This window comes from Lithobates pipiens, unplaced genomic scaffold, assembly GCF_037356315.1.
Source record: "Lithobates pipiens isolate NorthernLeopardFrog02 unplaced genomic scaffold, aLitPip1_a1.2 Scaffold_23, whole genome shotgun sequence".
NCBI classification, from domain to species: domain Eukaryota; kingdom Metazoa; phylum Chordata; class Amphibia; order Anura; family Ranidae; genus Lithobates; species Lithobates pipiens.
Genome location: NW_027507785.1, coordinates 25120361 through 25192449, shown reverse-complemented (window position 1 = coordinate 25192449; position 72089 = coordinate 25120361). Strand labels below are relative to the sequence as shown.

The window sequence follows — 72089 nt, the reverse complement described above, 5'->3', positions numbered from 1 at the left end:
TCTCCCATATACTCTATTTTTATTGCAGGAATTAGCCCTGCTGCAAAGCATTGCATCAAAAATTGTAATTAAACGCCCCTGTTAAACAGGGGCAGAAAAATTGGGCTGATGGCATCACCCAGAACCAGAAATGTTCTTCCAACATATCAGCGGAGGAGGAAGAGGATAGACAATCAACATAACAGGACAGTCACTCAGCATCAGCATAGGCAGTCTTGAAGGGATGTGGTATTTCAAAAAAAATTATTCGGTTACATCAGCTTCAGGTGCTTGGTAGCTGTGGGTGATCCAAGACTGATTCATCTTGATGAAGGTCAGTCGATCAACTGATTCGGTGGACGGGCGCACCCTGTGATCGGTACAAAAGCCACCAGGTGCTTTGGGGTGGGGGGGCCGCGCGGGTGGGGGGCCTGGTACGGCTCAGGAGGGGGGGCGCTCGCTCGCCCCCCTTTCCTGGCCGGCCGGGTAGCGTGCTCGGACAAGGGTCTGATGTGGACTTGGGGGGGACCCCCACGCCGATTTTTTTCGGCGTTGGGGTTCCCCTTTAAGTCCATACCAGGCGGCGGGGCCAGCGACGTCTCCTTCGCGGGCCCCGCCTACCTGGAGACGCGCTCGAAATGAGCGGACTTCCCTCCGCGTGTGTGGACGAGTCCGTTCATTTCAAAAGTAGGGCGGATAGTACGGCGGACTTAGTACGCCATATTAGTCCGCTCAAAAAGTGCCGTGTGTGGGCAAGTAGCCCGTTTGGAAAGTCGGACGGACAGTCTGGCGGAAAGTACGCCAGACTAAGTACGTCATACAGTTTGACCGTGTGTACGCGGCATTAAAAACAGAAAATTGTACCATACTTACCGTAATTTTCTTTTCCTGGTGCCTATCCATGGCAGCATACCTGTGACAAGCTCCGCCTTGGCTCCTCCCTCAGGACTAGTGAATATTATAAAAGAAAAGGTTAGTACAGCCCCCGCATTCTCCGTAATATAGAATACCGAGGGTGGGATTGTATGCTGCCATGGATAGGCACCAGGAAAAGAAAATTACGGTAAGTATGGTACAATTTTCTGTTTTCCTGGTGCCTCCATGGCAGCATACCTGTGACAAATAATTAGCTGAGACGGGTGGGATGATGCTTAGAGGTTTATTTTAAAGAAATTATTATTTAGAAGAAGCGAAGGCCGAAGTGACTGCCTGTCTGCCAAACTCCACCGAAGAGAGAGCTCCTGGGTCCACCCTGTAATGTTTCAGAAATGTATGTTGGGACGACCAAGTCGCTGCCCGACAAATAGTTTCCATCGACACATTCGCTCTTGCCGCCCAAGAAGCAGAAACCGCTCTGGTGGAGTGCGCCCTGACTGCCGAAGGGGGCTCCAGTCCCTTCTTCCTGTACACCTTGTGGATGAGTTTAACGATCCATGAGGCAATCGTTCTAGCTGATGCCTCCTTTCCTTTGTTTTTACCCCAGGGAATTATGAACAGTCTGATGGAAGCCCGGAATGAAGCTGTGGCCTGCAGATAGCATTTCAAAGTGGAGGCGATGTCTAGCTCATGAAGAGAACCGGAGTCCTGTTCTGAAAATGTTGGGAGTGCCCAAGGTTCCGACATGTTCAAGGATGATGCGACCTTGGGAATAAACCCTCGTACTGTTCTGAGTTCCACTCTGTCTGGGTAAAATATAATGTGATCATGATCTGCTCCTAAAGCTTGGAGCTCCGAAACTCGTCTGCCAGAGGTTATAGCTATCAGGAAGGCTAACTTCAAGGTTAGATTCCAGAGCGATGCCGAGTCCGAAGGGGCAAAGGGTGGATTGGCCAAGGACTCCAGGATGACGGCAAGGTCCCAAGTAATGCCCCGTACACACGAGAGGGATTAAGTCTGACAGACCTCCAAAGGAGTTCCGCCGGAGTTCCGCCGGAGTTCCGACGGAGTTCTGGCGGACTTTTCGACCGAACGGACTTGACCACACACCATCACACCAAACTCCGACGGAGTCGAACGTGATGACGTACGACTGGATTCGACGTAGGAAGTTCCTAGACAGTAGCCAATAGCTGCCCTAGCGTCGGTTTTAGTCCGTCGGAGTAGCACACACACGAGCGGATTTTTCAAAGGGGACCGGGTCCGGCGGAGTTCCGTCGGGAAAATTTAAAGCATGCTTCATTTCTAAAGTCCGTCAGACTTTAGCTTCGCTAAAGTCCGTTGCAGCCCACACACGATCGGATAGTCCGCCGGACTCAGTCCGTCGGAGTTTGGATGTCGAAAAGTCCGCTCGTGTGTACGGGGCATAAGAAAAGATTGTTTGGTTGGTGGTCGGATCTTTCTGACAGCTTTGAAGAACTGGATTAACAATGGATCCTCTGCCCATCTTCTACTGGTTGCTGCTGAGATCGCTGATACCTGCACCTTTAATGTACCTAATGCAAGACCTAGGTCCAGGCCTGTCTGCAAGAACTCAAGAATTTGAGAGGATGATGGGGAACCTGGATCACAGCTTCTGTGAAGCATGAAGGCCCTGAACTTGTTCCACACTTTATCGTATATGTCGTTCGTGGATGGTTTTCTTGCTTTGAGCAGGGTTGCGATCACTTTGTCGGAGCACCCTAAGGATTGGAACCTCTTCCTTTCAGCTGCCAGATGTGAAGGTCCAGCCTGCGGGGATCTGGATGGGTGTGACATCCTTGCGACAGGAGGAGAGGTATTATTGGAACCTTGACTGGAGGTCGGGTGCTCAGATCCATTGCCATGGGGAACCAAGGCCTTCTTGGCCAATATGGTAGGACCGCTATCACCGTTGATGTTTCCCTCACAAGTCTTGACAGGAATCTCGGAATGAGGGGCCGCGGAGGGAAGGCATAGGCCCGATTTCATGCCCAAGGGGCTGAGAGGGCATCTGTTGCCTCCGCCTGGGGGTGCAGAAACCTCGAGATAAACCTTGGAAGTTTGGTGTTGAATGCTGTCGCAAAGAGGTCTAGCTCGAGGGGACCCCACTGGTTCACTATCCAGTTGAAGATTTCCGGGTGTAGGGACCACTCGTTGGTATCTGCGAACCTGCGGGAAAGGCTGTCTGCCCTCAAGTTGAGATGACCAGGCAGATAGACTGCCCTTAGGTCCTTCAAATTCCTTTCCGCCCAGAGGAATATGGGTTCCACCTCGTTCAGGAGGGACCTGCTGCGCGTCCCCCCTTGTCGGTGCACATAGGATACCGCGGCCCTGTTGTCCATCCTGAGGAGAACTGGTTTCCCCGAAATCTCGAACTCTAGGGCTAGTAGTGCAAGGTAGGCTGCTCTGAGCTCCAGGACATTCGACACCATGCCTGCTGCATGGAAGGACCATCTTCCTTGTACTGAGGTCTGGTTGGAATGTGCTCCCCAACCAGCTGCACTGGCATCGGTAGTAATTATGATCCAGTCGACATGCCCTAGCGGGCGAGATTTCAGAAGCGTCTGTTTCTTCATCCACCAATGTAGACTCCTGAGCATCAGGGTCGTCAGGTGTATGGGTTGGGATAGATATCTTCTGTTCCACAGTCTTAGGAACTCCAGCTGAAAATGTGTCAAATGCCAGTGGACCCAGGGGACCATAGGGATACATGACGACATCCGACCTATCAGGCTCAAGCAGTTTGAGGCTGTCAGGTAGGATCTCGCGCTCACTTTCTTCATTTGTTGAATAATGGAAGATGCCTTCTGCGGTGGGAGAGACACTGTTCCGTTCCTTGTGTTGAACAGAGCTCCCAAATAGACCATCCCCTGGGTTGGAGAAAGGTGACTTTTCTCCTGGTTTATCTTCCATCCGAATTCCGTTAGTGTTGTCAATAGGATGCTCCTGTGCTCCACTAACTGGGCTGGGTCCTTCGCCAGGAGTAGAAGGTCGTCCAGGTAGTGATATACCCGAAGCCCCAATTCTCTCAGAGGGGCTATGATGGCAATCAGGGTCTTTGTGAAGACTCTTGGTGACGTGCAGAGGCCAAATGGAAGGCTCTGAAATTGGAGATGTACCTGCCCCACCGCGAATCTCAGATACTTCTGGAATGGAGGGAGTATGGGTATATGCAGGTAAGCGTCCTGCAGGTCTATTGACAACATCCAGTCCCCTGGTTGGACTACACGAATAATCGTCTGTAGTGACTCCATCTTGAACTTTTCTAGAAAAATATAGCGATTTAGTCTTTTTAGGTCTATCACGGGTCTCAACCCTCCGTTTCTCTTGGGAACTAGAAACAGGGTGGAGTAAAAACCCGAAAATCTCTCGGATGGAGGCACTGGAACTACTGCTCGTTGCACCTGCAGGGAGAGAAGAAATTGCTTTAGCGCTTCCGCTTTTTGAGGGGACCTTGATACCCTTGTCGGGGAGAAAAAGTCCTTGGGAGGTTTGTCTAGAAAAGACCAGAAATGACCGTGTTTGACCGTGGCAACTACCCAAGGATCCCTGCACTTTTGTTCCCAGATCTTTGAGAACTGTTTTAACCTGGCCCCTACAGGGATCACTTGGGCCGGCCTGGCGTCAAAAAGATTTTGTAGAATCCTGTGGGGTAGGCACTGGCCTCTGTCTCCGGGTCTTGAGAAACGTAGACTGTGTACTTTTCCAATTGTGCCTGAAGCCTTTCCCTTGCCTGGACTGTCGGTAGTCCTTATTTTTGGAGTATTGGAACCTGGGTGCAAATGACCTGAAACGTCTGGATCGCCTGTCTTGGGGAAGTAGGCCTGATTTTCCGCCAGTGACCCGAGAGATGGCCTTGTCCAGCTTTTCCCCAAACAAGACTTTACCATCAAAAGGTATCTTGCACCAGTTCTGCTTCGAGGCAATGTCCGCTGCCCACGGTTTTAGCCACAGGGCCCGTTTGGCCATTACTGAATGAAGCATTGCCCTTGCGGAGCAACGAATTGAGTCAATGGCGGCCTCCCCAATGAAGTCTGCTGAGAGCTTCAGCTCATCTAAGGCCTTGATTATATCTTCCTTTGGGATGTCCTGTTGGATTGCCAACTCTATATTATCTGTCCAGACGCGTAATGCGTTAGACACTGATGTCAGGGCTATTGCAGGTTTACAGGCATTGCCTGCCATCTGATAAGCCTTCTTAAGGTCAAGGTCCATCCTTCTGTCCAGAGGGTCCTTGAAGGAAGTTGAATCTTCCAGGGGCAAAGTGACATTCTTTGCCAGCCTTACCACTGCGGCATCGACTACTGGAGAGCCCTCCAGCATTGCGGAATCCGCCTCAGAGAGAGGGTATAATTTTCCCAAGCGATTGGTGGAAAATCTCTTTTCTGTCCTCCCCCATTCTTCCTCGATCACTTCCTTGATTTCTTCCATAAGAGGGAAGAAGGAGATCTGGCGCTTGAGAAAGGGGAAGTATGATTTTGACTTCTTAACCTCCGTGTTGGACTCTTCCCAGCCGATCGCTTGTTTAACCGCTTGTACATAAGGCTTGTACATAAGGCTGGACCATGGCGAAGGCAAAGCCAGAGGCATCTAGGTCATCAGAAGATTCCTCTGAAATGGCCATCTCATCTTGATGCTTAGAGGAAGGGGCAGGCAATGGACGAAAAATTCCACTTGTGGATGGCCCGGGAATAGAGGCCTCAGCCATCGGCTCCTGAGGAGGGGATGCTGGTTGTTGCGTCGGCATTGTGGCAACCAGTTCCGCAAGGGAGTCCTTTACTGCCTTTTTAAGGAGATCCGCCACTTGCAGGCCCTCAGACTCTCTGTCCGCTGCATAGTCTCTAAGGCAATTTCGACAAATCAGTTTGTCCGAAAGTGGGGTGCCTCCGCAGGCCTGACATCTAGTGGGTCTAGGTCTCGGGGAGCGTGAATGACGGCGTTTCTTGGCCGAAGCTTTCCTGCGACCTGTCTCTGCTGTGACTAGAGTCGTCGTCATCTTCATATCGCCTTGAGGTCCTCTTAGACGTCTTCTGGCGTACAGGACTGAAATACAAAAACTTACCTGGACGTAGGTCCTTACCTTGGGAGTAGAGTAGGATCTTGAGCGGGCAGGGAAAGGCTCATGTTAGGCGGCTTAGCAGAGGTAACGGCTAGGAAAGAGTCAGAGGAGAAGCGTCAACTGGTCGTGCCCTAACTTATGAGGAAAAAAAGGGAGTTTACCTGCATAAATAACGACTTTCCCCCCTCTAACTACTGTTGTTTTTTTTTTTTGGGAACCGCAAATGATCAATTCAATTTATTATTTTACAGTTACTTAAATAATTTAACATATAAATTATCCATCTACATTATTTAGTACGATATATATATATATATATATATATATATATATATATATATATATCCATATACACACACATATACATACACATACATAGACACATGCACCTACAAGCATTAAGTCATGTGCCTACCTTTAGAAGAAATGGGTATAGCCTGGAACTCCAGATTGCAGTTCCCCTGACAGCCACAGGCATCCCACTGAGGCTACTAGGGAAATAAATAGGAGGAGGAGGAGAGGAGGCACGCCTGTGCTCCACCCCTGACGCTCTGGACACTTCGCCCTCAGTAAAAATGGCCGCCGGAGCCTCCGAAACCACCGCGCATGCGCCGATCGGTGGAACGAACCGACGAGGCATACGACCCGCCGGCGCATGCGCAGAAGACGGCGGGGAACGCCGGCAGAGGATAAGAAACCCGGCGCTCGCCGCGCGCAGCCCCTAGTAAGCCTAAGAGATGACAGAAGCGAGGGGGAAAGGGAGGGGGGTCTCTAAGAAGTATGGGAGCCAGGGGAACGCGACCAGAGGGCTGGGGAGGAGAAAAAGAGAGAGGGAAAAAGAAAGGAGAGGCAAGAGACGAATTACAAGCCTCAGATAAAGAGAAAAGGAAAGAAAAGGAGGACAGAAGGGAAGGAAAAGACAGAGAGGAGAAAAAAAGAGGGAAAAACAAAAAAAAAAAAGAAGCTGCTACCTCTGCTGCCGTGAGCTGAAGCCTGAACGCCCAAACTGCAGATAAAGCTCTTACTTAGGAGACAAACTGCTTGTCCCAAAAGATCCTACAGAAGGGACTTCCAACCTTATAAGCGCATTTAGCTGCCCAAGAGAAGGAACTGCGTCCGGGAGAGGCTTGAACCCGGACGGAAGCTGCCGAATGCAGAAGGTAAGGACGCCGACCAGGATTCACTGCCATGAGGTATGAGGAAAAAAAGGAGAAAGAGAATGCGGGGGCTGTACTAACCTTTTCTTTTATAATATTCACTAGTCCTGAGGGAGGAGCCAAGGCGGAGCTTGTCACAGGTATGCTGCCATGGAGGCACCAGGAAATAGTTTTTTTGACTGGAGCTACACTTTAAAAATGTACCAGTTGAAAATTACAAACAGATTCAACTTAACACAACAAACCTACACAGTCCCTGTCTTGTTTGCACCGCCTGTATACTGCTGTTCTGAGTATATAGGGCCTGGGGGCCACACGCATTTCCTTTTTTTAATATGGGTACTGGGTTCCCCTTAATATGCGTACAAGACCCAAAGGGGCTGGTAATGGGCAAGGAGGGCTACCCATGCCATTTTTCTCAATGATTTTCAACCATATTGCAGGAACCAGATATAACATTAAAACCGCAAGCAGTTTTAAATGGTGTTATTTCCGTTTAATGTCATTTTGTGCAGGGACTGTTCTAAACACGGGAAACACGTGGCACTTCACAGGCATACTACAGACACCCCCCAGGCACCATATTTAAAGGAATATTTCACTTTTTTTTCACTTTAATCGTCATTAAAAACAGTGCTCCCGCCAAAACGGCCATTTTTAAAAACATTTTAGGCATTGACCCATGTCCCCTGGGGCAGGAGCCAGGTCCCCAAACCCTTTTTAGGACAGTATCTTGCATATTAGCCGTTAAAATTAGCACTTTTAATTTTCGAACGTTCGAGTCCCATAGACTTCAATGGGGTTCTAAAGTTCGTACGAATTTGGGGTCCGTTCGAAAGTTCTGGTGCGAACCGAACCGGGGGGTGTTCGGCTCATCCCTAGTCCCTGGTAATAAGGCGGATGGTCCCTTATTGGTGACAGCTTCCCTTCTACCTCCGACCACAACAGGTTCTCCGGCCGGTGCAACCGTCACTTCTGGTTGGACTGCAAGCCGTAATCCCAACCCTGCGCTGCTTTCTTGCTTCTGGATAGGCCCTCAGACAGCCTAGCAGCCAGATGTGCTCAGGATAGGCCCAATCTCCAGCCTAACAGCCTGGGCAACATGACACACGTCCACCCAGACAGCCGTCCAGGTGGAACAGAACACTGATCACCTGACTTCACCCAAATATATAGGTGCTCCCAGCAGGCCAAGGGATTCAAGAAAACCCCTGTCCATTGGCTGAGATACCCCATATACTCTTAATCTACCTTGGGTTGCCCTTTTCATATCTAGTACTATCAAGTGCCCAGCCACCTATTGGTAGAAGAGAAATCAATAGATCTCTAACAGTCAACCAAAATAACTACTCCTGGCAAGTAAAATTGTGAAGAGCTCCCTGCCTAAACTCCAGGGTGCTACAGTAGAGACAGTGTAAAAATAAAACAATTCAAATAAAATAAATATAAATAATAAAATATAAAAAAAAAATTTAAAGCACCCCCGTCTCCCACCGTACTCACGTGCAAAGGTGAACGCACACGTCGGTGCCGCGCGTATGCATAAACGGCAATCACACCACACATGTGAGGTATCATGTCCACACCACCTGTGTAACGCTAAACTGGTTCCCTGTAAAGTTGTTTAAAGCGTCACTTGTAGAGATTTGTAGGTACTGTCGTTTGTTGCAAATCCACAGGCAAATGTAGTTTTAAAACATGACATGTTAGGTATCTATTTACTCAACATAACATCTTTTATATTTTGCCAAAAAATGGGCATTTTATTGTGCTTGTGTGCACTCAAATTCATTCAAGTGTACTTTTTCTAAAAAATTGGCATTACAAAAAAACGCTGTGCAAATACCATGTGACATGAAAAATGTCAACACCCACCATTTTATTCGCTAGGGGTTCTGAGTAATTTTCTAGCAAAAAAAAATATGATTTTACATGTAGGAGAGAAATGTCATAATTGGAAATTAGTTAAAGAATGTCCAGCTAAAAGAAAAAACTTTTAAGCAATTACATATTTAACATGTGTTTTTATTATTGTGGAGGGGGAGAATGAAGATAATGGGTCATTATGTCTCTGAAGGTTCTCATTTATCCAGACCATGGTATATCTAGTAGTACTCTGCCCTGGTGCCCACCTATACCTTGCCCTCCTGACCCCCAAGTACCCTGCCATGGTGCCCCCTATATCTTGCCTTCCTGACCTCCCATAACTGTGCCCCCCCAATACCTTGCCTTCCTGACCACCCAGTACTGTGCCCTGGTGCCTCCTTATAACTTGCCTTTCTGACCCCCCCCCAGTACTGTGCCTCGGTGCCCCCCTATACCTTAACTTACTGACTCCCCAGTACTGTGCCCTGTTACACCCCTATACATTTTAAAGAATAAAAACCTTGAAAATTAGATTTTTAAAGGCAATTAAACAGAATATATATATATATATATATATATATATATATATATATATATATATATATATATATATATATATATATATATATATATATAAAACTAAAAAATATAGTTTTATTAATACACAAATTGTATAAAATTCTTATGGAAGGTACCACAAGAAAAAAAAATATGTACATATATTACAATAATATTATACAAAAATAGACAGAAGTGGGAAAATCCTACTACAATAAGGAAACCATCCGAACAGATGACAGAAGATGAAAAGTAGTGGAAAAGTCCCTATACCCTGCCCTCCTGAACCCCTAGTACTGTGCCAGGGTTCCTCCCTATACCTTGCCTTTCTGACCCCCCAGTATTGTGCCCTGGTGCTCCCTATACCTTGCATTCCTTACCCCCCAGTACTGTGCCTTGGTGCTCCCCTATAACTTGCCCTCCTGACCCCAAAGTACTGTGCATAGGTTCCTCCCTATACCTTGCCCTCCTGACCCCCAGTACTGTGCCCTGGTTCCTCCCTATACATTTCCCTCCAGACCCCCAGTACTATGCCCTGGTGCACCCCTATACCTTGCCTTTCCGACCCCAGTACTGTGACATGGTGCCTCCCTATACCTTTCCCTCCTGACCCCCAGTGCTGTACCCTGGTGCCCCTCTATACCTTGCCTTCCTGACCCCCCAGTACGGTGACCTGGTGCCTCCCTATATCTTTCCCTCCTGACCCCCAGTACTGTGCCCTGGTGCACCTCTATACCTTGCCTTTCCGACCCCAGTACTGTGACATGGTGCCTCCCTATACCTTTCCCCCCTGACCCCCAGTGCTGTGCCCTTGGTGCCCCTCTATACCTTGCCTTCCTGACCCCCCCAGTACTGTGACCTGGTGCCTCCCTATACCTTTCTCTCCTGACACCCAGTACTGTGCCCTGGTGTCTCCCTATACCTTTTCCTCTGGGACCCCAGTACTGTGCCCTGGTGCCCCCCTATACCTTATCTTCCTGACCCCCCAGTACTGTGACCTGGTGCCTCCCTATACCTTTCCCTCCTGACACCCAGTACTGTATCCTGTGCACCCCTATACCTTGCTTCCTGACCCCCAGTACTGTGCCCTGGTGTCTCCCTATATCTTTCCCTCCGGAACCCCAGTACTGTGCCCTGGTGCACCCCTATGCCTTGTCCTCCTAACCCCCCATTACTGTGCCCTGGTCCCGTCCCCGTCCCCCACCCTCCCGAACAAGACCACCTTGGCTGTGTTTCTCTCCTCATTATGGGAAATCTTCCTATGTATACAGTATTTTAAAAACAAGTTGTTACTTCCAGTATGTAAAACACTGCATACAGTAATTACCAGCACTGTACATATGCCTGCAATAAATGATTAGGTTAACAATATGTTTCTTGTAGATCCAAGCCCATTTATATGAATGCTTCACCAATAATTAAAGCAAGCATATTCTTCGACTACAACGTCTTGCTGGGCACACACCAAAAAAAAATGGTGTCCCTGGAAACTATTTTGAAATGTTGTGCCAGGGGTGACTTGTCTCCTTCATTGGGACCTCTTCTTCATCTGTGGTCCGGGTGATGTTATGTATCCTACTGGTGACCTGCTTGCCCCCTTCCTTTCTCACCTTGGCCCCATGCAGCCATGACCTCTGAAGGACCAGGAGCCAAGGCTAGGTTTACACTTGCAGTGGAGGTGGGAAAAACAGGCGGTTGAGCCATGTTTTATTGCCCCCTCCCCAAACGCGCCCCCTCTTAAACTGCAAAGGCAGCTGGAAAAGGAGGCCACAGCCAAGATCCTTTACTTTGCGAAGTAGCAAAAATTAAAGTGGAACTGAAGGAAATTTTACTTCCACTTTGTATAGAGTATGTGAAAGATATAACCATTGTTGGGTTTTGTTTTTACCATCTAGGTCCCTGTTCCCATCACTTCCTGTCCCATTTCTCTTCACTTCCTGTCCCATTGCTTTTCACTTCCTGTCTCATTTGCCTCCACTACCTGTCCCATTTCTCTTCACTTCCTGTCTTAATTGCCTTCACTTCCTGTCCCACTTGCCTTCACTTCCTGTCTTCGTTTTCCCTTCACTTCCTGTCCCATTTCATAGTTAATCAGGTTGAAAAAAGACACAAGTCCATCTAGTTTAACGATAAAACTAAAAAATAATATCATACAATCCCATATACACAATCCTATACCCACAGTTGATCCAGAGGAAGGCGAAAAACCCCAGCAGAGCATGATCCAATTTGCTACAGCAGGGCAAAAAAATCCTTCCTGATCCCAGAGAGGCAACTGGTAATTTTTTGATCAAATTTACCTATAAATGTTAGTATCCAGTTATATTATGTACAATTAGGAAAGAATCCAGGCCTTTCTTAAAACAATTTACTGAGCTGGCCAGAACCATCTCTGGAGGGAGCCTGTTCCACATTTTCACAGCTCTTACTGTGAAGAAACCTTTCAGAATTTGGAGATGACATCTCTTTTCCTCTAGATGTAAAGAGTGCCCCCTTGTCCTCTGTGTTGATGGTAAGGTGAATAACTCAACACCAAGTTCACTATATGGACCCCTTATATATTTATACATGGTGATCATATCCCCCCTAAATCTCCTCCAAGAGAGAATACATTCAGTTCCTCTAATCTTTCCTCATAGCTGAGCTCCACCATGCCTCTTATCAGTTTGTTTGCCCTTCTCTGCACTTTCTCCAATTCCCCCATATCCTTTTTGAGAACTGGTGCCCAAACTGTATATTCCAGATGAGGTCTTACTAATAAACAGGGGCAAAATGATATCTCTCTCTCTGGAGTCTATACCTCTCTTAATACAGGAAAGGACTTTGCTCGCTTTGGAAACCGCAGCTTGGCATTGCATGCTATTATTGAGCTTATGATCTACCTGTCAGAAACCATGAATCAGACTGAGACAGAAGTACAATTAAATCACACTTGTTTATTAAATAAAAATAAAAAGGTAAATAGAAAAAGCGTAGTCAAGCATAGCCAGAGTCCAGTAACCGCATCGAGTAGTCATCCAGGCCAGAGTGCAATAACCAGTAAGGCCAGGCCAGAAGTCAGGGATCCAAGTAGAGCAACAGCAAGCAGGATAAGGAGCCAGAAGGGATGTCAGCAAGCCAGTCTTTAAACAGAACCGCAGGAGATAGTTTCTTGTGATGTGGCCAAGGCGAAGGCAGAGGTGAAGTGAGCTGGACAGTCAGACGAGTATGATCAGGAACAGCTGCTAACTGTGGAGAGAGATGAGAGCTGGCAATTAGCCAACAGCTGAGCGGCCAGCCCAGAGAAGGAAGGGCTAAGCCAGCCCTGAAACTACCAAAACCCCCAGACCCTTCTCCACTATGGATCCCCCCACTTGTACCCCCCCTAGTATGTATGATGCATATTCTTAGCCCCCAAGTGCATAACTTTACATTTCTCAACATTAAACCTCATCTGCCACATAGTCACCCATTGAGGTCGGCTTGTAAATTTCTTGTCCAATTTCTCTTAATATTCCTTTACTTCCTGTCCCATTTCCCTTAAATTCCTGTCTCATCTCCCTTCGCTTTCTGTCCCATTTCCCCTCACTTCCTGCTCCATCCCACTTCCCTTCCTGTCCCATTTTCCTTCACTTCCTATTCCATTTCCCTTCAATTCCTGACCCATATCCCTTCACTTCCTGTCCCATTTCCCTTCACTTCCCATCTCATAGCCAAAACAGGAAATGAGAAGAATCCCTCCAAGGGAGGAGGCACTGCTCCCCTTGATTCTATACTGCTGTGTGAGCCCAGTGTTATCCATTATCACCCAATTGTGCCAAGTCTTAGGCCGCGTACACACGGGCGGACTGTATGGCCTACTTAGTCCGTCGAAACACATTTCAGCGGACAGTCCGCTCGTGTGTGGGCTTCAGCGGACTTTTTCAGCGTGCAGTCTGGCGTACTAAGTATTTCGGATTTTTCAAAATACTGTCCGTCATACTTTGGTTTCAGCGGACAATCCGCTCGTCAGTAGGCTAGTTCGACGGACTAAGAATGGCGCATGCTCAGAAAGGATTTACACGGCGAAAGGTTGCATTGATGTGTATTGGACGTCCTATTTCTAGTCCCGTCGTACGTGCTGTACACGTCATCGCGCAAGCTTTCGACTGACTGTTTGTGCATCCGTGTGTGGTCAAGTCCGTTCATTCGAAAGTAGGACGGACTGTCCATCGGATTGTATGACGGACTAAGTAGGCCATACAGTCCGCCCGTGTGTACGCGGCTTTACAGTTTGTTTTCCTTCTAAAACAGCCACATCTTGAGTAGAAAATCCTGTCCCCTGCCAGCACGTTGCAGGACTCTTTCTCTGTGTGTGAAAGCGGGGGGCTCTCCAACATGACCCCTGCTGAGTCTGACCAATTGCGCTGCAATCAGCAAAGCCCAGGCTTACCACTGACTCAGTATGAATGGGGGGGTGCTGGACTTCTGTAGAGAGACCGCTGTTTTCCCACTGTTAGCACATGGCTTTCTGTGCGCATGCTGGTGGGGGACGGGCTTCTCCACTCAGGCTGTGGCTGCTTTATATAGAAAACAGCACTGTGAGGGCCCATTGTGAGCACACAGGTGGGTCAGGGGGCCCAACGCTATGAATTGTTTCCAATGGGGTCAGGTCACCCCAACGCAGTGCTGGGATCACCCCGCCCCCTCCCTCCCCAAAATATCCTTTGGGGGATGGGATGTGTTGTTCCCGTGTTTAGTGCCCCCTCAACTGACGCCATGTTGCTGTAGTACACTGGGGGAGGGGGGGGTAGTAGTCAGTGGGTATAGTCAGGGTCCCGGGGGGTCCACAGGCCTAGATCTTGGGGGGAATCCACTCAGTTTCTCAAGGAAGATCCTCTAGATTGACGCATTGAATGTGTACATATGTTAGTGTATGTTGTGTTTACACTGAGGGACCCGGATGTTATAGAATGGCGGACAGTGAGCGGGGAGGGGGACAAAGCCGACTTCAGGACAGTGGGCGGGGCCCGGCGGAACTTTTTTTTTCCTAGTCTATGCTTCCGGGGGAAGGAAAGGACTGTGACTCTCGTCCGTCCTTGATTGGTGTCCCCCGGTGTCCTTGGGAAAGCGGAGCCATGGGTCTGTTACCGGACGAGGCTGGGGTCCTTCCACCCCCCTCCCTATGGAACAGAGGCTCCATCCAGCTCGGCTGCATCGGCTACCTGAGCTCCGTGCTACACAACGCCTACAACCACTACCCGGCCTTCCGAGCGGGTGAGACTACAATCCCCCTCCCTCCACACTGCACTACAACCACTACCCGCCCTTCCGAGCGGGTGAGACTACAATCCCCCTCCCTCCATACTGCACTACAACCACTACCCACCCTTCCGAGCGGGTGAGACTACAACCCCCCTCCCTCCACACTGGACTACAACTCCCCTCCACACTGGACTAAAATCCCCTCCCCCACCACACTGGACTAAAATCCCCTCCCCCACCACACTGGACTACAACCACTACCCTCCCTTCCGAGCAGGTGAGACTACAATTCCCCTCCCTCCACACTGGGCTACAACCCCCCTCCCTCCATACAGCACTATAACCACTACCCGCCCTTCCGAGTGGGTGAGACTACAATCCCCCTTCCCTCCACACTGGACTACAATCCCCCATCCCTCCACACTGGACTACAATCCCCCTTCCCTCCACACTGGACTACAATCCCCCTTCCCTCCACACTGGACTACAATCCCCCTTCCCTCCACACTGGACTACAATCCCCCTTCCCTCCACACTGGACTACAATCCCCCCCTCCCACCACACTGGACTACAACCACTACCCTCCCTTCCGAGCAGGTGAGACTACAATTCCCCTCCCTCCACACTGGGCTACAACCCCCCTCACTCCATACAGCACTATAACCACTACCCGTCCTTCTGAGTGGGTGAGACTACAATCCCCCTCCCTCCTCACTGGACTACAATCTCCTCCCACACTGCACTACAACCATTACCCGGTCTTCCGAACGGGTGAGACTACAATCCCCTCCCTCTGCATACTGGACTACAATCCCCTCCATTCAGTACTACAATGCCCTCCCTCCATACTGGATTACAACCACTACCCGGGCTTCCGCGCGGATGAGACTATAGCCCCCCTCCCTCCATACTGCACTGCAACCACTACCCGGCCTTCCTGAGTGGGTGAGACTACAACCTCCTCACTGGACTACAATCCCCCTCCCTCCATACTGCACTACAACCACTACCCGCCCTTCTGAGCGGGTGAGACTACAACCCCCCTCCCTCCGCACTGGACTACAACCCCCCCTCCCTCCGCACTGGACTACAACCCCCCCTCCCTCCGCACTGGACTACAACCCCCCCTCCCTCCGCACTGGACTACAACCCCCCCTCCCTCCGCACTGGACTACAACCCCCCCTCCCTCCGCACTGGACTACAACCCCCCCTCCCTCCGCACTGGACTACAACCCCCCCTCCCTCCGCACTGGACTACAACCCCCCCTCCCTCCGCACTGGACTACAACCCCCCCTCCCTCCGCACTGGACTACAACCCCCCCTCCCTCCGCACTGGACTACAACCCCCCTCCCTCCCCTTTACACTGGACTACAATCCCCCCTCCTTCCACACTGGACTACAATCCCCCCTCCTTCCACACTGGACTACAATCCCCCCTCCTTCCACACTGGACTACAACCACTACCCTCCCTTCCGAGCAGGTGAGACTACAATTCCCCTCCCTCCTCACTGGACTACAATCCCCTCCCTCCACTACTGCACTACAACCACTACCCGGCCTTCCGAGCGGGTGAGACTACAATCCCCTCCCTCCATACAGCTCTACAACCACTACCCGGCCTTCCAAGCGGGTGAGACTACAGCCTGCCTCCCTTTACACTGAACTACAACCCCCCCTTCATACTGGAGTACAACCTCCCCTCCCATAATATACTGCACACTGCTTCTCCCCTTCCCCATACTGGACTACAATCCCCTCCTCCATAATATACTGAAGAATGCACCCCTCCATGATATACTACACCTCCCCTCCCCCCATAATATGTAAAATCCCCCCAGAGTTGTACACAGGAAGTCAGGATGTTGTAATCCGTCCAGTTTGGACTTCAGGCTGTTCCAATTGGTTGTCACCAGGGGGCGCTCAGATCTGAGATGACGTTGGAGGGGGCAGAAGAGATGAAGAATAAAAAAAAAAAAAAAAATTACTTTTTTTTTTCCCCCCTTAAACTTTCCTCCTAAACTTGGGGTGCGTGTTATACGGCGATAAATACGGTAATTAACTAATAATTATATATAAAATGATTGGTATTGGAATTTCCCTTCAAATGTGGCTGTTGGTGAATGTAACGAGTACAAATTTATCCCAAGTTACGAATGATCTGAAATAACGAATGCAGCATGTAAATGAATGGAACAGAACGCTCTAAAAACAATTTTATTATTTGTTCCATTTGTTTAGATGCAGCATTCGTTATTTCAGGTAATTTGTAACTTGGGATAAATTCGTACTCGTTGCATTCACCAACAGCCACATTTGAAAGGAAATTCCAATACCAATAATTTAATAGTTTCCTGTTCTCTCGCTCTCTTTTATTTGTGTCTAGCGGAGATGTGACCGGAGCCTAAACCCGAGAGAGACGGTTGTGGGTGAAAATCTCAGTAGATCAGCAGTGTTTTAAAATACTCAGCCTAGCCCGTTTGGCACCAACAACCACGCCACGTTCAAAGTCTCTTAAATCTCCTTTATTCCCCATTCTGATGCTCAGTTTGGACTTCAGCAAGTCGTCTTCACTACATCTAGATATCGAAATGCATGGAGTTGCTGCCATGTGATTGGCTGATTAGCAGTTTTTGTTACCAAACAATTGAACAGGTGTACCTAATAAAGTGGTCTTTCTATCATCTCTCGCTCTCTCCAATCCCCCACTCCTTGTTCCCCCTGGACTGGAATGGTTATTTCATATAATTATTGTATGAGCATCGGTTACCAACTCCAGGGCCACGGCCTCCTTAGTTCTGGAGGGCCCCCCCCCCCCAAGCTAGCTGCAGATCCCCTAAGGCTCGGTTCACATAGGGGCGACTTGTCCAGGCGACTTCGCCGCATGACAAGTCATACTCCGTTCTGTACTACGGAACCGTTCTAATAGGAGCGACTCAAGTCGCTCCGACTTAGAAAAAAGGTTCCTGTACTACTTTTGCGGCGACTTGCATTGACGTCTATACAGAAGTCGTTTTGCAAGTCACCGCTGAGGTCGCGGCGCTGCAAGTCGTGCCGCCTACTGTGTGAACCGAGCCTAACATGCCACAGTGCCTCTCCAGCCTCTGTAGTGGCCTGCGGTCCCCTTGGCCCCACACAGTTCTGCCCAGCAGCGCCCCCCCTAGCTCATAAGTTTACATACCCTGGCAGAATTTATGATTTCTTGGCCATTTTTCTGAGAATATGAATGATAACACAAAAAACGTTTCTTTCACTCGTGGTTAGTGTTTGGCTGAAGCCCTTTATTATCAATCAACTGTGTTTTACTCTTTTTAAAGCGGAGGTCCACCCTAAAGTGGACCTTCCGCTCATTGGAATCCTCCCCCCCTCTGGCGCCACAATTGGCACCTTTCAGGGGGGAGGGGGGGTGCAGGTACCTGTACAGTACAGGTATCTGCACCCACTTCCGGCATAGCTATCTGCGGAAAGGGGCGTAGATTCTGCAGAATCTACGCCCCTTTCCGAAAGTCCCCCGCTGCCTGCTGGGAAACACACGGATCCCAGAGGCAGCGGGGTCCATCCTTATTGCGCAGCGCGACTTGCGCATGCGCAGTAGGGAACCTGGGAAATGAAGCCGAAATGCTCCACTTCCTGATTCCCATACCCAAGATGGCGGCAGCAGCACCCGAGAGACGATCGAGAGAACGGCTTCGGGTGCCGACATCGCGGGCGCGCTGGGCGGGTAAGTGTCCTTTATTTTAAAAGTCAGCAGCTGCAGTATTTGTAGCTGCTGGCTTTTAAAAAAAAAAAAAACGGCGGACTCCCGCTTTAAATCATAATCAAAACAGAAAATACCCAAATGACTCAGATGAAAAGTTTATAGAAGACAGCCCAAGAATTTACAGGAACTGGGGGCTTTTTTGCCAAGTGGAATGGGCAGCTTCACCATCTGAGAAGATAAAGAGCCTCATCCACAAATACCACAAAAGACGTTAAGATGTCATTGATGTTAAAGGGGGGCAATACACGGTATTAAGAAATGGGGTATGTAAACTTGTGATCAGGGTCATTTGGGTAGTTTCTGTGGTCATTATGATTTAAAAAGAGTAAACACGATTGATAATAAATGGCTTCAGCCAAACACTAACCATGAGTGAAAGAAAAGTTTTGGTGTTATTCATATTCTCTAAGAAATCATCAATTCTGCCAGGGTATGTAAACTTATGAGCACAACTGTATCGCCCATGTGTTCCATGATGTACTGAATGTCCTCGCTCTCGTTCCAGGTGTGCACAGGCACATACTCGTCACCACTGTTGGCATTTTCCTCGGGTATCACTTGACCAAATATGAGAACTACAAGAACGCCAAGAAGGACCGGGAGTTGTTTGACTACATGAAGAAGCACCCGGAGCTCTTCACCCATAAAGGTGTGTGCGCTTTGGATTACACTATAGCCAAAAGACGGCTACAGCACCGGCTTAATTTGCCGAGAGGGCATACATAGACGTCCTCCATTGATCGTGCCGCCAGCGCGACCCATGCGGCATGCAGGCACCACGCTCTGTGATCACCGAGTCCTTAGGACTAAGCTGATCACGGGATAAAGGGCCAATTGCAGCGGCCCTTTACCACGTGATCAGCTGTGTCCAATGACAGCTGATCACGGAATTAAACACAAGGCGGTTATCAGCATTCTGTTCCTCTCGCTGACAGCGTGAAGAGAAGAGCGCCGATAACCGGCTTCTGTAAAAGGGACATTTACAGTACACTGATAATCAGTACAGTGCCCACCAGTGCCACCTATTGGTGCAGCCTCATCAGCACCACCTATCAATGCCCTTCAGTGAAGGAGAAAAATTACCGGTTTGTAAAAATTTTAACAAACTTTTTTTTTTTTTCCCATTTGTTTAAAAAAATTAAAATAAAAACCCCAGCAGTGATTAAATGCCACTAAAAGAAATTCCTATTTGTGTTTGTTCATTGACTGACACAGCTCCAGTAATCTTGACCGTAGGATTATTACGCCACCTTCAGGAGAGGACTAGGCAGAACATTTAATACATGTAAAAAACAGAACTTTACAGTTCCGCCCAGGGGGCGGTCCCTCTGGTAATAACCCCTCAGCCTGCTTTCTGCAGCTCAATTTATTTTCTGCCTAGTGAAGGAGAAGGACCTAGGCTCCCTGCTGGAATCATCGGTCCTGGGAATTTTTTTTTTCTGGATTTTGCCTTTTGCTCAAGATTTTAAGATCCTGTGATCTGCTATCAACAGCCGGCTTGGTGACAGGCTGGATATTATAGATCCTTGCAGTCTCCACAGCCTTGCTATCAAGCGTGTACAGACCCTAGCTACGCGCTGGGTCGGCCACGACATGCCCCTCAGTCTCCAGGGGCGGCCGGTGAGCGCAGCGCTCCGGGGCACACCCATGACCGGACTACCGATGTCTTTGTCACAGTGTGCCATGGCCAGCAGCCACCCTGTACTGCTCGGGTGTGGGTCTGTGATGGGATGTCCCCAGCTCATCCGGATGGTAAGTACAGCTATCCCTGGGAGGTTGATTAGGGGGTCCCTCTCTTCTCTCCTCTCCTTGTCCCTATTTCTCCCCCCCCCCTTCCGTGGGGGATGCTGCATGACTGGGCTACTGAGAGGTATGTGTACCTGGGCCAGGGCTCCTCCGGGGGGCTCTCATTCTGGATTGGGGGCTCCGCTGGCTGTCTGTTTCCCTGGGCTGTCTGTGGTCTCTCTGCTGGTGTCTGTGAGCTCTGCATGTGCTGCCACCATTATCTCTGTTCATTCACTGTGTACAGTTACTTGTCGGCCATTTTCTGTGAGTCTCTGTGGAAAGCATGGTCGGCGGCCATTTTCCCTGTGATTGTCCTCTATACAGGGTGCCCGGCAGCCATTTTGTTGTAGCCTCCGTGGTTTTTCTCTTCAGCGATGGTCCCTGTATTTCAGAACAGCGTGGGGTTTTTTGTTTTTTTTGCTCTGGACACAGGCACCTGTAACAGCATGGCGCACACAGTCAGGGGTGGTGAGTCCTGCGGTGGGGACCCCTCAGTCTGAAGCAGCTAGGAGGGTGGGATGAGCACCTGTCCTAAGTCCCCAAGGGTGGCAGACAGGGAGGGTCAGCATGGCTTCAGAAACTGGTATTTCTTCCCCAGAACTCCTTGCAATTGCAACCAGCTCATCTGCAAACAGTACAGTGCCTTTGGATGCTTTGTCGGCGGTCCTTGAGACCAGGACCGATCGGACAGTGAGGATGATTCCCCGTCCGGGTCCGCACAAGACAAAGCGCTTGTTGGAACACTTATCACAGCTGTGCGTGATACCCTGAAAATTCAGGCTACAGCAGGATCCTCTGCTGAAGTAGCAGTCCCTTTTGGGTCCCGTAAGCCAGCTCATACACCTATGGTGTTTCCGTATCTGACTTATTTCGATAAGTTCATATATAAGGAATGGGGAAGACCGGAACGGGCCTATTCAGTCCCAAAAAGAATGGTGGTGTGTTACCCCTTTGAGGAGAGCCTTCTTAAAAAATGGTCGTGGACTCCCCAGTATCCAGGTTAAACAAAGTAACCACAATCCCGGTAGAAGGGGAGGCAGTGGCCCATTCCTTGTTCACGGTAGTGGGGTCAGCGATATGACAAGTTCTGGCCACAGCATTAGTGTCGCAGACGCTTACTGAATGGGCAAAACTATTGCACCGTGAGTTGGAGAAGCAGCAGGCCTCTCCTGTCTGCGTGGAACTGAAAGACCAGTGTGTGCACGGCCTTAAGTACGTCTGACGAGGCCCTGGATACGCTTCTCTTGCTCTCCAGAGCTTCAGTGTCAGCAGTGGTGCTGCGGCGCCTGATTTGGATGACATGCTGGTCTGCAGACCAGGCATCTAAAAAAGCCTTGACGGATCTACCCTTCCCTGGTGAGCGGCTATTTGGAGCCTCGGATGACATTATTAAGAATGTCACAGGTGAGAAGAGCACCTTGCTCCCACAGTCCAGGAAGAGTAAGGAGCCACGCCGCAGGCAAGGGCACTCATTTTATGCTCGAGGCTTTTTCGTCCGCCCGGGACTTCAGAAAAACGTTCCCAGTCCGACAGGGTGACTACTGAGTGACAGAAGGCAAGCCAGTGAGCAGAAAATGCTTCCGCATGAAGGTTTGCCCACGCCCGGCACTCAAGTGTGGGGTCGCCTTTGGGCGTTTGCAGCCCAGTGGGCCTCTCAGCTGCTCGACCAATGGGTCTGCAAAGTGATTTCATCGGGCTGCAAGATATAGTTCCTCTCTTGGCCACCAAACAGATTCTTCCTCTCCAGCATACCCTTACTCCCGGCTCGCTGGGAGGCCCTGTACGGGGCAGCAAGGGACCTGCTAAGCCGCGTGGTGATAGTGCCTGTTCCGGAAACGTTTCAGGGTTTCTAGTCCAGTCAGTTTGTAGTCCCCAAAAAGGAAGGGGGTACGTCCAATCTTGGACCTGAAAGCCCTCAATTGCTTTGTGAAAGTACAGAGGTTCAGAATGGAATCAGTTCGCTCAGTAGTCGCTGCACTCCATCAAGGGGACTCCCTGACGTCCTTGGACATCCAGGATGCGTACCTGCACATGCCCATATGCCTTCGGCATCAGAGGTTTCTGCGATTTTCAGTAGGGGAAGCCCACTTCCAGTTTGTGGCTCTCCCCTTTGGCTTGGCTTCAGCACCGTAAGTCTTTACCCAAGGTATTGGCTCCAATTTTGGCGTTGTTGCAACAACGTGGGATCGCAATCGTTGGGTTAACTAGCCAATCTCCTGAGAGCAGCTTCTGCCTCAGAATTAAAGGAGGATGTGGTGATCACCATGCAAACCCTGCAGGAATTTGGGTGGGTGTTGAACCTCAAAAAGTCGGTACTTGTGCCGACTCGGCACCTGTAGTACCTAGGCTTACTGCTGGACTCCGTGGAAGCAAGAGTTTTTCTCCCTTCAGACAAAATGCAGACTCTCAGAGCTGCGGTGAAGCTGTTGATGAACCGCAGGTGGTCGTTGCTGCGCTTCTGCATGTGAGTCCTGGGGCTCATGGTGGCCTCCTTCGAGGCGGTACTGTACGCCCAATTTCGCACCAGAGTCTTGCAGAAGGAGATATTGACAAAATGGGACAAATCTCCTTTATCCCATTTAGATTCGGGTGAGCCAGTTGATCAGGGATTCCCTTCTCTGGTGGCTGAGATCTCTGGAACTTCGGTCCGGGAAGTTGTTCCTACCTCTGCATTGGACAGTGATCACAACGGATGCCAGCCTGACTGGCTGGGGTGGAGTAATGGGAGTTCAGTCGACCCAGGGCCTCTGGCCGTGGGAGGAATACAAGTTGCCGATCAATGTGCTGGAGCTCCAAGCGATCAGGCTATGCCCCTCCACATGGTCGTCCAATCAGGATCCAGTCAGACAACACCATGGCGTTGGCATATGCCAACCACAGATTAGGAACAAGAAGCTCGGCTGCAGCACGGGAGGTCACTCGCATCCTTTGGTTGGCAGAGCGGCATGTACCGGCCCTGTCGGCCATATACATCTCGGGAGTAGAAAACTGGCAGGCAGACAGATGCTGGACCCAGAAGAGTGGTCGTTTCATCCGGAGGTGTTCAGGCTTCTGTGCCTGTGGTGGGGCACACCTGATGTAGATCTCCTGGCCTCTTGGCTCAATTGAAAGGTGCAGAGGTTCTTATCCAGGACAAGAGATCCTTGGGCAGACTCGTCCGATGAGCTGGTGGCTCTATGGGATCAGTACTGACTGATCTACTCCTTTCCTCCATTTAAAACTGTCACCATGTCTGCTCCGCAGAGTGGAGGCCAAGGGGATCCCAGTGATACTGATTTCTCCAGATTGGCCTCGGCGTCCTTGGTACACCGACTTGGTATGCCTGGTGGGGGACGCTCCCTGGCGGGTTACCGATGAGAGAAGACCCTCTGTCTCAAGGTCAGATTTCTCCATCCTGCTTTACCGTCGCTGGCTTTAACAGCATGGCTGTTGAAAGCCAGGTGCTAAGGAACCGAGGCCTATCGGACTCGGTAATCTCCACTATGCTGAAGGCATGAAAATCTTCTCGGAAGATATACCATCGTATGTGGAAGGCTTATATCTCCATGTGTGAGGAGCTGGGGTAGCGTCCGTGCACCTATTCAGTTTCCAGGATCCTGCTGTTCCTACAGCGAGTAGACTAGAAACTGGCTTTAAGCACCATCAAGGGACAGAGATCAGCCTTGGCGATTTTTTTTTTTTCCAACGACCCCTGGCATCTCACTCTCTCTAGTGAGCACTTTTTTTTTTTTTACGAGGGATCCGGCTTTTAGTCCATCCGGTGCGTCCACCCTTGCCTCTGTTGGATCTGAACCTGGTGCTATCGGCGCTTCAGAAACCGCCGTTTTGAGAACATCAGGGAGATTCTCTTGTTGACTTTCTCAGAAAGTGGTCTTTACATCGGCCAGGAGAGTTTTGGATTTGGCTATCCACAAGGATAAGGTGGTGTTGCGTCCGCAACCTTCTTTTTCTGCCGAAGGTGGTTTCGGCTTTTCACCTCAATTTTTTTTTCACCTCAAACATTGTGTTTTACCATCTCTGTGTCCTAAACCGACACTTCCTAAGGAGGTGGCCCTTCATTTCCTGGACGTGGTCCGGGGTTTAAGGGTTTATCTGTCTGCCACGGCTCCCTTCCAGAAGTCAGACTCTCTGTTAGTTTTCAGTAGCTGGTACGAAAAAAGGGATGGCGGTCTCGTCCATCATTTTCAGGTGGATCAGACAGATCATGGTCCAGGCTTACGCCTTGAAGAGGCAGGTGCCCCCCCCCGCTTTCCTGTCACGGCCCATTCCACCAGGGCAATTGGGACCTCCTTGGGCCTTCTGACATCAAGCATCAGTCGCTCAAGTGTGTAAGGCAGCGACTTGGTTGTCCGTTCACACCTTTGCAATGTTCTACAAAGTGGATGTAGGCGCATCTTCTGATGCCTGCTTTGGCAGCAAAGTTTTGCAGGCGGCCGTGTAATGTTGCAATTTTACACTCTTCTGTTAAGAGAAAAATTTGCCTTTTTTTTAATTTAATGCACTCTGATGCATAGGTTGACCACAAGTACTGCTGCAGTTGGTTCAGATGGTGACTGCCCTGTTGGGGAACCCCTAATGGTTGTGGGTGAAGTTATGTGCTGTTCCCACCCCTCGTTATGACACTGCTTGGGGATGACCCTACAGTCAAGATTACTGGAGCTGTGTCAGTCAATGAACGAAAAACGATAGGATTTTTGTACTCGCCATAAAATCCCTTTCTCTGAAGTTAATTGACTGACACAGTACCCTCCCCTCCTATTAGTTTACGTTATACTGCTTGTTGATGTACTGAGCTGCAAGAAGCAGGCTGAGGGGTTATTACCAGAGGGACCTCCCCTTTGGCGGAACTGTAAGGTTCTGTTTTTTACATTTATTACAATCTGCCTAGTCCTCTCCTGAAGGTGGCGTAATAACCCTATGGTCAAGATTACTGGAGCTGTGTCTGTTAATGAACTTTAGAGAAAAGGATTTTCCGGTGAGTACAAAAATCCTAATTTTATTTTTATTTTTTTGTATGAGTACAGTGTTGCATGTGTCATTCAAAAACCCCCTTCCTGACCAAAGCATTTTTTTTTGCGATTCAGCACTACATCGCTTTAACTCACAATTCATTCTCTCCCTCTCCCTCTCCCCCTCCCCCGGAGCTTTCTTTTGGTGGTATTTGATCACCTTGGCGGGTTTTATTTTTTGCGCTATAAACAAAAAAAGTGCCAGTTTTGAAATAATATCCCCCAAAAATAAGAAAACAAATTTATTCCTCAGTTTAGGCCGATATGTATTCATGTTTTTTGGTTAAAAAAAATAAATAAAAAAAATTGCAATAAGTGTATATTGACTGGTTTGCACAAAAGTTATAGCGTCTACAAAATAGGGGATAGATATGACATGACATTTTTTATTTTTAACTAGTAATGGCGGTGATTAGCGATTTTACTTTTACTTTTTTTTTATATAGAATCGGGATTGCGACATATCGGACGCTTTTGACAGTATTGGGACCATTGTCATTTATACAGCAATCAGAGCTACAAATAGCCACTGATTACTGTATAAATTACACTGGCAGGGAAAGGGTTCAACACTAGGGGAGGTGAAGGCTATAAGTGTGTCCTGGGGAGTGATTCTAACTGTGGGGGGGGGGGGGGGGGTGGATCACTGCTCCCGATCACTGGGAGCAATAGATCCCTGTCATGTTGCTAGGCAGAACAGGAAAATACCTTGTTTATATAGGCCTCTCCTCGCTGAAATCGCAAGCTGCCGGCAAACATTGAGTTTGCGGGACCCGTGGGCGCGTGCGCACCAGCCCATTAGGCGGCAAATTCAAAGGGACGCACAGGTACATACATTTGCCTGCCTGTGCCATTCTGCTAAGGTATATGTGTGTGCGCAGTGGTCGGCAAGTGGTTAAAGTCTAGTTTTACCTTTTTTATTTTTAACTAAAAAAAAAAAAAAAAACATACCTCTTCTGAAAGGAATGTAAACATCCCTTGTGACAGTAATAGTTGGTGACAGGTCCTCTTTAGGGAGGGATGGGGGGTCTAAAAGACCCCAAATCCCTCCTTTTGCACTTCAAAGTATACAGATCACTAAAAACCGTGTATCTGAATACTGTATATTTTATTTATTTATTTATTTTTTAAATCCGACGCCATTGGCAGCCGAGTAAACAGGAAGCGACGCTGTGATGTCGCTTCCGTGTTTACATTAAGGAGACTGGAATAAAGCTGTTTCTGGCTTTCTTCCACTCGGTCACTAGCCGCCGGACGAGCCGGATCGTCTATCTGCTCTCCTGTGCCACCAGGAAGAGTGGCGAAAGGGGGCATCCACTCCTGCTCCTCTGGGATAACAACCGAGACATCGGTTGTTATCCTCGGAAAGGCGATCACCCGCTCTAAATAACAGTACCGGGATGATGCCTGCAGCTGTGGGCATCATCCCGGTATAACCCCCGAGAGCCAAGTACGCACATCTGTGTACGCTCAGCAGGAATGGGTTAAATCAGTAGTTTTCATCTTTTTAAATTGTACACTGTTTTCTGATACTTCTCTTTTTTTTTTCTTCTCTCTTTATAGAACCTCGAAGAATAGGCGAGATCATGGAGGCCTTCCAGCCCGTGCGCTGATACAGCGCCTCCTACTGGGACGTCCAGACAAATATATTGTTTTCTGTCGTAAAACCCCCGACTGTCCTCAGAGATTTAGCGACACCCATTCTGTAACCCTGTACAATAAAATATTATTTGACTTCTTTTCTTGTGTGTGCGCATTTTTTATTTATTTCTTTTTCAGTTTTTCGTCTTGTTTCCAGCGGAGACTGTTCAGTTCACACTTGGGATTTGAACAATCATTTTGCTGCTTGATTGCAATATCAGAAATGAAAGCGGAGCTCCAGGCACACGAATACAGAGAGGAAATGCATATCCGAGATCTGTTTTGTCACATGACTTCTGTCCATCCAGTCATTTGAGGCCAAGGAGCCAGTAAGGTGAGCCGCAATGCATAGAGAAAGCTGATGGAGAAGTAAAGGAGAAAAGATGAGCTCATCAGTGTGCTGCTTCTAATTTTTAAGGAGGAACTTCAGACCCCCCTTACTGTTGTCCCCATCCCTTTACTGCAGCCGCCATCTTTAATGGTCTGGTGCATGTCAGAGGTGCTGAACTCGTCCTTCAGGACCTGGTGGAGCCGTGAAGCAGATCTGCACATATGTGGGTATTTGAATGCAATATGAATGGGAAGGTACAGCAAAACGTGTTTTGTCTGATTATGCGTGGATTCTTTGGCACATGTAGACCAAACGCACAGTCCTGTACCTTACTAATCGCATCGTCCTTGCACCCATACATGCGCAGTTGTGCCAAAGTTGCTGCCAGGTACAGAAGGTCGGGCAGAACCCTTCAGCACATTTGCGCGTGCGTGGATTGGGCGCAACATAATTCTCATGAGAAAGAAGGCAGTGTTGCCCTGTAGCACAAAAAAAATTGTCAAAAGTATTGGGACGTCTGCCTTTACATGCACATTCACTTTAATGCCATCCCAGTCTAGGGCTTGATTCACACTAATGTGGTTTTTGATGCATTTTGCAGAAATGCAAGAAATTTGTTTAACATGGGTTCTATGGAACATGTTCACATCAATGCATTTTAGTGCCTCTGCGTTTTTGGAAATGGTCGGACTTTTTTTTTTTTTCCCCCCCTGCAAAATGCAGCGTTTTGCATGTAATAGAATTCAATGGACCCGCAGCCAAAAAGCAAGTACCGCGGTTTTGCCACGATTTGCATTTTTTTGGGTGGGGGCTTCGTTAGGAGGGGGACTTCCTGTCCCACTTCCTCCTTCCGCCCAGGGACCGCCAGGGCGGTACACGTGACAGGTCCCAGGAGACCGCCTGTCCACTCCGGGAGCGCAGCGCGACTCACGCATGCACCGTGTGTGCCCGGGCGTGAAACCGAAAGCTGTCATGGCCGGAGTGCCCAGGGTGGCAATGGAGGCGCCGGCGGAGAGGAGCGACACTCAGTCGCATCGCTGGACCGTGGAACAGGTAAGTGTCTGTTTATTAAAAGTCAGCAGCTACACTTTTTGTAGCTGCTGACTTTTAATAAACAAAGAGCCTGGAACTCCACTTTAAAGCGTCTACAAACTAGGGGATATGTTTTTTTACCAGTAATGGTGGCGATCAGCGACTTGTAGCGGGACTGCAGTATTGCAGCGGACAAATCGGACACTAATGCCATGTACGCACAACCGGACTTTTTGGCTGACTGAATTCCGTCTGACTTTCTGAACGAACGGACTTAGCCACATACAAGCACACCAAAGTCCAACCGTGATGCCGTACGACCGGACTAGAATAAGGAAGTTCATACCCAATAGCTGCCCTAGTGTCGGTTTTCGTCCGGACTAGCATACACACAAACGTATTTTTCGACTGGACTCGAGTCCATCAGAAAGATTTGAAACATGTTCTAAATCTAAAGTCAGTCTGATTTTTTGACAGCAAAGGTCCGATGAAGCCCGCAGACGATCGAATTGTCCGGATTTGTTCTGTCGGACCTTTGCAAAGTCTGGCCGTGTGTACATGGCATTAGGCTACTTTCATACTGGGGTGTCGGCAGTAAAGTGCCGCTACTTTTTCGGCCACCAACGGAGTGCTTTTAACCCCCGCTCACAGCCGAAAAAGGGTTAAATGCGCCCGCAAAACGCTGATGCAACATCGCTTTGCCGGCACTTTGGCAGCGTTGCCCATTGATATCAATGGGCAGGGACGCTGTAGGAGCGGTGTATACGCCACTCCTACAGCGCCTCAAAGATGCGGCTTGCAGGACTTTTTTTTTGGCAACCTCGCACTGCTCCAGTGTGAAAGCCCTCGGCCTTTCAAACTGGAATGAGAGGCGCTTTACAGTTGGGAGTTCCGCCGAAAACGGACTTTCCTACACACGATCACACCAAAGTCCGATCGTTTAACGTGATGACGTACGACGGGATTAGAAAAAGGAAGTTCAATAGCTGCCCTTGCATCGTCGTTGGTCCGTCGGAACAGCATACAGACGAGCGTTATTTTCTCAATAGGAACCGGTTCCGGTGGAAAGATTTGAAACATGTTCTATTTCTAAAGTCCATCTGATTTTTCGACAGAAAAGGTCCGATGAAGCCCACACATGATCGAATTGTCCGACGGATTCATTCCGTCTGAACTTTGCTGTCAAAGTCCGGCCGTGTGTACGCGGCTTAAGGGTTTATTTACTAAAGCTAGAGCCGGCAAAATTAGTTACACTTCTGCAGAGAAACCAATCTGCTTCCAAGTTTTATTGCTAAAGCCCCATACACATTATCAGATTTTCTGCTGATTTACAAAAACCATATAATATGAGGTCAAACCTTAGGAGTTTCAATTTGTATGCAATCAGGCAGGCCCTTCTACTACATGGTTTTGGTAAATCTGAAGACAAAAATCAGCAGAAAATCTGATACTGTGTATGGTGCTTAAGGCTGCGTTTACACCTGAGCCTTTCAAAGTAGTGCGTTTTTGCCACGATTTTAGTTCAGGTCACCAATGTGAAAGGCAGGAAAAAAAACGCCTGTAATCTGTCCCAAAGAATCTCATGTTCTTTTTTTGAGCTTAGGGAGTTTTTCACGCGTTTTGCTTCAGGTGACAAAACGATGTGAACAAGTGCCATTGAAACGAATGGGATTGTTGCTTGTTGGGCATATTTCAGGCGTTTTTTTTTTCCGGGTGTTTTACGAGCTGAAAACGCTCAGGTGTGGTTGCAGTCTTAAGCGTAATTAACTGGTTAAGGATCCGCCGCCACAGTTGTACTGCGGCAATGGGATGGCTTCCCTCGCATTACCGCTATTGTATGTCAGGGTCGTACACAGCAATTTGTGGGCGCACGCACGGCCACTGGCCAGCGGGGGAGCCAATCGGTGGGTGGGGCAGGCTCGATGTCTGCCGGCCATCTGCAATCTTCCCCCCCGCAGCGACAGAACAGGGATCTCCCTGTGTAAACAAGGCAGATCTCTGTTCTGACAGGGGAGATCACACAGATCCTGTCTCTCTGCAATGCAGAAAGACAGATCTGTGCGTTTCCCCAGTCACACCGTCCCCCATGCAGTTAGAAAACACAAACAGGGAACACATTTAACCCCTTGATCGCCCCCTGATGTTAACCCTTTCCCAGCCAGTGTCAGTACAGTATTAGTACAATAACAGTGCATATGTTTATCACTGATACTGTAATAATGTCCCTGGTTCCCCAAAAAGTTTAAAAAAATGGCAGTTAGGTGTCCGATCTGTCCGCCACAGCGTCGCAGTCCCACTAAAAATCGCTGATCACCGCCATTACTAGTAAAAAATAAATAATAAAAATGCCATAAATCTATCCCCTATTTTGTAGACACTATCACTTTTGCTCAAACCAATCTATATACGCTTATTGGGATTTATTTATATGTAGAAGAATACATATCGGCCTAAACTGATGAAAAAATTTGTTTGTTTTTTTTACATTTTTGTGGGTGGATATTTATTATAGCAAAAAGTAAAAAATATTGGTGTGTTTTTTTTTTTTTTTTTTTAATTGTCACTCTTTTTTTGTTTATAGCGCAGCAACTAAAAACTGCAGAGGTGATCAAATACCACCAAAAAAAAATGGCATCAATTCTGTTTGGGTACAATGTCGCATGACCACACAATTGTCAGATAAAGCGTTGCAGTGCCGAATTGCAAAAAAAAAAAAATGACCTGGTCATTAAAGGGGCAAATCCTTCTGGGGCTGAAGTGGTTAAACAAGCTGAGGTTAGAAGCTGATTGGTTTCTCTGCTGAATTGTGACTAATTTTGCCCTCTCTAGCTTCAGTAAATAAACCCCCAAAGTGACACTTTTTGGGGACCAGTGACACTAATACAGTGATCAGTGCTAAACAAATATGCACTGTCACTGTACTAATGACACTGGCTGGGAAGGGGTTAACGTCAGGGGCGCTCAAAGGGTTAACTTCTGTCCTCAGGACCCACTAACAGGCCAGATTTCTAAGTATTACCTTTGGGAGATGCAGACTAGGATACTGCAATCACTGAGCAGCAAATTTTATCACCTGTGATGTATTTCTGTTATCTTGCAAACCTGGCCTGTTAGTGGGCCCTGAGGACAGGAGAAGCACTGGTCTAGGGGAAGGCAAAGATCTGTGTCCCTGCTTTGCAGAAAAACAGGATCAATGCCTTCCCTACTGACGGAACGGCGATCTTCCTTGTTTACATAGGCAGAGCACCTTTCTGCTTGTGTCCCGAGTGATCGGCGAGTCCCGGCGGTGAGCAGCACGACCCGGAAGTGTCAGATCATGTACTAGGTACGTGATCTGGCACAGAGCGCCTGCCCTGCCACAGTAAATGTACGTGGGGCGGACGTAGGGTTGCCACCTTTTCTTCAAGTTCTTCAAACCCGAACACTTCAGCCTCGCAATTTTTTTTCATAGTATGCATAAACTATGTATAGATGGTGCTATTAAATAACATTTCTAATTATATGAAGTTAATGACAAGAGTTCCCCCTTTACATCTGAACTCGCAGAGATCCCTTTCACTGTAAGGGGGGACTCTGCAGACTCTGATGTAAGGGGGACTTTGGGGGACTCTAACATAAGGGATGCTCTGGTATACAGAGAGGACTCTGATGTAAGGGGCAACACTGTGGCCTCTGGTGTTAAGAGGTGCTCTGAGAACCCTGATTTACCTTTAGTGTACTCACTCAGAGGCAGGAGAGAGAAGGGGGAGACTTCAGTCACAGACGGGGATGGATGGTGAGCTCACTCACCCATTGGCAGTCAGCACCTCTCATCCAGATGTATCTGAGGCTGCTGGACTTCAAATTTATGGCCCCCACTTCCCTTTTCTGAGGCACAACATCAGGGATTGGAGTGTGGGCAGACATAGAGGGGTAGGGGCAGGAGAAGGAGGTGCAGATCAAGCCCTCTCTCCTCTCCCGTCTGTATGTGTGTTTGGGGGAGGGGGGGGGTTGTTAGTCCTGGCTTTGAGCAGTGTGAAATCGAGTGTAACAGACACTCTCAGCTTAGACAAATGCAGCCAGCAACCTTACTGGGAAGCCATAGTCCAGTCTGAATAATGTGTCCGGGTCTCAGACAGTCTGAAACCTGGACACATGATTCCAAACCCAAACTGTCCGGGTGAATCCCGAACAGGTGGCAACCCTAGACGGTCGCTAAGTGATTAAGCATTCCCTGAAAAAATACTCATCTTTTCAGGGAAGACTTTCCCACCTCTGCCTGAAAATGGGGCTTCTACCTTTTCCATCAGCTCACACACACACCTTTTGAACCACTTGCCCCTCCCTTTTTAGATTGTAAGCTCCATGACCCTCCCAATCCTATAGTGTTGAATTGTATTGTAACTGTACTATCTACCTTTATTTTGCGCAAACTGTTGGCGCTATATAAATCCTGTATAATAATAACCAATAATAGCACACCACCTACGAAAAAAAAAAAAGTATATTAGCAAAGCTTGCCAGGTGAAGGATTATATGTACATAGCTCCCATCTAGCCCGGATTTGGTGACACTGTCCCGGATTTGGAGCAATGTCCCTCTGTCCCTCATTCCTCCTAATTTGTCCCTCGTTTTGGCACCAACTGTCCCAGATTTGTAGGGACTGTCCGGTATTTGGAGCAATGTCCCTCTGTCCTCCTCATTTGTCCCTCAATTTGGCACCAACTGTCCCAGATTTGGAGGGACTGTCCTGTATTTGGAGCAATGTGCCTCTGTCCTCCTCATTTGTCCCTCAATTTGGCACCAACTGTCCCAGATTTGGAGGGACTGTCCCTGATTTGGTCAAAGTCCCCCTGCCCCTCATTCCACCTCTTCTGTCCCTCATTTTGGCACCAACTGTCCCGGATTTGGAGGGACTGTCCCGGATTTGGAGGGACTGTCCCGGATTTGGAGCAATGTCCCTCTGTCCCTCCTTGTTTTCCCAGTGCTAAACTTTTCATCTGATTTCTAAATTACTGCATATGTAAATTCCAAAATCCAATATAAAGGAATAGTAGTGATAAAAAAAAAAAACCCTTTGGTTTAACCAATCTTGTTCTTTTTGTACAATTCTCCTTTAAGGGGGCGTGGCCAGGGGTGTGTCCTATGCCTGCCTACTTTTTCTGATAGGTGTCCCTCATTCCCATCTCATAAAGTTGTGAGGTGTGTGTATATTGAAGACCAGGGTTGGCCGCAGTTCCAAACCCTTTACAAGATCTTTTTTCTGGACAGGATTACCTTTGTACTGAGTTTTGCTAATTATATTCACTGCAATTCCACCCCTTTTAATATACAATAAAAAAAAGTTTATGGAGGGGATTAGGAAGACAAGTGTATGAAATGCCATGACAAGAGACGTGCCCTGGCATGTTCCTGTGCCAGGGAAATTCTCACATTCCCCCGTGGTAACACTCGTATATAGTTTATGGCTTTACAGAGATAGTTGAGTCTTTCTAGCCACTTAAAGTGGAGGGTAGGGATGAGCCGAACACCCCCCGGTTCGGTTCGCACCAGAACTTTTGAACGGACCCCAAATTCGAACGAACTTTAGAACCCCATTGAAGTCTATGGGACTCGAACGTTCGAAATTAAAAGTGCTAATTTTAACAGCTAATATGCAAGATACTGTCCTAAAAAGGGTTTGGGGACCTGGCTCCTGCCCCAGGGGACATGGGTCAATGCCTAAAATGTTTGTAAAAATGGCCATTTTGGCGGGAGCACTGATTTTAATGACGATTAAAGTGAAAAAAAAGTGAAATATTCCTTTAAATATGGTGCCTGGGGGGTGTCTGTAGTATGCCTGTGAAGTGCCACGTGTTTCCCGTGTTTAGAACAGTCCCTGCACAAAATGACATTAAACGGAAATAACACCATTTAAAACTGCTTGCGGTTTTAATGTTATATCTGGTTCCTGCAATATGGTTGAAAATCATTGAGAAAAATGGCATGGGTAGCCCTCCCTGCCCATTACCAGCCTATTTGGGTCTTGTACACATATTAAGGGGAACCCCGTACCCATATTAAAAAAAGGAAATGCGTGTGGCCCCCAGGCCCTATATACTCAGAACAGCAGTATACAGGCGGTGCAAACAAGACAGGGACTGTGTAGGTTTGTTGTGTTAAGTTGAATCTGTTTGTAATTTTCAACTGGTACATTTTTAAAGTGTAGCTCCAGTCAAAAAAACTATTTTTAAGCTTTTTGGAAAACATAGGGAAGGGTTATCACCCCTGTATAATTTGTTTTGTCGTCCATCTTTTTTCATCTCACTTGCTGTTGTCTCCTTCCGTTTGCAAGTAGGAGATGTTTGTAAATTGGATGTTTGAAAGTAGGGGCCTGCCCTATATGCTCTGCAGAAATGGCGGAACAAGGTGTTGGTTTTGCCACAACATTGTAAGCCCTCAAAGTGACTCTTGGTGGGCGCTGGAGCGCCCTGCTGTGAACGATTATATCAAGAATTGTAATTACATGCCATTGTTGAACAGTGGTAGAAAAATTGACCTTTGGTGGTTGTGGTGCTGGTGCCACAACACTATAAGTCCTCACAGTTACTCTGGGTGGGCACAGGAAGGGGCCCTCCTGTGAAATATTATATCAAGAATTGTAATTACATGTCCCTGTTAAACAGGGGCAGAAAAATTTGGCCTTAGGCACTGGTGCTGGTGCCACCACACTGCAACCTCTGCCATATACTCTAGTTTTATTGCAGGAATTAGCCCTGCTGCAAAGCATTGCATCAAAAATTGTACTTAAATGCCCCTGTTAAACAGGGGCAGAAAAATTGGGCCTTAGGCATCACCCAGAACCAGAAATGTTCTTCCAACATATCAGCGGAGGAGGAAGAGGATAGACAATCAACATAACAGGACAGTCACTCAGCATCAGCATAGGCAGTCTTGAAGGGATGTGATATTTAAAAAAAAATTATTCGGTTACATCAGCTTCAGGTGCTTGGTAGCTGTGGGTGATCCAAGACTGATTCATCTTGATGAAGGTCAGTCGATCAACTGATTCGGTGGACAGGCGCACCCTGTGATCAGTAACAAAGCCGCCAGCAGCACTGAAGGTGCGTTCCGAAAGAACGCTGGATGCAGGACAGGCCAGTAGCTCAATTGCATACTGTGCAAGCTCTGGCCAGTGATCCATCCTCAAGACCCAGTAAGCCAGAGGATTTTCGGTGGGAAAGGTGTCCAAGTCTGACCTTGCCCCTAGGTATTCCTGCACCATGTAAATCAGACGCTGGCGATGGTTGCTGGAACCGATCATACCTTGGGGCTGCGGACTAAAAAATTGTCTGAAAGCATCAGTCAGACGGCCACCTTCTCCACCGCTCCTTCTGACCGATGCCTCAGCAACACGTTGTCCAGGACCAGGAGTTTGTAACCTCCCAGTCTCTGGGAACGCGTTGCACAGACCCCTCTGCAAGGCCTCCCGGAGATGTCTCATCCTCTGCTCCCTCTGCGATGGCAAGATAAGGTCGGCAACCTTACCATTGTACCGTGGATCAAGGAGAGTGGCCAGCCAGTAATGGTCCCTTTTCTTGATCCGAAGAATACGAGGATCCTTCCGCAGGCTTTGCAGGATCAGGGAGGCCATGCAGCGTAGGTTAGCTGAGGCATTCGGTCTGGAGTCCTCTGGGTCACTAAGGACAACATAATCCGCAGCTACCTCCTCCCAGCCACGTACAAGTCCACGTGTTTCTTGGGACTGTAAATCACCCCTACAAGACTGCTGCTGATGCTGATGCTGAGTGCCAGCCTCCACCTCCATGCTGACACAATCATCCTCCTCCTCCTCTTCCTCCTCCTCATCCTCTTCCTGTGTGATGGGTGGCACAGCAGGAACACTGTCTGGATAAAGGGGGCCTTGAGAGGCAAGGAAGTCCTCCTCTTCCTGCCTCTGTTCTGCCTCAAGTGCCCTGTCCATTATTCCACGCAGCGTATACTCCAAGAGGTGGACAAGACGTACAGTGTCACTGATGCATGCACTGTCACTGCTCACCATCCGTAGTCGCACAGGTACTCATTGATGGCCCTCTGCTGCGTGTGCAGCAGCTGCAGCATGGCCAACGTTGAGTTCCACCTGGTGGGCATGTCACATATAAGGCGGTTCTTGGGCAGGTTCAACTCCTTTTGGCACTCAGCCAGCCTAGCACAGGCATTAAATGATCAGCGGAAATGCACACAGACTTTCCTGGCCTGCTTCAGGACATCCTGTAAGCCGGGGTACCTGCCCAAGAACCGCTGCACCACCAGGTTAAGGACGTGAGCTACACAGGGCACATGGGTCAGTTGTCCCCGTCGGAGGGCGGAGAGGAGGTTGGTGCCATTGTCACAAACCACCATTCCTGGCTTAAGCTGGCGTGGCGTCAACCACCTCTCGGCCTGCCCCTGCAGAGCTGACAAAACATCCGCCCCAGTGTGGCTCCTGTCCCCCAAACAAACCAGCGCAAGCACGGCATGGCATCGTTTTGCCTGCGTACTTGCGTAGCCCCTGGAACGCCTACGAAGCACCGCTGGTTCTGAGGACAGAGCACTGGAAGAGGCCATGGAGGAAGAAGAAGAGGAGGGGGTGGAGGAGAGAGGTGTGTCACAACCAATAGTAGCATTTTGGAGGCGTGGTGGCGGAACAACCTCCAACACTACTGCACCTTGTCCTGCATCCTTCCCAGCTGCCAGAAGAGTGACCCAATGGGCTGTGAAAGACAGGTAACGTCCCTGTCCATGCCTGCTGGACCATGAGTCAGCGGTAATATGCACCTTACCGCTGACCGCCCTGTCCAGCGAGGCAAGGACATTGCCTTCCACATGTCGGTAGAGAGCCGGAATCGCCTTCCGTGAGAAAAAGTGGCGTTTGGGGACCTGCCACTGAGGAACCGCACATTGTACAAACTCACGGAAGGGGGCCGAGTCTACCAACTGAAAAGGCAGCAGTTGAAGTGCTAGCAATTTAGCCAAGCTAGCATTCAACCGCTGAGCATGTGGATGGCTGGGAGTGAACTTCTTTCGCCGGTCCAGCAGCTGGGGCAGGGACATTTGCCTGCTATAATCGGACGTGGGTGTACCGCTAGCAGAGTTCCCGGAAGCACTTGGCTGTGACACACCTAATTCTACACCTTCATTCCTCTCAGAGCAGGTTTCAGAGAGGACTGAAGGTCTAGTGGGGTTGGAGATGCCAGCTGATGAGGAGCAAGGAGAGGTCCGCTTTGTTCTTTGGTGTGGGTCTTTGAGGTACGCTTGCCAACGAGCTGCATGGCAGGTCAACATATGTCTGGTCAAGCATGTGGTGCCCAAGCGGCTGATGTTTTGGCCACGTGAGATACGCTTGAGACATATGTTGCAAATAGCAGCGGTGCGATCTGATGCACTCGTCTCAAAAAAGGCCCACACCAAAGAACTTTTAGAATAACGCGCAGAGGCAGCGCCCTGCACAGGCGGAGCTCTGCGGTGTGATTCAGTCGGTGTGCTGCCCCTAAGCTGGCCCCCGGAGGGCATCCTGCCTCGTTGGACATGTGCCTCCTCCTCCTCCTCCTCTCTCCTTCCAGGCACCCACGTGGAGTCAGTGCCCTCATCATCCCCTCCTTCTTCATCGCTGTAGCAAACCTGGCAGTATGCTGCAGCTTATGGAACATGACTGCCAGATTGCTGTCCTTCTTGAGCATCCCCTCTCTCTGCGCTCACGCTACTGCCTTCCTCTAGCTGAGTGTCATCATCAGAGCCCACAAAACACTGGGCATCCTCCTGGAGCATGTACCCAACACTGTGCTCAAAGAGTTCAGGAGACTCCTCAGGAGGACGTGGTGGGTCTAGGGAAGGAGTCACTGATGATGACATTCAGAGGAGGGAAGACGATGCGTTGGCAGCTGCTTTGCTAGTACCCTGAGACTGGGTGAGAGAGGATGAAGAGGGCTTGGTCATCCACTCTACCAAGTCGTTGGCATGTTGCAGTTCAACATGTCCAGCTGCCGAAAAGAAGGACAAGCGTGTCCCATGGCCACGTGCTGATGACAATGCACCGCGTCCACGACCAGCACTGTTGTCTCTAGACACAGAGCCTGCTTGCCCTCTTTTATCGGCTCGCGCCTGTCTGCCTCTCCTTGCTGGCCTTCCAGACATGGTAATGGCCTGAAGGGAGTTGGGTAAAACAGCAGTGTAATGGAGTCACACAACACCCACTAAGCCCTGCAGATGGCTCTATTAGAGAACAGCAATAAACGGTAGATACAGGTGTATATTGTGCTGGAGGCACAAAAAAACACACTAACTCCTGCAGATGCCTTTTTTATAGAACACCAGAGATAAAGGGGTATATACAGATGTATACTGTGCTGTGCTGGAGGCACACACAACTTCCAATAACTCCTGCAGATGACAATTGGGCCCAAATAGAGAACAGCTATGTAGGTGGATTATAGCGGTATGTACTGGGTACAGAGCACGCAGACAGCACGCACTATCTCCTAACACTACTGACTGCAAGCTCTATTATAAAAGATAGATCACTAGCTATATAGGTGAGGTGAATATAGCGGTGTATACTGCGGTCAGGGCACGCAGACAACAACCACTACACAACAGCAAGATCGAAAATCGGCCGATAACGATCGGTGTGTACTGTGTTGAAGGTACACAGAACACCCACTAACTGCTTCAGACGCCAACACACTACACTAGGCCGCTGCGCTGGCGGCCTTATATAGTGTGGGATCGTGTACTACACAGCCTGAGCTATGATTGGCCACAGGCATCCTGCCTGTGGCCAATCATGGCTCTCCTCGCTGCTGGCGCTGTGATTGGCCAAGCATGCGGGGTCACAGTGCATGCTTGGCCAATCATGAGCCAGCAATGCACTGCGATGACGCAGTGCATTGTGGGCCGTGAGCGCCACACGAATTTGGCGCGAACGGCCCATAACGTTCGGAATTCGCCGAACGGGCGAACAGCCGATGTTCGAGTCGAACGTTTGTTCGACCCGAACACGAAGCTCATCCCTAGTGGAGGGCCACCCTGAAAAAAGAAAATACATTAGAAATTAGCAAAAAAATCATGAAAAAAAAAATGAAAATTCTTTTTTTTTTTTTTTTTTACTTACCAGAAGTGCCTGTTGCTAGGCACATCATCCTAATCTGCCTCTTCCTCCTCCGCGGAGATCTTCTTTCTTCTCTCCTCCGTGTGGCGTCTTCTGGGTAATGGGTCGCGCAGTGTTTTGGGAACTGTTTGTCCCAGAACACAGCGCGCCCCATTCACAAAGCGCTGCGCAACTCGTGCATGCGCAGTAGGAAACGGGTAGTGAAGCCACAAGGCTCCACTGCCTGTTTCCCTTACCCAAAATGCATAGTTGCCAACTGTTCCAAATTTCGCGGGACATTCCCGCGATTAGGACATTTGTCCCGAATTAATTTTGTCCCGGGAAATGTCCCGTGAAATTCGGTTTGTCCCGGGAAATTGAATTTCCCGTTTTTTTGCCGCTGGCCGCTAGAGGTCGGCGGCCTGTCTCCGCCGGCCGCCATTTTTAAGAAGACCAGAAGTTGGTCTACACCTGTGGCGCCGCCCACCCCCGCTGCTAGTGTGTGTTTGTGTCAGTGTAAAGGGCGGTGGGCGGCGCCACAGTTAAATGTCTGCGCGCGGCAACGGCGGCATGTCGGGGGCCAGTCTGTCAATGTGGATGTCGGGGCGGGGGTCAGTCGGATGTCGGGGGCCAGTGACAGTCATGGTACGTGGATGTGGGGGCCAGTCTGTGGATGTCGGGGGCCAGTCTGTGGATGTGGGGGCCAGTGGTATGTCGGGGGCCAGTCTGTGAATGTGGGGGCCAGTCTGTGAATGTGGGGGGCCAGTCTGTGGATGTGTGGGGGCCAGTCTGTGGATGTGTGGGGGCCAGTCTGTGGATGTGTGGGGGCCAGTCTGTGAATGTGGGGGCCAGTCTGTGAATGTGGGGGCCAGTCTGTGGATGTGTGGGGGCCAGTCTGTGGATGTGTGGGGGCCAGTCTGTGGATGTGTGGGGGCCAGTCTGTGGATGTGTGGGGGCCAGTCTGGAGATGTGGGGGCCGGTCTGTGGAGTATGTGGGGGCAGGTCTGTGCAGGATGTGGGGGGGCGGTCTGTGGATATCAGAGGGACACCAGATGTAAGGAGGGGCTCCGCTGATGGACACAGATGTGAGGAAGGTACCTCTGATGGGGCACCTGATGTAAGGACAGACTCCGCTTGGAACACCTGGTGGCATCTGATGGCAGGCAACGTGGCTAGTGACGCGCTCATGGCTCCCACTGATTCTGCATTATGGTGAGTGGAATGATTTCATTTCATATTACAATGTAATAATAGAAATAATGCGCTTCAATCATCCTGACACCATAACAATTATGGCGCCGGGATGATTGAAGCGCCAACACCAGGTATTTGGAGTATCTTTATCTGCTGATTGTCAAACTCTGGAAAACACATATTGCTATTGTGGTGTAGGATCGGGGGGCTGCTGTCCCTCCTTTCCCTCTCCCCCCCCTTCCCTCTCTCCATCCCCTTCCTTTCCCTCTCCATCCCGCATTCATCTCAGACTCTAACCACACCCCTTTGAGCCACGCCCCATGTAAGCCACACCCACTATTTTACGTAAACCACGCGCATTTTTCGCCGCGCCGCATTTTTACCTTTTCCTATGCCACACCTATAAACGCATGCCCAGCCCCATGCCCAGCCCCGAATTTTTTTTTTTTCACAATGTTGGCAACTATGAAAATTTGCGGCGCCGGGACCCGAGACCGAGGGACGGGTCAGCCTCGGGCGCCCGATATCGCGGTCGCCCTGGACAGGTAAGTGTGCTTATTAAAAAAGTCAGCAGCTACAGTGTTTGCAGCTGCTGACTTTTAAATTTTGTTTTTCAAAACCGGCCCTCCTCTTTAAGGACAAGCTTCGTTTTGGAATTCAGGTGTTTACAAGTTTAAAACAAGTTTTTTTGCTAGAAAATTACTTAAAACCCCCAAACATTATACATTGTTTTTTTTTTTCGAACACCCTAGAGAATAAAATGGCGGTCATTGCTATACTTTTTTTTCACACCGTATTTGCACAGCGGTCTTCCAAGCGCACTTTTTTTGGAAAAAAAATGCACTTTTTCGAATAAAAAAAAATAAGACAACAGTAAAGTTAGTCTAATTTTTTTTTTTTATATTGTGAAAGATAATGTTGTGCCGAGTAAACTGATACCCAGCATATCACGCTATAACGGGGGGACCTTCGGAAAGGGGCGTAGATTCTGCGGAAAGGGGCGTAGCTTCTGCAGATAGCTATGCCGGAAGTGGGTGCAGATACCTGTACTGTACAGGTACCTGCACCCCCCTCCCCCCTGAAAGGTGCCAATTGTGGCGCCGGAGGGGGGGGGAGGGTTCCAATGAGCGGAAGGTCCACTTTAGGGTGGAGCTCCGCTTTAAGGCCCCGTACACACGGTCAGAAAACCTGAAGATAAACTTCGTCTGAATGATCTGCCGATTTTCCGATCGTTAGTATGCCGCTTTTGACAGCCGATTACGAATTTTCAGCAGACAAAGTGGATGTGCAGGCTTGAAAATTTCTGTCTGATGTGACCGCAGTGTCCGTGCTTTCTTTAAATTAGTACGGTTTTCTGGCAAAAAAAAAAATTTATCTGAAGAGCAAGACTAGGCGTGCTCAGAAATGAAAGAACCGAAAACAGTAAAATTCTCCTGCGACCGGGTGTCTAGTCCCTCAATGCGTGGTGCGACCAGCTTTTTGAAAGCAATGCCTGCCTTCTTGCACCCCTCCAGAAATGAAAAAACACATACAAGACAATTCAACGCGTTTCGTCACTTCTGACGTTGGATTCCGTCGTCAGAAAATTTTCTGATGGTGAGTACTTCACTTTCCATTTGTAACTAGCAACAAACAAAAAACTGAGGAAAAGTCGTCCAATAATCAGATTGTGTGTACGAGGCTTTAGTCCGTAGGGTTCAATATTGAGTTGGCCCACCCTTTGCAGCTATAACAACTTCAACTCTTCTGGGAAGGCCGTCCACAAGGTTTAGGAGTGTGTCTATGGGGATGTTTGACCATTCTTCCAGAAGTGCATTTGTGAGGTCAGGCACTGATGTTGGATGAGAAGGCCTGGCTCGCAGTCTTCACTCTAATTCATCCCAAAAGGTTCTACCGGGTTGAGGTCAGGACTCTGTGCAGGCCGGTCAAGTTCTTCCACCCCAAACTCACTTATCCAGGTCTTTATGGACCTTGCTTCGTGCACTGGTGTGCAGTCATGTTGGAACAGGAAGGGGCCATCCCCAAACTGTTCTCATCATATGCAGCCACTGTGCCCCCCGCCCGCCGTCTGACCAGCACTTACCGGCACAAAGTTGGGAGCATGAACTTGTCTAAAACGTCTTGATATATTGACACCTTAATGCCGCGTACACACGATCGGAAACTTCAGACGGGAAATGTTCAATGTGTGCTTGTTGTTGGAATGTCCGACCGTGTGTGTATGCTCCGTCGCACATTTGCTGTCGGAATTTCCGCACACAAATGTTTGAGAGCGGGTTCTCAAATTTTCCGACAACAAAACTTGTCAGAAATTCAGAGTGTGCGTACACAAGTCCGACGTACAAAATTCCACGCATGCTCGCAATCAAGTACGGGTGGAACACTGGCTCTTAAACGTCCTTTTTATAGTCCCGTCGTACGTGTTGTACGTCACCGCGTTCTTGACGTTCGGAATTTCCGACAACATTTGTGTGACCGTGTGTGTATGCAAGTTTGAGCCAACAACCTTCGGGGAAAAAAATCCACGGTTTTGTTGTCGGAAAGTCCTATCGGGTGTAAGCGGCATAAGGGTTCCCTTCACTGGATCTAAGGGACCGAGTCCAGTCCCTGAAAGACAACCCCACACCATAATCCCCCCTCCACCAAATGATTGAGACCAATGCACAAAGCAAGGTCCATGAAGACATGGATGAGGGAGTTTGGGGTGGAGGAACCTGACTGGCCTGCACAGAGTCCTGACCTTAACCCGATAGAACACCTTTGAGATGACTAAGAGCGGAGACTGCAAGCCAGGCTTTCTCGTCCAACATCAGTGCCTGGCCTCACAAATGCACTTCTGGAAGAATGGTCAAACATCCCCATAGACACACTCCTAAACCTTGGTGACAGCCTTCCCAGAAGAGTTGAAGCTGTTATAGCTGCAAAGGGTGGGCCAACTCAATATTGAACCTTACGGACTAAGAATGAGACGCCATTAAATTTCATGTGCGTGTAAAGGCCGGCGTCCCAATACTTTTGGTAATATAGGGTATGTGACAAAGATATCCAAAGGGGCTGAGGAAGGGTGCTTTACATTGCAGAGGAAGTCCAGGGAACTTAAGCAGATCTGGATGCGGGTTGTGTTTGTGAGTCTGTTGTATAATGAAAAATGTATTAAAAAAAAAAAATTATAAATAATAAAAAACTATATGATGAAAAAGAAAAGGGGGTGGGGGGGGGGGGGGGGGCAGGCGTCCCAATACTTTTGGTAATATAGTGTAGATTTAGAAAGTATGGAAGCACATTTTAAAATGCAACGTAGCGTGCACATGCATGTCAAAACACATACATTTACATGTGCTCAATGTACACTATTGTAATGTTGAATGGACCCTAAGGTCTCTTTTACATTGGTAGCTGGGGGTGGGGTGTTGGTAAAAACAGGTACCTGAGCCACAGTTTTACCTCCCCTTGGAAACCCACTGGAATGACAGTGTTCTATACATGCCACGGCTGCAGAAACTTTAACACGGGCTACCGAGTCTGACAGGCAGCACCGCCCCATCGAACCGGCCCATTGGGATCAATGGGGGGCCGCACGGCAACTCTGAGGCTTGGCTCGCGGGTTGCGGTGCAGTCCCACAATGTCAAATTGCCATAAACAATTTTTAACAAAGTGAAAAATAAACAGGCACCAGGAGGTGCCACCTGAGCACCTACCAGATGCTGCTATACCACCCCCATGAAAAGTGCTCCACTGCGGAGCGGTAAGCATCACTGTCTGTCTGAATGAGGGCTTAGATGGGTCCCAATGGCCCTCCAGCCGTTGTGAGACTACAAGTCCCATGAGGCAATGCAAGCAGGGGGGGCCCATCCAATAAAGGTGCACGGCACCGCCCCCTCTGTCACACCTTCCCCTATAGGACTACTGGATAGATTTATGCATAGCATGCATGGCGGGAATGTTTTTTTGAAAAAATAGGCTTCAAAAAAGGTGGACTTGGAGTGCAAAGTATTGCGCTCGCAGTCTACCCAGGCGTGTTAGGAAAGCAAATGAATATTTCATTTTCTAACACTGAACCGCCTCTCCGCCAATCAGGAGGTGCGGGTCTAATACCCATCACCTGATTGGCTGAAGGCACAGGCGATCCCTTTGGACAGCTAGCAGAAACGGAGAAGAGCCGCACGGAGGACACAGGAGCCATCGCCTGACCCGCGCTACCCGTCCCACAGCTCTCCGCCGTCACCCGCTGCCTGACCCGCCAACAAGATGCAGTAAGTGTCGGACAGACAGCGGGCGATGTGTCCGCCATAATGTCGCAGTCACGATAAAAAAAAATTAAAAATCGCTGATCGCCCCCATTACTAGTAAAAAAATAAATAAAAAAATTATCAATAAAAATGCCATAAAACTATCCCCTATTTTGTAGATGCTATAACTTTTGTGCAAACCAATCAATAAATGCTTATTGCCATTTTTTTTAATTACCAAACATATATAGAAGAATACGTATCGTCATAAACTGAGGAAAACATGTTTTTTTTATATATTTTTGGATATATTTTTTTCGAAATTGTCTCTTTTTTTGTTTATAGCGCAAAAAATAAAACCCGCAGAGGTGATCAAATACCACCCAAAGAAAGCTCTATTTGTGGGAAAAAAAAGGACGTAAATTTTATTTGGGAGTCACGTCGCACGACCGCGCAATTGTCAGTTAGAGACGCAGTGCCGAATCGCAAAAAGTGCTCTGGTCAGGAAGGGGGCAAAATCTTCCGGGGCTGAAGTGTAAAGGAGAATTGTATAAAAAAAAAATAATAATAATGATTGGTTAAACCCACAAGCGCTTTTTTACCACTACTATTCCTTTTATATTGGCTTTTGGTATTTACAAATGCAACAATTTAGAAATCGGATGAAAGGTTTAGCGCTGGGAAACACTTTTTGAAAGATAAATAATGCATTGTATATACATCTATATAGATCATATCTAAATGAGGGAGAAATGAAGTGGAAAGAGGGATATTCCAAAATCAGGGACAGTCCCGCAAAATCCGGGACGGTTGGGATGTATGTACATTTTACCGCGTCTGACCGCAAAAAGCACAAGTGTGACTGGGCCCTGAATCCGAACTCCATTACTGAGATTTCTGTAGCCTGGAAAGCTGCAGAGCAATGGAAATATTGTCCAAAGTTCAACCCCTTCTTCACATGTTTGTTTGTTTGCCTGTATCAAATTTCTCATCCTTTTCTGTCCTGACAACGAATGCACAAACCAATCAATATACGCTTATTGGGGTTTTTCTTACCAAAAATATGTAGCAGAATACATATTGGCCTAAATTGATGAAGGAATTTCCCCATCAGGTACAAGACAGCAAAAACCTCACAGAGGCTCCAACCCTTCCCCGCTCTCCAGGCTTCTTTCGAAAATCCTCAGCCTCCAGCAAAGGACTGAGATTAGCGCCCTGCCCGCCAAGAGTTTTTTTTTTTACTTTTTTTTCTGCCGTGTCATCTGAAGAATGCGTTGAATATCTTCTATTCTCGGTCCCAGGGTGTAACCTGAACTGGTGTGCAGAGCTCAGGGTGGAGCATTGTGTTTACACAAGAGAACATATTTACCCGCTGTGCACGCCAAGCCGCTCGCAGCACAGCTTCTTCATGGTGACAGTTCACCGAATGATAATCCTATTACAGGCCTTTGCGCTAATTTGCCCCTAAAATGTCTGAAAATGGACAGATTAGCCTGAAGGGTACAGTGCTAGCATCGAAAGAGGTCACCATACACGTTACAATCTGATCGGATAAGAGCTTATTGGCTAGGTATATCGTCAGATCGTAACATCGGTGGTGACAAAAAGACAACAGCGGCCAATCATCCCTGGTTTGGAAATACTAGTGCCCCCCCAATTGGAAGATTTCCCGCCACTAAAATGCCGCGTACACACGATCGCACTTTCCGACAACAAAATCCCTCTGATTTTTTTCCAGGCGGACATTGGCTCAAAAACTTGTCTGGCATACACACGGTCACACAAAGTTGTCGGGAAATTCCGAACGTCAAGAACGCGGTGACGTACGACAAGCCAAGAAAAATTGAAGTTCAATAGGCAGTGCGGCTCTTCTGCTAGATTCCAAGCATGCGTGGAACTTTGTGCGTCGGAATTGTGTACACACGATCGGAAATTTCCGACAATGGATTTGGTTGTCGGAAAATTTGAGATCCAGATCTCAAAATTTTGTGCATCGGAAATGTCCGATGGAGATGGTCGGAATCTCCGACAAAAAGTTCCCATCGCACATTTCCTGTCGGACCGTGTGTACGCGGCATTACTGTTCTGGTGACAACCCAATATTTGGGATTTTATTTTCATTTTCCACTCTCGGTGATGACATTAAATCGGGACAAAAATAGGTGAATCTCCTTACCCACTTGCTTACCGGGCACTTTTACCCTTTTCCTGCCCAGGCCAATTTCCAGCTTTGTCACACTTTGAATGACAATTGCGCGGTCATGCAACACAGGATCCAAATTAAGTTTTTATAATTTTTTTTTTCGCACAGACAGAGCTTTCTTGTCCCTTTAGAAAATAAAAATAAAAAATTCTGATCACTTGTATTGCTGTCACAAAGGATGTAAACATACTTCTGGCTCTTCCGGGTAGGGGGGATGCCCATGTGTCCCGCTGGGGACTTTTTAACAGGTACGGAAGGCTCGATGTCGGCTGGCTCCCCCCCCCCCGATGATCCAGCAGAGAGGCAGACTATGTAAACAAGGCAGATTGCTGTTCTGCCAGTAAGCAAAGCATTGATTCTGTGTTCCTGCAAAGCAGGGACATGGATATATCAATTTCTCTAATAAAAGAACCTCCCCCACAGTACAAAAACACTGGCTAGGCACGCAGTTAACCCATTGATTGACTCTGATTTTAACTCCTTCCTTGCCAGTGTCACTAGTACAGTGACAGTGCATATTTTTTTTATCACTGATCATTGTATTGGTGTCATCGGTCCCCAAAAAGTGTCTGAATATCCGCCACAATATCGCAGTCCCGCTATAAGTCGCTGATCGCCACCATTACTTGCATAAATAAATAAATATCCCATACTTGTAGACGCGATAACTTTTGCACAAACCAACCAATATACGCTTATTGGGGTTTTTCTTACCAAAAATATGTAGCAGAATACATATTGGCCTAAATTGATGAAGGAATTTCCCCATCAGGTACAAGACAGCAAAAGCCTCACAGAGGCTCCAACCCGCTCCCCGCTCTCCAGGCTTTGCCAGGCGTTGTACTTTAGAAATCCTCAGCCTCCAGCAAGGACTGGGATTAGCGCGAGAATATGCATCTCTCTCCTCCATTCAGAGAGAGAAAACGCAAGGGCGGGCTTCACAGTGACTGATCAATTTGATAGCCAATCAGAGGCTACCACAGGAATCAGGTGACCCGGAATCGGGAGTTCCGGGTCCTGATCATTACTACGGCGGGGTTCGGGGCTCTCAATGAGACCACCTCTGTCCTGGGAGTGCGCCACAAACACAGATACGTACGCAAATTATGCGGCCCCCCCCCACAGGAAAAAAAAAAAAAGACTAGTCCAGCGGGGGGCCGCATATTTGCATATACTTGGCGCCAAGGGGTTTTTCAGGCTCTTTCAGCCACTGAATTAATCACCCGTTCTGCCAAAGGACACGTCAGACATATTCTGTTCTCAGTGGTCGGGAACAGTGATCTCTGTCATATCCCAGTAAGGCCCCCCCCCCCTACAGTTAGAACACACCCAGGGAACACACTTAACCCCTTGATCGCCCCCTAGTGTTAACCCCTTCCCTGCCAGTGTAATTTTTACAATGATCACTGCATTTTTATAGCACTGATCAATGTAATAATGTCGCTGGTCCCCAAAAAGTGTCATTTGTGGTCACATTTGTCCGCAGATCACTGCCATTACCAATAAAAAATAAAAATCCCTAAATCTATGTCATAGTTTGCAGATGCGATAACTTTTGTGCAAATCAATCTATGTACACCTATTGTGATTTTTTGTACCAAAACTATGTGGTTAAGCTGGTGCCATGACTGCTGTTTCAGGTTTCCTGTTTCAGGGTGGCTCCTTTGGAGTGACCCTTGCATGTGTAGCACCCTGATGTTTAGGCAGGGTTGCTAGTGAATCTACCTGCCAGGTATATTTGCCTTAGCCAATTGATAGATCAATTGATTTCACCCTAATTCTGGAATTGCTGCACTTCTCTCTTCTGCCACTAGATGGTCAGGTATCTGGTGGCATTAGATAAGACAAGGGCATTGCAAGGACAGATTAGCAATAGATGGGGTATCTCAGCCAATGGGCAGGGATTTTCTTGGGTCCCTTGGCCTGCTGGGAGAACCTATTTATTTAGGTGAGTTCAACTGATCGGGGGTTCTGTGCCACCTGGACGGCTGTCTGGGTGGACAGGTGTTGTATTGCCCCGGGCTCCTAGGCCAGAGCCTGAGGCCTATCCTTGGCACATCTGGCTTCTAGGCTGTCTGAGGGGCCTATCCAGAAGCAAGAGAGCAGCGCAGGGTTGGGATTGTGGCTCGCAGTCCAACCAAAAGTACCAACACATTATTACCAGGGACCACAGTGAGTAGCTGAAGCAAGTACCGGAGCAGCATTCTCACCAACTGGGGATGGTGAAGAATTGGGAAACTTCAGCAGGTGTCAAGCCAGGGACCCAGCCAATGGAGGAGACGCTTGCAGAGCAGCCTTGTGGGCCAAGCCAGGGACCCAGCAGACCAGTGGGGTGAAGCTTCAGGAGAATCTGTGAGTGCCAAGCCACGGACCCAGCAGACTAGTGGGGTGAAGCTTCAGGAGAATCTGTGAGTGCCAAGCCACGGACCCAGCAGACCATTGGGGTGAAGCTTCAGGAGAATCTGTGAGTGCCAAGCCACGGACCCAGCTAGTGTAGGTGGCGCTTGCAGAGCAGTCTTGTGGGCCAAGCCAGGGACCCAGCAGACCAGTGGGGTGCAGCTTCAGGAGAATCTATGAGTGCCAAGGGTCCCAGCAGGGAAGTGGGGGGGTGATGCTTGAGGAAGATACTCAGTGAGAAAATTGGACAAGATCAGAGGATCCAGTGGATCAGCGGGTTTAGGTGATAGACTGGGAGCTCAGTTGAGTGAAGACCTAATGGGGAGATTGTGGAGGAAGTGAAAGAGTTCATTGCAACCTTTGTTAGAAACTGTTCAAGACTGTTGCCATAGGAGACAGCGTGCAGACATGGTGTCTGGCCCGGTGCCTTTGCCTGCATGGCTGTCTACCTATAGAAGTCTCTGAGTCTGCTAATTAACATCTATTAAAGGGTATCCTGGCCTTAAACTCTCTCTCCCACAGTTATGTTTAAGAGAAAATAAATCTCTTTGCATTCAAGAAGTGTCTGGCGCCCATTAATCTACCTAAATTGCACCCACCATACACAGAAGAATGTTGGCTGTCCCTGGCTCTGGAAGTCACCTTCAGGCCTGGAGAGGATTACACAGGTCTGGATTTACACAGACACACAGAGGCACACCACGTCCTCCTGAGGAGTCTCCTGAACTCTTTGAGCACAGTGTTGGGTACATGCTCCAGGAGGATGCCCAGTGTTTTGTAGCCTCTGATGATGACACTCAGCTAGAGGAAGGCAGTAGCGTGAATGGAGAGAGAGGGGATGCTCAAGAAGGACAGCAATCTGGCAGTCATGTTCCACAAGCTGCAGCATATTGCCAGGTTTGCTACAGCGATGAAGAGGGAGGGGATGATGAGGGCACTGACTCCACGTGGGTGCCTGGTTGGAGAGAGGAGGAGGAGGCACATGTCATACGAGGCAGGATGCCCCCGGGGGCCAGCTTAGGGGCAGCACACACCGACTGTCACATCGCAGAGCTCCGCCTGTGCAGGGCGCTACCTCTGCGCGTTATTCTAAAAGTTCTTTGGTGTGGGCCTTTTTTGAGACGAGTGCATCAGATCGCACCGCTGCTATTTGCAACATATGTCTCAAGCGTATCTCGCGTGGCCAAAACATCAGCCGCTTGGGCACCACATGCTTGACCAGACATATGTTGACCTGCCATGCAGCTCGTTGGCAAGCGTACCTCAAAGACCCACACCAAAGAACAAAGCGGACCTCTCCTTGCTCCTCATCAGCTGGCATCTCCAACCCCACTAGACCTTCAGTCCTCTCTGAAACCTGCTCTGAGAGAAATGAAGGTGTAGAATTAGGTGTGTCACAGCCAAGTGCTTCCGGGCACTCTGCTAGCAGTACACCCACGTCCGATTATAGCAGACAAATGTCCCTGCCCCCGCTGCTGGACCGGCAAAAGAAGTTCACTCCCAGCCATCCACATGCCCAGCGGTTGAATGCTAGCTTGGCTAAATTGCTAGCACTTCAACTGATGCCTTTTCAGTTGGTAGACTCGGCCCCCTTCCGTGAGTTTGTACAATGTGCGGTTCCTCAGTGGCAGGTCCCCAAACGCCACTTTTTCTTACGGAAGGCGATTCCGGCTCTCTACCGGTATGTGGAAGGCAATGTCCTTGCCTCGCTGGACAGGGCGGTCAGCGGTAAGGTGCATATTACCGCTGACTCATGGTACAGCAGGCATGGACAGGGACGTTACCTGTCTTTCACGGCCCATTGGGTCACTCTTCTGGCAGCTGGGAAGGATGCAGGACAAGGTGCAGTAGTGTTGGAGGTTGTTCCGCCACCACGCCTCCAAAATGCTACTATTGGTTGTGACACACCTCTCTCCTCCACCCCCTCCTCTTCTTCTTCCTCCATGGCCTCTTCCAGTGCTCTGTCCTCAGAACCAGCAGTGCTTCGTAGGCGTTCCAGGGGCTACGCAAGTACGCAGGCAAAACGATGCCATGCCGTGCTTGCGCTGGTTTGTTTGGGGGACAGGAGCCACACTGGGGCGGATGTTTTGTCAGCTCTGCAGGGGCAGGCCGAGAGGTGGTTGACGCCACGCCAGCTTAAGCCAGGAATGGTGGTTTGCGACAATGGCACCAACCTCCTCTCCGCCCTCCGACAGGGACAACTGACCCATGTGCCCTGTGTAGCTCACGTCCTTAACCTGGTGGTGCAGCGGTTCTTGGGCAGGTACCCGGGCTTACAGGATGTCCTGAAGCAGGCCAGGAAAGTCTGTGTGCATTTGCGCCGATCATTTAATGCCTGTGCTTGGCTGGCTGAGCTCCAAAAGGAGTTGAACCTGCCCAAAAACCGCCTTATATGTGACATGCCCACCAGGTGGAACTCAACGTTGGCCATGCTGCAGCGGCTGCACACGCAGCAGAGGGCCATCAATGAGTACCTGTGAGACTACGGCACCAGGACAGGGTCAGGGGAGCTCGGTTTTTTCTCACCACGCCAGTGGGGCATGATCAGGGATGCATGCACTGTCCTGTCACCGTTTGAGGAGGCCACAAGGATGGTGAGCAGTGACAGTGCATGCATCAGTGACACTGTACCTCTTGTCCACCTCTTGGAGCATACGCTGCGTGGAATAATGGACAGGGCACTTGAGGCAGAACAGAGGCAGGAAGAGGAGGACTTCCTTGCCTCTCAAGGCCCCCTTTATCCAGACAGTGTTCCTGCTGTGCCACCCATCACACAGGAAGAGGATGAGGAGGAGGAAGAGGAGGAGGAGGATGATTGTGTCAGCATGGAGGTGGAGGCTGGCACTCAGCATCAGCAGCAGCAGTCTTGTAGGGATGATTTACAGTCCCAAGAAACACGTGGACTTGTACGTGGCTGGGAGGAGGTAGCTGCGGATCATGTTGTCCTTAGTGACCCAGAGGACTCCGGACCGAATGCCTCAGCTAACCTACGCTGCATGGCCTCCCTGATCCTGCAAAGCCTGCGGAAGGATCCTCGTATTCTTTGGATCAAGGAGAGGGACCATTACTGGCTGGCCACTCTCCTTGATCCACGGTACAAGGGTAAGGTTGCCGACCTTATCTTGCCATCGCAGAGGGAGCAGAGGATGAGACATCTCCGGGAGGCCTTGCAGAAAGGTCTGTGCAACGCGTTCCCAGAGACTGGGAGGTTAAAAACTCCTGGACAACGTGTTGCTGAGGCATCGGTCAGAAGGAGCGGTGGAGAAGGTGGCCGTCTGACTGATGCTTTCAGACAATTTTTTAGTCCGCAGCCCCAAGGTATGATCGGTTCCAGCACCCATCGCCAGCGTCTGATTTACATGGTGCAGGAATACCTAGGGGCAAGGTTAGACTTGGACACCTTTCCCACCGAAAATCCTCTGGCTTACTGGGTCTTGAGGATGGATCACTGGCCAGAGCTTGCACAGTATGCAATTGAGCTACTGGCCTGTCCTGCATCCAGCGTTCTTTCGGAACGCACCTTCAGTGCTGCTGGTGGCTTTGTTACCGATCACAGGGTGCGCCTCTCCACCGAATCAGTTGATCGACTGACCTTCATCAAGATGAATCAGTCTTGGATCACCCACAGCTACCAAGCACCTGAAGCTGATGTAACCGAAAAATTTTTTTTGAAATATCACATCCCTTCAAGACTGCCTATGCTGATGCTGAGTGACTGTCCTGTTATGTTGATTGTCTATCCTCTTCCTCCTCCGCTGATATGTTGGAAGAACATTTCTGGTTCTGGGTGATGCCATCAGCCCAATTTTTCTGCCCCTGTTTAACAAGGGCGTTTAATTACAATTTTTGATGCAATGCTTTGCAGCAGGGCTAATTCCTGCAATAAAAATAGAGTATATGGGAGAGGTTGCAGTGTGGTGGCACCAGCACCAGTGCCTAAGGCCCAATTTTTCTGCCCCTGTTTAACAGGGACATGTAATTACAATTCTTGATATAATATTTCACAGGAGGGCCACTTCCTGTGCCCACCCAGAGTAACTGTGAGGACTTATAGTGTTGTGGCACCAGCACCACAACCACCAAAGGTCAATTTTTCTACCACTGTTCAACAATGGCATGTAATTATAATTCTTGATATAATCGTTCACAGCAGGGCGCTCCAGCGCCCACCAAGAGTCACTTTGAGGGCTTACAATGTTGTGGCAAAACCAACACCTTGTTCCGCCATTTCTGCAGAGCATATAGGGCAGGCCCCTACTTTCAAACATCCAACTTACAAACATCTCCTACTTGCAAACGGAAGGAGACAACAGCAAGTGAGATGAAAAAAGATGGACGACAAAACAAATTATACAGGGGTGATAACCCTTCCCTATGTTTTCCAAAAAGCTTAAAATAGTTTTTTTGACTGGAGCTACACTTTAAAAATGTACCAGTTGAAAATTAGAAACAGACTCAACTTAACACAACAAACCTACACAGTCCCTGTCTTGTTTGCACCGCCTGTATACTGCTGTTCTGAGTATATAGGGCCTGGGGGCCACACGCATTTCCTTTTTTTAATATGGGTACTGGGTTCCCCTTAATATGCGTACAAGACCCAAAGGGGCTGGTAATGGGCAGGGAGGGCTACCCATGCCATTTTTCTCAATGATTTTCAACCATATTGCAGGAACCAGATATAACATTAAAACCGCAAGCAGTTTTAAATGGTTATTTCCGTTTAATGTCATTTTGTGCAGGGACTGTTCTAAACACGGGAAACACGTGGCACTTCACAGGCATACTACAGACACCCCCCAGGCACCATATTTAAAGGAATATTTCACTTTTTTTTTCACTTTAATCGTCATTAAAATCAGTGCTCCCGCCAAAACGGCCATTTTTAAAAACATTTTAGGCATTGACCCATGTCCGCTGGGGCAGGAGCCAGGTCCCCAAACCCTTTTTAGGACAGTATCTTGCATATTAGCCGTTAAAATTAGCACTTTTAATTTCGAACGTTCGAGTCCCATAGACTTCAATGGGGTTCTAAAGTTCGTACGAATTTGGGGTCCGTTCGAAAGTTCTGGTGCGAACCGAACTGGGGGGTGTTCGGCTCATCCCTAGTGGTCAATCAATCAGCTCAAGGAACCCCTAGCAACCACTCAGCTACCACTGTAGGGTTCCACAGAACAATGGTTGGAGATGGATGGCCATCCACAGAACAATGCATTCACTATCAGATGGACTGTGTGTCCCGGCTCACACTGGCAATAACAGCCCGTGCAATTTGGGCGCACGGGCGCTGCCCGGCCTCCCTATCCATGCGCCCGGACCCTTTGAGGATGCCGGGCGCATGAATTAAAATTTGCGGGGATAGGTGGGGGGTGTGTCTTTTGAAGCAGCTGATTAGAGCCAGAGGCTCTAATAGGCTTCAAAATAGGGTGGGCTCGGGGCGCAGAGAGTGTGCTCTGATCCCACCCAGCTGTGTGACACTAGCAAATTAATATTCGCTATTCTGCCACATTCTTCTCCCGGCCAATCAGGAAGCCCCTATTGGCCAGGGAGTCTTATGACTCCCTGGCCAATCGTGTCTCAGGTCACACTTCTGGGTTCCAATTGGGCATAAGGAGAATGTCTGTGTCCTCACTGGAGCGGCCGGCTCGTTCTTCTCCATGCCTCCACTAGGTAAGTGCCGCTGCCAGTGTCTCCCACGGAGGGGGGGTTGCTGGTGCTGCAGGCGATTGCCGCTGCCTGTGTCTCCTGCATGGGGGGGGGGGTTGTTGGTGCTGTGGGGGTTACAGTTGCTGCCTGTGTCTCCCGCATGGGGGGGGGGGGAGTGTTAGTTGTGCCGTCCCCCGAAAAAAAGTAAGCACCAGCCACCACTGCACACTGGTGCGATGCAGGAAATCCTGCGATTGAGTGGCGGTTCCCTCATCGCACCTGAATCGTACAGTGGTTCATACTGACATCTATGAACTGCAGAAGGTGACAATGTAAAGTTAATGACACCCCCAGATCAGTTATCAGATTGCAGTGCGAACTGTCAAATGGTGCAGGATTCGGATTGCCCACCCAGTGCGATGCGATTCCAGTGTAGTCCTGCACAATTTTGGTGTAAATACGATGTGATTTCAGCCATGCAATTTGTATGGCTGAATTTGCATTACACAGACATCGCATGTGATCTGCACAGCAATGCGGTGTGAATCACATGCAATGTCTGTGATTGGATAAGTGTGAACCCAAACTCAGTCACAGTTTAATAGAAGGTCAATCAATCAGCTCGGTGAACCCTTAGCAAAATCTAGAGGAGCCATAGGGTTCCACAGAACCCTGGTTGAGAATGTTGGTCCCAGAACTATTCAGGCAGCATCAAATGGAAGGTAAATCACTTATAAATGGGACGGTAATCAATCAACTTCAGAAACCCCTAACAACCTATGGAGGACAGGTAGGGATCCACAGAACCTTGGTTGAAGATGGATGGTCCCAGAACTATGCAGACACCATCAGATGGAAGGTCCATTACGGTTTAATAGGAGATCAATCAGAACAAGGAACCCCTAGCAACCACTGCAGAAACTGTAGGGTTCCACAGAACCTTGGTTGAAGATGGATGGCCCCATACAGTAAGTATGCAGACACCATCAAATGGAAGGTCGGTCATGGTTTATTAGGAGGTCAATCAATCAGCCCAAGAAGCCCCTAGAAACCTCTGGAGGGCCCATACACTTCCACAGAACCCTGATTGAGAATAAATTGCTCCAGAACTATGCAGGCACCATCAAATGGAAGGTCAATCAATCAGCTTCAGGAACCCCTAGCAACCACTGGAGGAAACGTAAGGTTCCACAGAACTTTGGTTGAAGTTGGATGGCCCCAGAACTATGCAGGCACCATCAGATGGAAGGTCAATCATGGTTTAATAGGAGGTCAATCAATCAGCTCAAGGAACCCCTAGCAACCTCTGGAGAAATTTTACGGTTCCACATAACACTGGTCAAGAATGGTTAGCCCCAGTACTAGTAAGTAGTTATGGCCGAACGGTTCGCCCGGCGGTTGTTTTGCGGCGAATTTCGTCTGTTCACGGTCCGCCCGATCGGCGGACTATTGCCGATCCGGCGGCCCTTTTACATTCTTTTTTCTGTCACTATAGGGAGAGGTTGCTGTGTGGAGCAGGGAGAGATTGCAGTGACCCAAATCGTTAGCTATTTGGTACACAAAAGTTATTTTCAGGACTGGTATAGGTGTTAGGTGTAGTTCAGGATATAGGTTTGAGGCAGTGCTGTGCTAGTGATTGTTGCAGCAACCTGAGTGTCTTTTGTCAGTTTAGAGAAAGGGACAGGACGGTGTATGCTGCAGGGACAGTCCGTTTAATCATTAGCTGTTACTATCAGGTCCACAAAAGTGCTAATCCAGTTATTGTTCCAGCAGCCTCTGTTTTGTCAGTTTATATAGGGACAGGCAGGAAGCTGTGTGTGAGGCAGTGAGGGTCAGTTTAATCAGTAGCTGTTACTATATTAGGTCCACAAAGGTTCTTTTCAGGACTGGTATCAGTGGTATGGTAATAGGCTTGTACACGTATAATATTCTTTCTTCCAAATATAGAAAGAATATTATACTTGACTGCTGCCCTTCTGCTGCAGTCTGCTAATCAGTCATAACCTACTTGTTCCACAAAGGTCCTTATAAGGACTGGTAAGGTATAGGGTACTATAGTACATAGGGACTGGTATAGGTCCACAATACATAGGGTTGAGGTGCACTACTGCTGACCGCTGCCCTATACTGCAGCAGTCCTTCATCGGTATAGGGACTGACGTACAGTCTGCTAATCACTCACACACAACCTACTTGTTCCACAAAGGTCCTTATAAGGACTGGTAAGGTATAGGGTACTACAGTACATAGGGTTGAGTGAGGTACAGTCTGCTATTCTATAAGGACTGGTATAGGTCCACAATACATAGGGTTGAGGTGCACTACTGCTGACCGCTGCCCTATACTGCAGCAGTCCTTCATCAGTATAGGGACTGAGAGTTTTGTCACAGGGTCATTTAAAAAATGACAGGCAGAGGAAGAGGCAGGCCCTTCCGCAGGGGTGGTAGGGGTAGGGCAGGAGCAACAGGCTTGAGCCAAAGTGGGAAGTTGCAGAAGGTGCGTTCAATTACTTTAAAGGACGCACCAGACTTGGTTGAGTGGCTCACTCAGCCTTACTCTTCTGCACCCTCCTCATCCTCTCGATCTGCACCCTCTTCTTCACTCTCTGATATGTGCACCCCCAAAGACACTACCACCAACAACACCACCACCACCACATACCTTCCGCTTGAGTCACAGGAATTATTTTCCGATCCATATCAAGACATTTCTGATGCGCAGCCACTCTTGGTATTGGATCAGGAAGAGGAGGTAGCAACAACCGCTACTCAGCAGTCTGACGACAGTACCCAGATCAGCCCAAGGAGGAGGTTGGTCCCCGGTGTTGCTGCCTACTCCGAGATCTCTACTTATAGCGGTGGGGAAGGTGACGTCGATGATGACGTGTTTAGTGATGTCACATGGGTGCCCACAAGAGAGGAAGAGGAGGGGAGTTCAGAGGGAGATATGGACCAGCAGATAGGAAGGAGAAGCAGGAATAACTTACATTGCACAGGAGGGACAAAGCAGACTGCAAATGTATCAGGAGCGAGTCATCGACCATGTACGGTCACATCTGGCGCTCCCAGGACACCGGCACATGGCTCCGCAGTGTGGCCTTTTTTTAACGTGGCCTCTGCTGACAATAGCGTTGCCATCTGCAATCTTTGCAGTCAACGCATTAGTCACGGTAAGCCCAACACTCACCTAGGGACGACCGCCTTAAGAAGGCACATGAGCAGCCATCACCGAGCCCAGTGGGAGCCACGGAACACACAAAGCCACACTCCAGGCTCTCACCGTCCAGCCTCGTCTTCTACTTCTCCTTCTCCTCTCTCCTCACAATTGTCCTCCACTCCACCTTCCATCACGCCAAGCTCACGTTTTTCTGCAAAAAGGCAGGCTTCCATGGGCCTAATGTTCGAGCGTAAAATAATGATGACGCCGGATAACCCTCTTGCCCAAAGGTTGGCGGCTGGCTTGCCAGAACTGATAGCCCGCCAACTACTGCCATATAAACTGGTGGACTCAGGCCTTCCAAAAATTTGTGGCCATTGGAACACCACAATGGAAGGTCCCAGGAAGGAAGTATTTCTCACAGAAGGGCATCCCAGAGCTATATGGCCATGTTCAGCGGCAAGTGAATGTATCTCTGGCACACAGTGTCGGTGCCAAGATACATCTGACCACAGACACGTGGTCTAGCAAACACGGGCAGGGAAGGTATATCACTTTTACTGCCCACTGGGTGAACCTTCTGACGGCCGTCAAGCATGTAACCTGTGGCACCCGTGTAGATTTGGTTTTACGGCCACAGATTGCATGCAGGCCTGGCTCTTTTTCTCCTCCTCCTCCTACTCCATCCTCCTCCCTCTCCTCCTCGGCTGACTCCTCCTTTTCCGCTGCTAGCATCTCTTCCGCTGCGCCGCCCAAGCTCCCCAGAACCTATTCGACATGGCAGGTGAGACGTTGCCATGCCGTGCTGCGTCTGTTGCGCCTGGAAGCCAAGAGCCACACTGGCCCGGCACTCCTTTCAGCTTTGCGTTCACAGGCAGATCAGTGGCTAACACCGCTCAATTTGACAGTTGGTAAAGTGGTGTGTGACAACGGTGCCAATCTGCTTAGCGCATTGAAACAGGGCAAAATCACGCACGTGCCATGCATGGCACACGTCTTAAACTTGGTCGTGCAGCGATTCGTTGTCAAATACCCTGGGGTCCAGGACATCTTGCGGCAGGCAAGGAAAATCTCGGCCCATTTCAGAAGATCTTACACGGCCATGGCTCGCCTTGCTGACATTCAGCGGCGACACAATCTGCCGGTCAGACGTCTTATTTGCGATTGCCCGACGCGATGGCACTCAACCTTCTATACGCAGCCATGGCGCCATCAGTGACATGGAACCTTATGCCTTCTTTATGGAGCGTGCATTGCGGCGTGTCATTGATCAAGCTGTGGAGGAGCAGGAGCGGGAAGATGAGGAAGTCGCAATGCTGGATGAATTCCCAGGGGGGGCTACTCTATCTGAGACAAGTCAACAACAGGAGTCTGAAAAGGAGTCAGAGGAGGATGGTGCCGGGGCGGATGAGGAGGAGCAAGAAGAGCATGCTTTAAACCTTTCTGGGACCCCTGTTGTTGTGCGTGGATGGGGAGAGGAGAATGAAGAGGACGACATTATCCTGGATGATGAGCAGGAGCCAGGCCACCACACCACTTCCACTCTAGTGCAAATGGGGGCCTTCATGCTCCAGTGTTTTAATAGGGACCCCCGTATAAAAAGCATAAGGCTCAAGGACCAGTACTGGGTGGCAACGTACTTAGACCCCCGGTACAAACACAAAATGGCGGAAATGTTACCGCCGTCACAGAGGGCTGTCAGAATGCAGCACTTCCAGGCCTTGCTTCGAGAAATGCTGCATTCTGCTTTTGCGTGCGCTGGCAGAGGAGCAATTCTCACTCCCAGAGAAGGAGTTGCGGGTACCAATCCAAGAGCGCCTGTAAGAAGAGGCCGGTTTGAAGATGAGTTGGTGACTTCGGATAGGAGGTCATTCTTTCAGCCGACCCATCGACGGGTGTCATCCGGATCCAGCATCAGGGAACACCTAGACCGTCAGGTGTCCAACTACATCGGGTTAATGGCCGATGTAGACGCTCTGAGGAGTGATAAACCCCTGGACTACTGGGTGGGCAGGCTTGACCTCTGGCCAGAGCTGGCCCAATTTGCAATCGAACTGTTGGCTTGCCCCTCGTCCAGTGTCCTGTCCGAAAGGACGTTCAGCGCAGCAGGGGGGATCGTGACCGATAAGCGCACTCGCCTAGCTCACGACAGTGTTAACTACCTCACATTTCTAAAAATGAATGAGGCATAGATCTCGGAGGAATTCAACACATGTGACCAGTAGACCATGTATATGTCTATAAACAATTTTTTTAATCGAGCACACAGACCTTCTTTCCTTATTTGGCTCACTTCCTTGTCCAAAAAAAGCACACCGTACTATATGCCCGTACCCTCCTGTTTGAAGAGGTTGAGCGGTGTCATATTTCTACTGGGGCTGTTTATTATGAGGGGCTCCCACCATCCCTGTGCTGTGCTGACTTCCTCCTGGGGCTGCTTATTATGAGGGGCTCCCACCATCCCTGTGCTGTGCTGACTTCCTCCTGGGGCTGTACCTCTGCTGTGCATATTATGAGGGGCTCCCACTATCCTTGTGCTATGCTTATTATGAGGGGCTCCCACCATCCCTGTGCTGACATCCTCCTGGGGCTGTACCTCTGCTGTGCATATTATGAGGGGCCCCCACCATCCCTGTGCTATGCTCATTATGAGGGGCTCCCACCATCCCTGTGCTATGCCGACTTCCTCCTGGGGCTGCTTACGGTGCAGGTGTCAGTGCTGTATATCACGGTGCTGATGTCAGTACTATCACGGTGCTGCTGTCAGTGCTGTATATCACGGTGTTGGTGTTAGAGCTTTATGTCACGCTGCTGATGTCAGTGCTCTCTATCACGGTGCTGGTGTCAGATGACTCTATCACGGTGCAGGTGTCATTGCTGTATGTCACGCTGCTGGTGATCATCTCCTGCACCCTCTTCTTTGCCTACCCTGATCTTCCCTCTCCTCCATTGCCTTCATGCACTCCACAGTCCTGAATTGTCACAACAATTTCCCATATAAAAAAAGAATGCTTGTAGTTGTCGATCCCAGATTCACCTCATACATGTGTTATGTCATTGGCCATGTGGTGGGACTATGTTTGCACAGCTATTAATTATTTTGTGGCTGCAAATTTGACCTGTAGGTTTGCAAAGTTCGCCTCCCATTGAAGTCAATGGGGCCCGCCACGAACGTTCCGGTTCGCGAACTATCGGCCGCGTTCGCGGTCCGCGTTCGCGAAACGTCCCGTCGGAAGTTCGTCCATCACTACTAGTAAGGCACCATGGAAGGCAAATCACTGTTAAATGGAATGTTCATTATTCAGCTCCAGGAATCCCTAGCAACCTCTGGAGGAACCATAGGGTTCTATAGAACCCTGATTGAGAATGATTGGCCCTAGAACTATTCAGGCACCAAACGTAAGGTAAATAACCATTGGATTGAATGTTAATCAATCAGCTCCAGGAGCCCTTAGCAACCCTTGGAGGAACCATTATGTAATTAAAACCTAACAATCAACTTTTCTTATTTGCTTGAATTTTTTTCTGTTAAATATGTCATTGACTCCAATTGATCATTGAAAGTGGTTTGCTGAACCTGTATACATGTTAATCCTGCTTGACATCTTTTGCTGCTCTGTCCAGGATGCAATCTCAGAGAGCTTTATCTTCCTGCAAAGATTAGCTCTGGAGATTACAGAACATCTCCACCCTATGTTATGGAAGTGCAGAGATTGGGGGGTGTTTAGTAGGGCTTTTTTCTCAGAGAATAGGTGCAGGACCCCCCCCCCCCCTTTCAGAGTCATAGTTACATAGTAGGTGAGGTTGAAAAAAAGACTCAAGTCCACCCTATGGCATGAGTCCCCCCTTGACTCTGCCCCTTACCCACCTCTCAGCACTGTCCCTTGGTTCCACCCCCTACCTACCTCCCAGTATCACCCCAAGTATCATTTTGTGGCGCTAAATAATTTATCTTGAATTTGTTCTGTTCCAATAGCAAGAAAATCGGTAAAATAAATCCCCTGTAGCCAGCAACAATGGACCTGATCCCAGAGACAATACATTGTAGCATTGTCACCCTAGGACGGGGAAGTGTGTTATTGGCAGTGAAAATAAAGGAAACGAATGCAGTCAACGATTAGTAAGGTGCAATAAAGTACGTGGGACTTATTAGGGGAATCCTCAGGTAACACAACAATAACAAAAAAAGTTACAATATAAAATACAATGTTGCAAAAAAATGTTTTAATTATTAGCTTATATTACCACAGAGTGGTACTGTGGATATATAATTAGTACATGTGCCATGTCCTCAATTAATTGGAGCCGAATAGTAGAACATAGAACTTGGACTTTTTAAGCACACTAGTACACAAACTTAAAATAAAATACACAATAAGTATAATATAAAACCAAAAATAAAAACAATAAGCATTTTATTTATATTTATTGTGTATTAAAGATATTTTATGTTCATTTTGTGTACTAGAGTGCCTAAAATGTCCAAGTTCTATGTTATATTATATCTAGTGATGGACGAACTTCCGACGGGACGTTTCGCGAACGCGAAACGCGAACGGACACAAACGTTCGCGAAAACGACCGTTCGCCGCGGGCTCCATTGACTTCAATGGGAGGCGAATTTCGCAAACCTTTAGGTCGAATTTGCGGCCACGGGGTAATTATTAGGGGGTAGCACGTAGTCCCACCACCTGGACAATAGCATAATACATGTATGAGGTGAATTTGGGATCGATAACTACAAGCATTTTTTTTTTTTATTTGGGAAATTGTTCTGACAATTCAGGACTATGGAGCTAATGAAGGCAATGGAGGAGAGGGAAGGTCAGGGACCAGGGTAGGCAAACAAGAGGGTGCAGGAGATACAGAGCACTGACAGCAGCACCGTAATACAGAGCACTGACATCAGCACCGTGACATACAGCGCTGACAGCAGCTCCGTGACATACAGCGCTGACAGCAGCTCCGTGACATACAGCGCTGACAGCAGCTCCGTGACATACAGCGCTGACAGCAGCTCCGTGACATACAGCGCTGACAGCAGCTCCGTGACATACAGCGCTGACAGCAGCACCGTGACATACAGCGCTGACAGCAGCTCCGTGACATACAGCGCTGACAGCAGCTCCGTGACATACAGCGCTGACAGCAGCTCCGTGACATACAGCGCTGACAGCAGCTCCGTGACATACAGCGCTGACAGCAGCTCCGTGACATACAGCGCTGACAGCAGCACCGTGACATACAGCGCTGACAGCAGCTCCGTGACATACAGCGCTGACAGCAGCTCCGTGACATACAGCGCTGACAGCAGCTCCGTGACATACAGCGCTGACAGCAGCTCCGTGACATACAGCGCTGACAGCAGCTCCGTGACATACAGCGCTGACAGCAGCTCCGTGACATACAGCGCTGACAGCAGCTCCGTGACATACAGCGCTGACAGCAGCTCCGTGACATACAGCGCTGACAGCAGCACCGTAAGCAGCCCCAGGAGGAAGTCAGCACAGCACAGGGATGGTGTGATCCCCTCATAATAAGAACCCCCAGGAGGAAGTCAGCACAGCACAGGGATGGTGGGAGCCCCTCATAATAAGAACACCCAGGAGGAAGTCAGCACAGCACAGGGATGGTGGGAACCCCTCATAATAAGCAGCCCCAGTAGAAATATGACACCGCTCAACCTCTTCAAAGAGGAGGGTAGGGGCATATAGTACGGTGTGCTTTTTTGGGTCAGGGAAGTGAGCCAAATGAATTAAGAAGGTCTGTGTGCTTGATTCCAAAAATTGTTTATAGACATATACATGGTCTACTGATCACATGTGTTGAATTCCTCCGAGATCCATGCCTCATTCATTTTTAGAAATGTGAGGTAGTTAACACTGTCGTGAGCTAGGCGAGTACGCTTATCGGTCACAATCCCCCCTGCTGCGCTGAACGTCCTTTCGGACAGGACACTGGATGAGGGGCAAGCCAACAGTTCGATTGCAAATTGGGCAAGCTCTGGCCAGAGGTCAAGCCTGCCCACCCAGTAGTCTAGGGGTTCATCACTCCTCAGAGCGTCCACATCGGCCGTTAACCCAATGTAGTCGGACACCTGACGGTCTAGGCGTTCCCTGATGCTGGATCCGGATGACACCTGTCGATGGGTCGGCTGAAAGAATGACCTCATATCCGAAGTCACCAACACATCTTCAAACCGGCCTCTTCTTGCAGGCGCTGTTGGATTGGTACCCGCAAATCCTTCTCTGGGAGTGGGAATTGCTCCTCTGCCAGCGCACGCAAAAGCAGAATGCAGCATTTCTCGAAGCAAGGCCTGGAAGTGCTGCATTCTGACAGCCCTCTGCGACGGCGGTAACATTTCCGCCATTTTGTGTTTGTACCGGGGATCTAAGTACGTTGCCACCCAGTACTGGTCCTTGACCCTCATGCTTTTTATACGGGGGTCCCTATTAAAACACTGGAGCATGAAGGCCCCCATTTGCACTCAAGCGGAAGGTATGTGGTGGTGGTGGTGTTGTTGGTGGTAGTGTCTTTGGGGGTGCACATAGCAGAGAGTGAAGAAGAGGGTGCAGATCGAGAGGATGAGGAGGGTGCAGAAGAATAAGGCTGAGTGAGCCACTCAACCAAGTCTGGTGCGTCCTTTAAAGTAATTGAACGCACCTTCTGCAACTTCCCACTTTGGCTCAAGGCTGTTGCTCCTGCCCTACCCCTACCACCCCTGCGGAAGGGCCTGCCTCTTCCTCTGCCTGTCATTTTTTAAATCACCCTGTGACAAAACTCTTAGTCCCTATACCGCTGAAGGACTGCTGCAGTATAGGGCAGCGGTCAGCAGTAGTGCACGTCAACCCTATGTATTGTGGACCGATAGCGGTCCTTACAGAACAGCAGACTGTACTGCACTCAGGCCTATGTACCGTAGCACCCTATACCAAGTTACCAGTCCTTATAAAAACTTTTGTGGACCAAGCAGGTTGTGTGTTAGTGTTTAGCAGACTGTGCGTCAGTCCCTATACCGCTGAAGGACTGCTGCAGTATAGGGCAGCGGTCAGCAGTAGTGCACGGCAACCCTATGTATTGTGGACCGATAGCGGTCCTTACAGAACAGCAGACTGTAACGCACTCAGGCCTATGTACCGTAGCACCCTATACCAAGTTACCAGTCCTTATAAGAACTTTTGTGGACCAAGCAGGTTGTGTGTTAGTGATTAGCAGACTGTACGTCAGTCCCTATACCGCTGAAGGACTGCTGCAGTATAGGGCAGCGGTCAGCAGTAGTGCACGTCAACCCTATGTATTGTGGACCGATAGCGGTCCTTACAGAACAGCAGACTGTACTGCACTCAGGCCTATGTACCGTAGCACCCTATACCAAGTTACCAGTCCTTATAAAAACTTTTGTGGACCAAGCAGGTTGTGTGTTAGTGTTTAGCAGACTGTGCGTCAGTCCCTATACCGCTGAAGGACTGCTGCAGTATAGGGCAGCGGTCAGCAGTAGTGCACGGCAACCCTATGTATTGTGGACCGATAGCGGTCCTTACAGAACAGCAGACTGTAACGCACTCAGGCCTATGTACCGTAGCACCCTATACCAAGTTACCAGTCCTTATAAGAACTTTTGTGGACCAAGCAGGTTGTGTGTTAGTGATTAGCAGACTGTACGTCAGTCCCTATACCAATGAAGGACTGCTGCAGTATAGGGCAGCGGTCAGCAGTAGTGCACGGCAACCCTATGTATTGTGGACCGATAGCGGTCCTTACAGAACAGCAGACTGTAACGCACTCAGGCCTATGTACCGTAGCACCCTATACCAAGTTACCAGTCCTTATAAAAACTTTTGTGGACCAAGCAGGTTGTGTGTTAGTGTTTAGCAGACTGTGCGTCAGTCCCTATACCGCTGAAGGACTGCTGCAGTATAGGGCAGCGGTCAGCAGTAGTGCACGGCAACCCTATGTATTGTGGACCGATAGCGGTCCTTACAGAACAGCAGACTGTACTGCACTCAGGCCTATGTACCGTAGCACCCTATACCAAGTTACCAGTCCTTATAAGAACTTTTGTGGACCAAGCAGGTTGTGTATTAGTGTTTAGCAGACTGTGCGTCAGTCCCTATACCGCTGAAGGACTGCTGCAGTATAGGGCAGCGGTCAGCAGTAGTGCACGGCAACCCTATGTATTGTGGACCGATAGCAGTCCTTACAGAACAGCAGACTGTACTGCACTCAGGCCTATGTACCGTAGCACCCTATACCAAGTTACCAGTCCTTATAAAAACTTTTGTGGACCAAGCAGGTTGTGTGTTAGTGTTTAGCAGACTGTGCGTCAGTCCCTATACCGCTGAAGGACTGCTGCAGTATAGGGCAGCGGTCAGCAGTAGTGCACGTCAACCCTATGTATTGTGGACCGATAGCGGTCCTTACAGAACAGCAGACTGTAACGCACTCAGGCCTATGTACCGTAGCACCCTATACCAAGTTACCAGTCCTTATAAGAACTTTTGTGGACCAAGCAGGTTGTGTATTAGTGTTTAGCAGACTGTGCGTCAGTCCCTATACCGCTGAAGGACTGCTGCAGTATAGGGCAGCGGTCAGCAGTAGTGCACGGCAACCCTATGTATTGTGGACCGATAGCGGTCCTTACAGAACAGCAGACTGTACCGCACCCAAGCCTATGTACCGTAGCACCCTAGACAGACCAAGTTACCAGTCCTGATAAAGAGCTTTGTGGAACAAGTGAGTTGTGAATGATTAGCAGACTGCAGCAGAAGGGCAGCAGTCAAGTATAATATTCTTTCTATATTTGGAAGAAAGAATATTATACGTGTACAAGCCTATTACCGTACCACTGATACCAGTCCTGAAAAGAACCTTTGTGGAACTAATAGTAACAGCAAGTCTTTAAAATTATCCTCACTGCCTGACACACTGCTTCCTGCCTGTCCCTATACAAATTGGCAAAAAAGAGTAGGCTGGAACGATTAGCTGGAATAGCTCTTTTGTGGACCTGATAGTAACAGCTAATGATGATGATGATGATGATGATGAAGAAAGACTAATCTGGCTGAGCTGTCCCTAAAATAGCAGCATACAGCGCTCTGTCCCTTTATCTAAACTGACAAAAGAAACTCAGGCTGCTGACCTAACACCTATACCAGTCCTGAAAAGAACTTTTGTGTACCAAATAGCTAGCGTTTTCTCTGTCCCTACTCCACACAGGATCCTTTCCCTACAGTGACAGAAGAAAGAATGTAAAATGGCCACCGGATCGGGTGTATTTATAGGTTAGGGGGAATGTCCAAGTGTCCATGAGCTGTCATGTCTCAATTGGTTGTCCTGTAACACATGATAAACGTGTCACGAAAGGTTAAAGTTCTTGTATACATTAAACACGTAAGTCCGCCGGGGCGAACGACGGAAAAAGGCGTTCGAACCCGCGGACGGCGAAAGTCGGAAATTCGCCGCGAAACGACCGCCGGGCGAAACGTTCGTCCATCACTAATTATATCTACAGCATTGTAGAGTAATAGTAGAACTAGCCATTTGGTGGATACTTTGTCTAGGACTTATTAGGGGGGAGCCTCAGATATCACAACAATTAGGGATGAGCCGAACACCCCCCGGTTCGGTTCGCACCAGAACTTGCGAACGACCCCCGCGTTCGGCACGAACGTTAGAACCCCATTGAAGTCTATGGGACTCGAACGTTCGAATTGGAAAGTGCTAATTTTAACGGCTATATAAGATAGTGTCCTAAAAAGGGTTTGGCGATCTGCCTCCTGCCTCAGGGGACATGGGTCACTGCAAAAAAAAGTTTTAAAAACTACCGTTTTGGCGGGAGCACTGATTTTAATGACGATTAAAGTGAAAAAAAAAGTGAAATATTCCTTTAAATATGGTGCCTGGGGGGTGTCTGTAGGATGCCTGTGAAGTGCCACGTGTTTCCCGTGTTTAGAACAGTCCCTGCACAAAATGACATTAAACGGAAATAACACCATTTAAAACTGCTTGCGGTTTTAATGTTATATCTGGTTCCTGCAATATGGTTGAAAATCATTCAGAAAAATGGCATGGGTAGCCCTCCCTGCCCATTACCAGCCTATTTGGGTCTTGTACGCACATTAAGGGGAACCCTGTACCCATATTAAAAAAAAGGAAATGCGTGTGGCCCCCAGGCCCTATATACTCAGAACAGCAGTATACAGGCGGTGCAAACAAGACAGGGACTGTGTAGGTTTGTTGTGTTAAGTTGAATCTGTTTGTCATTTTCAACCGGTACATTTTTAAAGTGTAGCTCCAGTCAAAAAAAATATCTTTAAGCTTTTTGGAAAACATAGGGAAGGGTTATCACCCCTGTATAATTTGTTTTGTCGTCCATCTTTTTTCATCTCACTTGCTGTTGTCTCCTTCCGTTTGCAAGTAGGAGATGTTTGTAAATTGGATGTTTGAAAGTAGGGGCCTGCCCTATATGCTCTGCAGAAATGGCGAAACAAGGTGTTGGTTTTGCAACAACATTGTAAGCCCTCAAAGTGACTCTTGGTGGCCGCTGGAGCGCCCTGCTGTGAACGATTATATCAAGAATTGTAATTACATGCCATTGTTGAACAGTGGTAGAAAAATTGACCTTTGGTGGTTGTGGTGCTGGTGCCACAACACTATAAGTCCTCACAGTTACTCTGGGTGGGCACAGGAAGGGGCCCTCCTGTGAAATATTATATCAAGAATTGTAATTACATGTCCCTGTTAAACAGGGGCAGAAAAATTGGGCCTTAGGCACTGGTGCCATCACACTGCAACCTCTGCCATACACTCTAGTTTTTTTGCAGGAATTAGCCCTGCTGCAAAGCATTGCATCAAAAATTTTACTTAAACGCCCCTGTTAAACAGGGGCAGAAAAATTGGGCCTTAGGCACTGGTGCCATCACACTGCAACCTCTGCCATACACTCTAGTTTTATTGCAGGAATTAGCCCTGCTGCAAAGCATTGCATCAAAAATTGTACTTAAACGCCCCTGTTAAACAGGGGCAGAAAAATTGGGCCTTAGGCACTGGTGCCATCACACTGCAACCTCTGCCATACACTCTAGTTTTATTGCAGGAATTAGCCCTGCTGCAAAGCATTGCATCAAAAATTTTACTTAAACGCCCCTGTTAAACAGGGGCAGAAAAATTGGGCCTTAGGCACTGGTGCCATCACACTGCAACCTCTGCCATATACTCTAGTTTTTTTGCAGGAATTAGCCCTGCTGCAAAGCATTGCATCAAAAATTGTACTTAAACGCCCCTGTTAAACAGGGGCAGAAAAATTGGGCTGCTGGCATCACCCAGAACCAAAAATGTTCTTCCAACATATCAGCGGAGGAGGAAGAGGATAGACAATCAACATAACAGGACAGTCACTCAGCATCAGCATAGGCAGTCTTGAAGGGATGTGGTATTTCAAAAAAAATTATTCGGTTACATCAGCTTCAGGTGCTTGGTAGCTGTGGGTGATCCAAGACTGATTCATCTCGATGAAGGTCAGTCGATCAACTGATTCGGTGGACAGGCGCACCCTGTGATCGGTAACGAAGCCACCAGCAGCACTGAAGGTGCGTTCCAAAAGAACGCTGGATGCAGGACAGGCCAGTAGCTCAATTGCATACTGTGCAAGCTCTGGCCAGTGATCCATCCTCAAGACCCAGTAAGCCAGAGGATTTTCAGTGGGAAAGGTGTCCAAGTCTGACCTTGCCCCTAGGTATTCCTGCACCATGTAAATTAGACGCTGGCGATGGGTGCTGGAACCAATCATACCTTGGGGCTGCGGACTAAAAAATTGTCTGAAAGCATCAGTCAGACGGCCACCTTCTCCACCGCTCCTTCTGACTGATGCCTCAGCAACACGTTGTCCAGGACCAGGAGTTTGTGACCTCCCAGTCTCTGGGAACGCGTTGCACAGAGCTTTCTGCAAGGCCTCCCGGAGATGTCTCATCCTCTGCTCCCTCTGCGATGGCAAGATAAGGTCGGCAACCTTACCCTTGTACCGTGGATCAAGGAGAGTGGCCAGCCAGTAATGGTCCCTCTCCTTGATCCGAAGAATACGAGGATCCTTCCGCAGGCTTTGCAGGATCAGGGAGGCCATGCAGCGTAGGTTAGCTGAGGCATTCGGTCCGGAGTCCTCTGGGTCACTAAGGACAACATGATCCGCAGCTACCTCCTCCCAGCCACGTACAAGTCCACGTGTTTCTTGGGACTGTAAATCATCCCTATAAGACTGCTGCTGCTGATGCTGAGTGCCAGCCTCCACCTCCATGCTGACACAATCATCCTCCTCCTCTTCCTCCTCCTCACCCTCTTCCTGTGTGATGGGTGGCACAGCAGGAACACTGTCTGGATAAAGGGGGCCTTGAGAGGCAAGGAAGTCCTCCTCTTCCTGCCTCTGTTCTGCCTCAAGTGCCCTGTCCATTATTCCACGCAGCGTATGCTCCAAGAGGTGGACAAGAGGTATAGTGTCACTGATGCATGCACTGTCACTGCTCACCATCCTTGTGGCCTCCTCAAACGGTGACAGGACAGTGCATGCATCCCTGATCATGCCCCACTGGCGTGGTGAGAAAAAACCAAGCTCTCCTGACCCTGTCCTGGTGCCGTAGTCGCACAGGTACTCATTGATGGCCCTCTGCTGCGTGTGCAGCCGCTGCAGCATGGCCAATGTTGAGTTCCATCTGGTGGGCATGTCACATATAAGGCGGTTCTTGGGCAGGTTCAACTCCTTTTGGAGCTCAGCCAGCCGAGCACAGGCATTAAATGATCGGCGGAAATGCACACAGACTCTCCTGGCCTGTTTCAGGACATCCTGTAAGCCGGGGTACCTGCCCAAGAACCGCTGCACCACCAGGTTAAGGACGTGAGCTACACAGGGCACATGGGTCAGTTGTCCCTGTCGGAGGGCGGAGAGGAGGTTGGTGCCATTGTCGCAAACCACCATTCCTGGCTTAAGCTGGCGTGGCGTCAACCACCTCTCGGCCTGCCCCTGCAGAGCTGACAAAACATCCGCCCCAGTGTGGCTCCTGTCCCCCAAACAAACCAGCGCAAGCACGGCATGGCATCGTTTTGCCTGCGTACTTGCGTAGCCCCTGCAACGCCTACGGAGCACCGCTGGTTCTGAGGACAGAGCACTGGAAGAGGCCATGGAGGAAGAAGAAGAGGAGGGGGTGGAGGAGAGAGGTGTGTCACAACCAATAGTAGCATTTTGGAGGCGTGGTGGCGGAACAACCTCCAATACTACTGCACCTTGTCCTGCATCCTTCCCAGCAGCCAGAAGAGTGACCCAATGGGCCGTGAAAGACAGGTAACGTCCCTGTCCATGCCTGCTGGACCATGAGTCAGCGGTAATATGCACCTTACCGCTGACCGCCCTGTCCAGCGAGGCAAGGATATTGCCTTCCACATGCCGGTAGAGAGCCGGAATTGCCTTCCGTGAGAAAAAGTGGCGTTTGGGGACCTGCCACTGAGGAACCGCACATTGTACAAACTCACGGAAGGGGGCCGAGTCTACCAACTGAAAAGGCAGCAGTTGAAGTGCTAGCAATTTAGCCAAGCTAGCATTCAACCGCTGGGCATGTGGATGGCTGGGAGTAAATTTCTTCCGCCGGTCCAGCAGCTGGGGCAGGGACATTTGTCTGCTATAATCGGACGTGGATGTACCACTAGCAGAGTTCCCGGAAGCACTTGGCTGTGACACACCTAATTCTACACCTTCATTCCTCTCAGAGCAGGTTTCAGAGAGGACTGAAGGTCTAGTGGGGTTGGAGATGCCAGCTGATGAGGAGCAAGGAGAGGTCCGCTTTGTTCTTTGGTGTGGGTCTTTGAGGTATGCTTGCCAACGAGCTGCATGGCAGGTCA

General features: G+C 49.0%; 1 protein-coding gene across 1 annotated transcript; it reads left to right on the top strand.

Moving 5' to 3' along the window:
• Nucleotides 1–14549: 14549 nt before the first annotated feature.
• On the top strand, nucleotides 14550–27034 carry NDUFC2 (NADH:ubiquinone oxidoreductase subunit C2). The gene is made up of 3 exons (XM_077451367.1): nucleotides 14550–14751; nucleotides 19007–19150; nucleotides 26859–27034. Exons 1-3 carry the CDS (start codon nucleotides 14613–14615, stop codon nucleotides 26906–26908), a joined length of 333 nt encoding a protein of 110 aa, XP_077307493.1. The 5' UTR covers nucleotides 14550–14612; the 3' UTR covers nucleotides 26909–27034.
• Nucleotides 27035–72089: the final 45055 nt, after the last annotated feature.

Bases quoted from the DNA above. Each gene is read 5' to 3' on its own strand.
- NDUFC2 (XM_077451367.1), top strand. From the start codon at position 14,613: ATGGGTCTGTTACCGGACGAGGCTGGGGTCCTTCCACCCCCCTCCCTA. The intron at 14,752-19,006 runs GTGAGACTACAA...CTCTCGTTCCAG, and splicing joins CTACCCGGCCTTCCGAGCGG to GTGTGCACAGGCACATACTC. The intron at 19,151-26,858 runs GTGTGTGCGCTT...CTCTCTTTATAG, and splicing joins GGAGCTCTTCACCCATAAAG to AACCTCGAAGAATAGGCGAG.